This window comes from Cibotium barometz, chromosome 7 (genome assembly GCF_041138505.1).
Source record: "Cibotium barometz isolate CiBa-2024 chromosome 7, ASM4113850v1, whole genome shotgun sequence".
Classification (NCBI taxonomy): domain Eukaryota; kingdom Viridiplantae; phylum Streptophyta; class Polypodiopsida; order Cyatheales; family Cibotiaceae; genus Cibotium; species Cibotium barometz.
This window is the reverse complement of record NC_141052.1, coordinates 975,424-1,047,512: the sequence shown is the minus strand read 5'-3', so window position 1 is coordinate 1,047,512 and position 72,089 is coordinate 975,424. Positions and strand designations below refer to the sequence as shown.

The following is a 72,089-nucleotide window of genomic DNA, read 5'->3' as shown; positions in this document are numbered from 1 at the left end:
TTGCCTGACGCCCAGGTCGTGTAGTCCACGCCCACATTCCAGCCTTGAGAGCCTCCAACAGTCCAAGTGGTTGCTGAAGCGTGCCAACTAAAGCATTGCAGAGCTAAGAGGAGCCCGAGCGTTACGGCAGCAGATGCATTGCCTCTTCCCTGAGCGACGGCCATGCTTAGAGGTACAACAGTAGAGGGTGGGGATGGTGTGTGTGTGTGTGTGTGTGTGAGAGAGAGAGAGAGAGAGAGAGAGAGAGAGAGTCTCCTGTGTGGATCTATAACAGAAGTGCTGAGAAAAGCGAATGCTGGAGTAGCTTTACAGAGGAGAGAACACTTTTCATATATAATGGGAGAACGTTTGTCATATCTAGTAGGCACCCAGCAGCGCGTCGGCGAGTCGGCAAAACGAGAAACCGACTCTGAAAACGTAGAGTCCTGTGTTCCCACTTGGAGGGCTCTGCTCGCCGTCCCTGCCTATTTATTTATTAAAAAAATAAAACTCTGCCAGCGCACTCCGCCCACGTATGAGTCAAAGTCCATCTGCGACGCCACGTCACCCCCCACCTACTCCGCGTGAATGGTGGCCTTTGCCGTCGTCGACAGCAGGCGTGAAGACGTGCACGTGCTCTCGTCTGATTCCCTGCCGCCTGCAGTCTGGGTTTCCTTCTTTTTAGGCACTCTCAAACGTTCGTATTCTACCAATTTTATCTGTTTAGTGGCGCTAAACTTACTCAAGTCTGCAAATCCTCCTTTTGCAATCCCCTTGTGCCCTCAGTCAATAATGTGCCACCCATGTGAACGAAGCCAGCTGTTCTACACATGTGCCATCCATAACCTCAAGCTTTCCGCCCTCCCCCAACTTTTCCTGGATTGACTTCAAATAACAATGCCGCCTAGTGAACTTGTTCACAACAAGAACTTGCTAACTTGATTTGTATCGCTAACTTGAATTGATACAAATCATGGTGGATTAAAACTAACCATACTTAACTCCATGATAAACTAAACCAAATTATCGAAGTTTACTTTACAAGAGCTTAACAATAAATAGAATCAAGGCCTACGCATTATGTCATTTCATATTCCTCCCATATAAGTATGAGCTCCAAGTATTGAATCACACATAATCCATCCTACCGGTGACTTGCCTGAATAAATGAGCTAAGCACTTTACATGAGACCTACAAGCTGACCTACCACACATCACCTTGTGTGGCCGACGAACTGAACCACTCTTCAACCTTTCATCAAACTAAACGCTTTGCTACAACATAGCATTCCCCCCAATGGCACCTAAATTTCGAACACTTTGTTGTAATGACAATTCGCAAAGTTTTGATTGTCACGCTTATTACCTATAGGTATCTCGAGTGCCTTTCACATATGATCTCAAGAGACAAAGAGGCCCGTAGGAGTGCCTTTCACCTATGACCTCAAGAGACACGCCCGTAGTTATCCTGGTTTTTAATCGTAGCTTTGATTGCAATGTGAACTTAACACGTGAGGACGATGAAGACTTTGTTGATTCTCATGATGGTTGTTGTGAAATACATTGGTGATGTTCTTAAAGTGCACAAGTATTGATGTGTAAGCACATGTGCCATTACATGGAAGTATGGATGTGTAGGCACATGTGACATTACTTGGAAGTACAGTCATTATGAAAGTATGGATCCACCCACGTGTACTTTCCTTGTAACTTGCCCAAATAAATGACCTAAGCACTTTACATCATGTGACCTACTCATAATATTGAACTCCATTACTCTTAAAGATTACATCCAATCAAACACTTTGCTACTCCTTTGCTATAACTTCACATTACCCCAATCATACCTAAATTTCTAGATTTTGTAATGACACGTTGGAGATTCACAAACTTTTGATTGTTGCACTCACCAGTAGGTATCTCGAGTGTCTTTCACCCGTAGGAATCTCGAGTGTCTTTCACCCATGACCTCAAGAGACAAAGGGGCTTGTAGTCATATGTGCTAGATTTTAAACCCTTGGGGCAACATCGCTTTGATTGTAAACATGAATTTAAAAGTTGGTGATGATGTGGAATTTATTGATGCTCATGGTTGCGAAAAACATTGTTGATGTTCTTAAAGTGCACAAGCATGTATACGCACATGTGCATTATCTGGAAGTACAATCATTTTAGGTGCGATAGTCGAGGCACGGAACCCACGTATTATTTGGCATGTGACTATGCATGAATAATTTAAATAAGGGCTTAGAAAATAAGGTTTTTCGCAGGGAAAATTTTGATACAAGTAAATTCATGCTTGTTTTACCATAATCGTATACCTTCAACCAAAAAAGAAACCAATTCTTATGCTTGTTGGCTACAAACTTAGCTGAAGACAAGAAGGACTGTCACCTAATATGTTCACTACTATGCAAAGGGTCACTAACATGAGTTTGTAGAGGATAATGTTGTCAACAAGTTTGGTTCTTATTTGCCATTAAACGAGGGAATCCAATGGTGAATGAGGGAGTCCAATGGTGGTGAAGGAGGCTCTACTACTACTAAGTTACATGTAAGTAAATCATGGTGCTTTGGGAGCCTCTACTGCAATCGGTAAAATTTTGTCTACCACCACTCCTCTTCAACTCCAAGCTGTTAAGATAGCTTGCCACTACATAGATCTTGCTTGCTTGTTGCTAAAGAGATATTGTACAAACCGGCATTACACCCACCACCAATACATGGAGAGCATAGAGTGTGTGAGTGACTTACTCTCATGTGGCGCTAATGAAATTTTTAGCTTCGTGTGACAAAGATGAGAGGGATTGAGTGGACCTTCTCTAGTGCTCATTTGGGCCCATTGTGCACCTTCTCCGATAACTAGTAGCTTCAAAGAAGATGTTGGAGCTCATAACTGTAAGAGATGTTGGAGTGTTGTTACTTGAGTCTGTACACTATTGATGCTTATCTCTTTCTTTCTTTCACACACTCTCTTTATTGTACCAAGAAGGGTGTTGCAAATGGTCCTCTCTCTCTCTATCTCCTCTTACTCTAAATTCTAATAAAACAAGGACAAAGGAGAGGGTGGAAAGGAAGAACAAAATCCTAGCCTAAAGTTAATTTTAATTATGTTTATCCACCACTAATCTCCTTGAGCCATCTAGCTTCAAGGAGTTGGCTCTCATAGTATGATACAAATCATACTATGAGAGGAGTTGGCTCTCATAGTATGATACAAATCATGGCATATCAAAGCTAACCATCATTAACTCTAGGACAAACTAAAACAACTGATTGGGTCTTAATTTTCAAGAGCTAAAGGAGGAATAGATTCAACGCTTATGCATGAAATCACTCTCATACAAATAAGCATAAAATCACTCTCATACACATAAGAGCTCAAATTATATCATTATATCATTATATAGAACTAAATCCCACATGATCCATTTGTGATTTTCTCAAATAAATGGTCTAAATACTTTACAAGTGCTTATAGGTGACCCGAATACTTTAAATGTGATCAACTCATCATCAACTAAGCTCCACCACTCTTTAGCCTCAAATCTATCCAAAAATTTTGCTATAACTTGGAACTACTCCTAAATTTCTAAACATGATTTAGTACCCAAATGGTATAGATGTGTGACAAAGTAGCTTGATGTCATTGGAAAGGAAAAGAGGATTTGTGTTTTGCTTTCCCTCGATTGGTTTCTCTGGCATGTCAAATACCCCTTCTATGATGCCTCGTATTATACCCATTGTATTTTTGGATTTAAATTGTCATTATTTTTCTAAGAATACTTATCCATGTCTAGATTAATCTCATCTTCCTATCATTTTGTGATCATTTTTTTTGGGTTTTGGTGTGGAACATAGATTTTTGTTGTTTTGCGAGCAATTTTTGAGTAGATTAGAAAAAGAATCAAGCAAAGAGTTACATGAGAGAGTTATAGTATTTTCATAGTTAAAAGACTTTGTTTCCCTGAACCTTGGCTAATTCATCCATTCAATCCCTAACAATGGCTGCAAACTGGTACTAAAGGGGTTTAAACTTTTGTATTTTTTTGTGCCATAAGTTTGGAGGGCTCTTTTCAAGTCCGACTCCAAGACCTCTAAGACAAAGTTCTAGAGTTTTCAAAATTCTTCAGAAATGTTTTCTAGGAAATTTGTCAGATTCCTTACTGTTTAGGAAATGCAGTCTCCCATTTTACTAGTAATGAAAAAAAAGCATCAATTTTTTCTACCTCATGTGACTATTCTAAAAAGGCATTCTGATTATGAAAGAAACACAACTTTTGAGGCAAATAAGTGAGAGGCTATGTGGTAAATCCAAACATTGCTAATTTGAAAAATCTCAAGTCTCTTAAAATCTACAAATAATTGAAATCCATTTTGTCATAGCCTAAACAAGTATCAAAGAATTCCACATGCTGTTATACTGGTCATGTAAGAAGATCTCGACAATGGAAAGATCTCACAGATTTCTATTTAAAACAAGTTTTTGAAAGTGAATGTCTCTCCAAATGTGATGGGATGAAGGCAAGGTGGCCGTTCTACAATTGAAAGGATATGCAAAATTATGGTGAAAATAAGTTATGGCAAGAAGAATCCACAAGCCGATTGGATAGAATTTAAGAAATATAAGGTATTTTCCATTGAAATACAATATGATGCAAAAGAAGATGGAAATTTTTTACCTCCAAAAAAGGAATTTGAGTGTGGAAACTCATCATGATAGATTTCTTGAAGTAACAAAATATGCTCTAGAAGTACTGAAAGGAATCGCAAAAATATGCTCTTATTAGTAATTTCATGAAAGGTGTTGTTGAAGATATCTGATATCAAGTGAAGGGCACAACAATTTTGGACTTTTTGGATATTGCACACAAGGCTAAGAATTCTAAACAAATGATCCAAGCACAAAAGAAACATAATGAAAAAAGTTGCATACAGGTGTAGAATTGGGAAAAAATATATTTTTTACTGTAATAACAAAAGCCAAATATGCATGAAAATTAGAGATATTGGTTTTTATAGTTCCCAAGGGATGTAGCAGATATCAAGTTTGGCTCAATAGAGTTTCAATAAATTGCCCTCGGTTTAGCACCAATAGGTGAATCAGGTGATACATAGATGAGTACCAATAAAGAGGTAAATCAGGTGATACATAGATGAGTACCAATAAAGAGGTGATGCACCTCTTTATTGGTTTAGCCCTAATAAAGAGGTGATGCACAAATCATCCCTAAAGTTTTGATGACACCATGGAGTATTTGTGGCAGAGTGATCCATATTACATTCAGAGAGTAAAGCATCTATCTATAGCAAAGTATTGTACCAACAAACTATAGTTTTGGGGACCATATTTGAAACCAAATATGAATGCTAATGTTGTATTATAGACATACATGATCCACCTACTATAAAGTAGTATGCCAAAGAAAATATAACCCGCAATCCCTATCTGTGAATGTCATAATTGATTCAGGCCATGCACATATATAGGCTTGAATAATTAGGGTAAAAGGTTGTGTGTTTGGTAAAACAATTAAATTTCTAATTGATTTATGAAGCAAATATTAATTATATCTCTAAGAGACAGTTAAAATTTAAATATAAAGATTGAAAAGAAATCTAGAAGATCAGTTAAGATGGCCAGTGGTAGAAGGAATTTCACTAGCAAAATGAACGTTAAAATTCCCTAAGTTTTGAGTTAGAAAACGTCAAGTGTGTAATGCCAATTTCCAAGTCTTCAGCTTGAGAAAGTACATATGACACAATTTTTTCCAAGATGAGGGTTATCATAGATCATGAGGGTTGAGGTGATTCTTAGAGAAGATGAGGGTAGAGATTATCCAGTAAAAGTTTGAATATCCCATGATAGAGATATTTGCCATTAAATTGATTAAAGGGATAAGACAAGGATGCCAAACCCAGAATGTCTTAGTAAAAGAAAAAAAAATCTCAAAAAAGATAGTGATCCTCCTTATATGTAAACTTTAGAAGAACATGCTGATGTTTCTCATGAGATGACTTTCTTGGAGTATCTCTTCCTAGAAGTCTTAAGTTGATCCCAAGTGCGATACTATTAGATCTTAACCCTTTATGGTGATTTAGGGATTCTCAAGTGTTATTGGTATATGTATTTGGGTCCATCTAGTGTTATTAGTATTGCGGGTGATCTCCATGTTAAATACTAAGCTACTACATGTGTGTGTATTGAGGGTGATCTCCGTGTTAAATACTAAGCTACTATGTTAAATACTAAGCTACTCTGTGTGTGTGTGTGTGTGTGTGTGTGTGTGTGTGTGTGTTGCAGGTGATCTCCATTTTAAATACTAAGCTACTATGTTATTATTGGTTTACGTGTTTTTGTTTATTTAACATTATCATGTGGAGATTGATTATGTGGATTCCAATTAATTATAGTAACTGACATGGATGATGTTTTTGAGATAGGTGATGAGCAATGTGATGTGGCCTACTCAGGCTTCCTTATCAACCACCTTCTCCACCTTGAGAGACTGCCCAAGCTTGAAATGCTAATGGAGATCTTTCTCCCGCTCCAAAACATGACCTTTCTCAAGGTTAATCCACCAAGGACACACCTCCATCTCCCACTTGGATAACTTATGCATACTTTGAGGATACATACACAAGGCCTCATTATCTAGAGCCAACCATTTCTTTGCTCTTATAGGCTTGACAACCTAATGACCCCTTTCTTTCGAACACATGAAATATCTGAAAACATTGAAAAGAAACATATGATTGAAATGGTTTTTTGAGTTAAAAAGAATGTAGCATTTTCTTATGAACATCTCCAACACAACTTCAAAAAAAATCAAACTATAAATCAACCTCTAGGTAGCCATCTGGACCATGTCAGACTTCTTTGTTGCCTTTTCAGCACTCTTTTTTTCCCTTGTGTCTTGGCATGTCTCAAGAGGGAACCATCGCCTCCTTTTCTCAATCTTGATCTCCTTGTAATAATCATAGAGCAAGCAATCATTGGGCACCACCACGCCATTAGGCTCATCCACAAAATATTTAAGGATAGCATTTTCCCTTTGTAATATCTTTTCAAGATTTACCTCTTTTCAAAGCCAACTTCAAAGCAAATAGAAATCATGTCACAAAGGAAAGTACACACATGACATATTTGCAAAAATTGCAAACAACCAAACACAAATAGGTTTAGAAAACCATGGCTTACTATCTATAGATATAATCTCCGCGCACAAGGCCAAACATATTTTTGGTTGTCTTGTTTGCCTCTCTAATAAACCCAATCAAAAAAATTTGGACTCTATCGGTACATCACAAAATGCTAATAAATTCAACTTCTCCAGTGTTGCAAAGCTATCCACATCCCACTTTAAGGACAACACTTTAGCCTGCCATGCATCACCATGCTTTGGATCAATAATGTTAAGGATCTACACAAATGGATATCATTCTTAACACACTATGCCCAAAATTAACATTGTTGAAACGCAAATAGAATCACACTATATTAATCTCAATAGAAATGCAATTCATCATTGCAAGACACACTACTCAATACCTTCCCTATGTGGTCACCATATCTCGTCGGCCAATTCATCATTGCAAGACACACTACTCAATACCTTCCCTATGTGGTCACCATATCTCGTTGGCCAATTCCTCTATCTCCTTGGCTTCAATTTTTTTCACCTCATCTTATCTTTGAGCCTTCACATAACATCCAATCTCATCACATGACAATTTAAAGCAAAGCATGAGTATTAAACAAAGCTTAAGCTACCAAATACTCACATTATAAACAAGCTTGCCCAAGTATCTACGAGTAAGAGGTACCAAGGTCGGCTCCCTTTGTATTCTTCTTTCTAATAAACATAATTAACTTTCTATTGCTTTATGGAAAATCTTTCATGTAATCATCATGATTGGCAGCACTAATGTTGGCACAATTCATAATCTCATCCTGCAAGGTTGTGGTGGTTACCAAAGCATGAGTATTCAAGCTTTAAAAAACGAACACAAAAAATTGCAATTTTCCCGAGCAAAACACCACATGATCAAGATTTCAAACATAAATTTATAAGCAACTTACTAATTCATCCTTTGAAGGCTTGCCAAGAGAGCGATCTTTCTCACACGTGTAGGATCAATGATCGTACACAATACACGATGATGCTTTACTTTTGTTTGAGAAAATCTTTTTTTAATAGCTTGTGTCCAAGCCACCGTACGATGGTTGCCCTCCCACACATAAAACATCCTACCCACAAGGATGTGCAACTATGGTCTACTCCTTACCTCCTCCTCAAACTCCCTCTTAATGTCATGCCAAATAGCATCCCATCCACTAGTAATCTTATCATTCACATAGGTAGTCTCTTTTTCACATATTCAGAGAGAAACTATAAATGCTCCCTTTTCTTGCACATATCCCTCTTTGCCATCCCTCTTTGCCAACTGAAATCTTTAGACCAAAAACATCAAACCCCTAACACGGGCATACGGAATAAGTCTGCACAAAGGGATCATAGGACATTGAAAACAACTAAACAATTTGGTTTTTTGCATGATATCCTCACCTTTGTCAATGTAAATCTTATTCTCCTCTTTTATCCTCCAATGGAGGCACCTCCGATCTCATCACATAAGGCACAATCTGTAAGAAAGCTTCTTTGCCATTAGACTCATCCATAAGAGAGCTACTCGGCAAAGAGTCAGTCACTGTCTGACTATCAACCTCCTCCCCAACATCCTAAACACCCTCAATATTAGTCTCCACCATACGAGTTATTTGATCCAAGCTAACTGTTGCCTGAGACTCCCCTTCCTTTTCAAGTGCTTGTGCCTTTTCTCTCTTGGTACACTTTCCCCTACCACCAGTGGTGGATCGCTTGCATATCAAAAAAATATATACACAACCATTAATCCTTCCAAACACAACCATTTATCCTTCAGAACAAAACACGTGACCATTCATTTCACCAAAACACATGACCCCAAGCATATAAAAAACAATGTCCAGTTATAGATACACTTTGAACAGAGACAAACATCACACCTTGAACTTTGTCTATGTCTCAAACATCACCTCCATAACCCTTCCTAGTAGCTACTGACTCTACTCCCTTCACTGTAAATGAGAAATAAACGGTCCCAGTAAGCAAATATAAAGTGTCATTAGAGCCGTCATAATCATTATCGGTAACTACTTTGAAGTCACCACTAGGTGGTCATAAATCAAAGAATATTTAGAGATTTTTTGAAATCAATTGTTTGGAAAAAGAATGGATATTTTATTAAAAACCATTATTTGCTATTAGTGGTACGACAAGGAGAGACTTAGCCTAGTTCAAAAATCTAGGAATCGGAAGGTTGAAACTACCCCAAGTCGAGGTTTTGTGAGTCTTTTGTGTGCCATTTTCTCCTACTATTTGGTGGAACTGTGAAAGATACAATGAGCAGGAATATTACTGTGTATGGCTCTAGTCCAAGACAAAAACTATACGTGGTCTCTAATGAAAGATTTTTTGAGTTAAAATTATCTACAGTCTGTGAATATTTTGATCTGGCCAGACTTTCAATTGCACTGAAGCTCCTTTCTCTAAGCTCTGAGCATTTGAAACCGGACCCCGTTGTTTGATTGAATACATGTAAAATGGGTTTTGAGCTTAATGCAGATATGTTTCAATTTTATAAGTTTTTTGTTGACATGGATAAAAATAATGCTCCAAAAGAAAATGTTTTGAGTGTGTTAAATGCTATTAGGGCACTTCCTCTCAATAGCAGTTTGCATGTTGCATTACATAGTGCCATTAATATACATAGAGTGGATAAGTTTCTCCCACCATATGATGGATATGTTGCTTATGAGCTGCTGCCATGTGGGAGTGCTTCTGTAATGCACAAATGTTGGAGAATGTTACTTCTTTGTCCAATAAGAAAGACATTGAGAGGTGTTTGGAATATGCCAAGAGGGATATAAATACTTCACGTCTTGAGGCAGTACTTGAACTTTAGAATAAGTGTCGATACCCTTTTCTTCAAAGTGTGCTGATGTCTACAAAGGGGCCTAGTAGTGGATTAGATTTGGTTAACAAGATGAGGCTAGGTGGTTGTTTGCAACATATGTGGGTCCATTTCAACCATGTTCATAGGGTGTTTAGATGGCCCACTATGTCTACCCATGTATACGATCCATTCATCCGTGAACTGGTCACCATAGCTACATGTGAATTTAGAGTTGAGGATTGGCATGCACAAATAAAATTTTAAAAAATGTCGAATACAATGGTTCAGCAAAACGGCTTTGATAAACCTGAGTTCTGTGGATTCATGGGTGGCAGATGAAGCAAATGCTAATTAGATTACTATTCGTATAGTTTATTTTGGAGGGGGGCAAAGAAAATACTTCCTAAGAAAGAAAGAAGTTGTGTTTTCCATTGGGAACAAAGTATGGTGAGGCACTCGCATAATTGTACTCGACCATCTTTCATTGAGGAGCACAAATCTCTATGTAGACAATGGAGAAATGCTCCTTCAGAGACAGCCGCCATAGAGGCTTGTAAAAATGAGATTCAAAAGTTTTGGTTTTTTAGCCATGCTGTGCAAATTCCTGCATTGGAGACATGGCTAGCTTGGTGGCATATTATGGCTTTTCACTGGGGCTCTTAGTTTGTTACTCAAGAGGACTCCGGAGTTTTTGTTCCAAGGACAAACCTTGCTGAGGCAAAGCATACGAGTACGAGAGCATCTGTAGGTTATAAAAGTGCGATTAGCTTGTTTGAGGCAACAGGTGCAGACATGCAATTGGCTGTTTTGCAAAGTGTTAAGTATAATGCTTACTTTGCAAGGTGCGCACTATGGTAGCACAAGCCCAAAAATGCAAGACATGGCTAGCATATTTATGACTATGAGTGAAAAAACATCTTCTAGCAAAAGACTCATTGATTTGGCTCACACAACTATGCAAGATATGGGTATTGACTCTCCTAAGATGCAGCGTGACAAGAGAGGTCAGTAAAGTGTGCGCCAAAAGCGTCCACTGTGTGCAGATCCAAGCGAGATCTTGGATGAAGAGAGTCATCAGCCAGAGTATGTGACTGTGACAATAGACCGTCCCCAAGGTAGCACGCGGAATGCAAAGAGTGGAGACAAGTGCATGTGTGGAGACTAAAATGCCCAAAACAATGTGGTCAATTTGCAAAACTACTCTTGGTAGCAAAGTAACATGTTTTGAGAGATTACCAGGACAAAATGGTAGATGTGGATCTTAAATTATAGATGTGGGGTTGGATAGAAACAATGGAGTTCTGGCTCCATGTATTTGGGGTCGCAGAAAGTAACCCGGTGGAGTTGTTGGAGGGTATGTGTGGTTTTGCAATTCATCTCCAACACACTCTTGGAATGTTGACGAGGACCATGTGATAGGTACACCAGGACCGGCACCCGGGGTTTGGCCTATGAAAGAAGGTACCAATTTGGATTGTCATGAGGTGCAAATGCTTGCTAGAAATGGATTTGTTTTGCCAAAAAGGATTGATGTTCCGTAAAGCACATGAAATGATACGGTTGCAAATGGTGCGGTGTCTAGTGCTTTTCATCCACATTTTTGTAATGGGAAAATTGTGAGATGGAGAACAAGGTTAATAAAAGAATTTAATGAGAACATTGATAAGGGTTGTAACTTGGACGGACAGGTAATCCGTGAGGCCATTGTAGTATGCAATGAGTCTCATATCTTCTACATAAGCACTGATGGATCTAGAGTTGGGAGTAAACTACTCTGTTATAATCAACAACTTTCCAAGATGCACATGTGAAGATTTTCATAAAAGAGAGAGTAAGCACTCTATGTACATTCCATGCAAGCACATATACTTTGTTTACTTGCACGTCCTTGGTTTGGATACGACTGCTCATGAGTTTATTCACCAAGAAACTCTAACAAAAATTGAGTTGTTTCAAGCACTTGGAGGCAGGTGATCAAATGTCGCACCTTGAAAGAGCACGGCTGAATGTGGTTATGTTTCATTGGATGTTTATGCCTTTTTGGGTCTACAAGACATGGGATTGTTAGAATGTTTTGTGTAGTTCAGTTTTGGGTGGTTACTGAAAAGATGCAGGGGAGAAGAGAGCTTGAGCTCTTGCAAGCACACACACACTCACAAAACCCTAAAAGAGAACACACAAGGTGAGAGGCTGAAAATCTTCTTCTTCTTCACACAACACTCAACACACCATATACAAAGATAAGAGTACATACCATATGAAAAGGTACTCAACCAAATACATACTAGGGTTCTCTATAGTGTGAACCCAACTAAATGAGCTGGCGCTATAACTATGCCAGTCTCTAGAATGGCTGTCCACACAGCCTGTCATCCCACCGGCCGCATATCACCCATGATCTCACCAACCATGCCAGTGGTGTAAGTGTGGGATCCATCTTAGTTCTCAGCTCATCTGGCACATGCACATATGCAATGCATCCAAAGACTTTCAGATGAGACAAATCAGGTTTTCTGCTAGTAAACCTCTCCTCTGGAGTTACATCATGTATGGCTGTAGTTGGAGTCCTGTTCATGATGTAAACTACTATAAAAACAGCCTCAGCCCAATAGCTATGCGGCATATTCTTCTCTCCCATCAATGCTCGCGCAATTTCAGCAATGTGCCTGTTTTTTTGTTCAACAACTCCAATTTGCTGCGGAGTGTATCTACATGTAAACTGTCTCTGAATACCATTCTTCTTCAAAAATTCAGAGAACTCATTGGAGAAGTACTCTCCCCCTCTATCTAATCTTAGGCACTTTACATGTTTCCCTGTTTGCTTTTCAACCATAACTCTGAAATTCTGAAAATGAGTGAACACCTCACTCTTGAGAAGCAACCCCACTGCGAGCGTTGCCACACTGCTGCATTGCACTACGGGTCCTTGTTTCTCCTCTCACCTCACTTCACGCACACACACACTCACTAGCATACATTAGGGAGAGAGATTAGCAAGAAGATTAGCAAGAGAAAAACTCAATTGCACAATGGGAAAGTGTAGTATTATGAGAGAAATTCACTTATATACATGGCCATAAGTGTTCACACTCAAACTGTGGCCGGTCGAGAACTTTAGGCTCCGAGGCCTAATGCTATTACAATGACTACTCTCATAATATATCCATGAAGTACATCACTTAGGACTTCATCCTAACTTGCTACCACACGCTGTATAAACAAGGCTGTATAAAATTCTGGGAATGTCAATTCCGAGATCGATATTTCTTTTGCCATTGCTTCACTTAGTTTAGATGAGGAACATCTCGTAGCATGATCATCTTCTAGAATGTTGTCATCTAAATGTATTGCTTCTTTACAACATTGATCGAATGCTTCCGGATTAGATACAATGATCAAGTTGTGTAAGCTGTTATTCTTCAAGCCCATCATGAAATATCTCCTCAATTGAACATCGTTTAATTTTTCCCATGACTCACAACATGAGTCCAAGAGTTTTATCCGAAGGATAAAATCTCTAATGGATTCATTTGGTTGACGCTCAATTGAATAGAGTTCTGTTACTGCACTCCATCGATCACATGTTCTGGAAAAGCCATATATAAAGGCTGATTTCAAGGTTTTGAAGTTGGTCTTGATCGCCGGCATCAATGTGATGAACCATCAACTAGCTTTTCCCTCTAATAAGCATAAGTTCAATGCATGTACCTTAGTGGGGCAGTTGGGACTTCCAAAGGCTTCACATCTCTGTTCAAACATTTGAATGAATTGAAAAAGGCATGTTGTTCCATCATATTTGCCCATAATTTTGGAAATTTATATGGCCGTATTTCTCTATGAATCATTGAGGCAATATGTGAGTGCTCTTGTTGGAAGAGACTCAGTGAGTCCTTGGGCCACCCCCTTCCTAGACTAGTCAGTATGTCCAAGGTGTGGGCATCCAGGAAAGGGTTGGTACTTATAGAATTTGCTGGAATGTTAGGCAAGGGACCAAAGCCTGGTGGAATCGAAGTGACTGGGGGTATAAAACCCGATGACACGCTTGTTATAGGCATGGCCAATGGCATTGGGAGGTGAATTTGTGGCATGGATCTCAATGGCTCAAAAATGTCAGCAGCCATTGGGTTCAGTCCTTGTGTGACCCCCTAGCAATCCCTCCATCGTGGCATGTTGGAGTGCCTAAATGCTCCTTAATGATCAATTACAATTTTTTTTCCTTTTTATACTTTCCCTCGGCCCGTTACAGCCTCAAGAGGCTTGGCGTACTCTTCGTTGAATCAAACGGGTGCCCGTTTTTCCTAATTAGCTTAGGCACTATACACGTGAACCTTAGAGATATTTTTCTGAAAAAAGCGTATGCTAGGAACTTCCTAGATGAAAGAGAAGGTCCTAAAACCTATTCTCCATCACTGTCTCAAGACGAAAAAAAATTTGAGATTTTTTTCCCTGTTTCGCAGCATGTTTTTTAGGGTGTTCCAAAAGGAATTTTGAAAAACTATGTATGTGGGAGTTGTAGTATTTTTGGAGTACTACAACTTTGTTTCCCTGAGTTGTCCGTGATTTTGTCGTTTAGACCCTCAAAAAGTAGCTCAAATATGGCTCGTCCTCGTTTCGCACTATTTTTTACGATTTTTCGTGGTTTTTGGGTTGTTTTTGTCTCAATTTTCGGGTCGAATTTTGAGGCTGTGCTGGTAGAAGGCCAAAATGATAGATTTTGACTTCGGACAACCAAGTCCAAAGTCGAAGAGCCGGATTTTCGTTCATGTCGGATTTCCGTTCACATCATTTTTCCGTTTATGTCATATTTTCGTTCACGTCATTTTTTCGTTCACGTTGGATTTCCATTCACATTGGATTTCCGTTCACGTCATTTTTTCATTAACGTCATTTTTTTATTCACGTCTTTTTTTTTAAAACCACGTGAACTGGTGTTTCAAGCCGTGAAACGGTCTTCACGCGTGAACCGGACTTCATGTGGAAATTAAATTTTATTTTATTTTTTTGGAGTCTAGTGGGAAATACAAATTTTCTTTTTTAGGGAGAATATTTTTTGAATTTAAAATGAAAGGGATATGGGCATTTTCCCAAAAAAGGTAAGTGGAATAAAAAAAGTCAACTTTTTAATGACACACCTTCTTACACCCTTTATAAATGACCCCAAAAATGGACAAATTGACAACTCATGAGCATCTTCTCATTGAATGCTCATTAGTCTTAATGAGTTATGTAAAAAAGTGATTAAGTATTAATCTAAGATTAATCCTTTCACTAATGTTTTCCTCTTTTACACTAATCAAGAACTCTAATTAACCATTAACCCCTAATTAATTCACACAATTGAGCATATCATTGGATAGAGCAAGGAAAAACTAATCTTTGTGCATCAACCATTGTGTAAATTAATCTAAATAGGAGATTAATTAGACTCTTAATTATAGTCTCCTCTTTAAGGTAAAATTAAGCAAAGAGAGTTAAATTTCTCTAATTGATCCAAAAATTGATGTGATTAGGTGTTTTGATGCATCTCAAAATTTTCTAAATTTTTAGTCTCTTGAAGAAGATTAATCACTCTTAATGACAAAATCTAATCCATTAAGAGAAATTAGTCAAATTCAAGGGTTTTTTTATGGTTTTAAGAAAATTTTTTAAAGATTAAGCTACTCCTAATGCTTCCTAATACTGTAATCCAAACAATTTCAACAAAAAACACACAATTAAACTAAAATTAATAATCTTAGATCTATATTTAAACTAAAGAGAGCTAAGAAATGCATTTTATTGCATTGTTTGATGCAATGGATGCAAACTAAGCCTAATATAAACTATGTGCAAACCCTAAGAACACGAAAAACAACAAAAACAAAAACTAATCTAAAAATTAAGTAAAAAGCTTTCTTTTCAAAAATAAAAAAGAGAGCTATTCTACACCAAATCTCACACAAATCACTATCAAATCCACATCTTTTTCATGAGAAACCACTAATCAAGATAATGGGCAATGGGTTATGCGTAGATTAGAGGCAAAACGATGGAAAAAGCCAAGGGATGGCTCCCCGGCAGTGGCGCCAAAAATGTTATGGCTTACCCTAACCCTCCCTGAAACACATCCAAAAAGAGATTACCTAGTGAACTACAACTGTCGTGATGAGGATCTTTCCAATGGCCGAGCTTGTAACCTTGAGGTCTCCAAGCTCTATAACTCCTTGAGAAGCAACCCCACTGCAAGCGTTGCCACACTGCTGCGTTGCACTATGGGTCCTCGTCCCTCCTCTCACCTCACTTCACTCACACTCACTAGCATGCATTAGGGAGAGAGATTAGCAAGAGGATTAGCAAGAGAAAAACTCAATTGCACAATGGGAGAGTCTGTTGTATTATGAGAGAAATTCACTTATATACATGGCCATAAGTGTTCACACTCACTTAAACTGGGCCGACCGGGCACTTTAGGCTCATACGAGGCCTAATGCTGTTAAAATGACTACTTTTATAATATATCCATGAAATACATCACTTAGGACTTCATCCTAACTTGCTACCATGTGCTCTTGAAGTGGGAATCACCATAAATACTCTGTCACACCATTACGGGCGCCCATCCAAGTTGTAGCTTTGGACACTATTGCTTCATATCATGAATGTATGACCCTTTGGTGTATCTACCGTGACTCCTTGATGTAAGATAATGGCGGTAGCTCTTGTTAATCCTAGAATTGTCTTAACACTCTTGAGCTCAATGAGTGACTAGCAGCAGCTATAAACAAGTGCATAGAGTTGGACAAAAACTGGCGTAGCTCGATAGTAGTTCCATTTATGCAAAAATAAAGCATATGTATGATTGTTGAGCTCATTTAGATCTTGAGAGTGGTGTGAAAGATAAAGTTGCACAGCTATAGAGTATATAGAGTGCAAAATAGTATGAAGAAGGAGATAAACTACTATCTTTAGAAGGACATTACTATCTTTAGAAAATTTTACCCACTCTTCATAAGAGGTGGTTCACAGGCAAATGCATTTGGGAGTGAATGTATGGTCCAGAGTGATATGTATGCTAGTTTTTTGATGTGAGGATGTATTTTGAAATGTTTATGAGGTTAAACTAGTGACTATATACTTGGTATTTACATTGGGCAAATGGTACATATGCTTGAGGTGAGTGGTGTGCATGGTACCACACTACATTGTGTTTATTTGTTGGTGAAGCATTGTGTTTGGCCAAGATTAGTGATGGTCCAAATAAAATTGGTGAAAAAATTGAAAGGAACAAATTCTAAATTTGGAAGTATCGCATGGCAAACTTCTTGAAAAGTAAAGGGCTTTGGAATCTAGTGACAGGTGAAGAGACGGAGCCAAGGGTTCCCATAGTTTAATGCAACTTTGGCATAACTTACAACACATAGGAATTGGATGGAAAGATTATTCAAGGTGTTGCATTATTTTTTTAATTTATGTGATAGATGGGATGTTATGTCATATCCAAGATGGAGATAATACATCCTAGCACACCTTTCTCAAAAACCACACTCTGGATCTCCTGGTGCCTTGGAAGAATACGATTCTTTTATGCATTTCCTTACCATTATAGACTACCCCGAGCAGAGTGAATGTTTCTACATGTTCAACCACTCCATTGATCTTGCCAAGACAATTGGTCTTACGCACAAAGACCATCAAGAGACCATCGCCACTCCATCATATTACCCTTAAGCGAGGTGAAGTGATAACTTGTGACCTTCACCACTACATCAACAAATTCTAGCACCCCTTTGTTCACGGAGGTGAACGTTATGGGAAGGTTGCTCAATCTTTTGAACAAATGAGCACCTTGTCTGGCGAAAATGGAAGCTGACGTAGTCCTCAAGAAGGGTAAATTGGGGACCGACTTTCTCTCGTGGTGGTAACCACTTTCATCTTCCTTCTTAATGAGGTGGACTCCAATGAGGAGGTGGAAACCCTAGCCTTGTAGCTAGGTGGTTTTATACGCGATGCCAAGGAGGGCATTTAGATCAAGGAGACCTCCACCTGTAGTTAGAGAGGAAAATTGGGGATCTGTGGCTTTTTCTCATGGTGCTGAAGATGTGGCATCCTCTTCTTGGCACGATAGTGTAGGGCCATCATAGGCCCCAGACATTGCAGAGGATGGAGAAGCCCCCTTGCCTGAGTTTAAGCTTAGCACATTAAGCTTTGTGGTTGTTGATTTGGCAAGGAGTGATCGTCTTGCATGACTTAGAGAAGTCATGCAAATTGAGGATGAATTAGTGCCTTGGAATCATTTCTATCAAGGCCTCCTCATTCCCATATGACCACAGCTTGCTGCACTGCTCGAAGAGAAGTCTCTTAATGACTCACTGGTGGCCGCCACCACCATCTCAAGGGTGCAATAAGAAGTGTAAGTCACATAACATGCCCTCATACCAGAGGAGTTTTTTCTGGCAGTCTAGGCAGACCTCATTATTGCTAGGCAAGAGGTTGTGGCCCCCACAGTGGTGGCTAGACGTGGAGCAAGCCCACAACAGCCCCCATTAGCAAAGAGGTCATCCATCAACTTGGATGCAAAGCCTGAGTATGCTAGCGTTGATGCTAAACAACAGGTATTATTTCTTGAATTTTCCATGCTATGCTCATCATTACAAAATCCAATAATATTTGTAGGATATTAGTAAATGATGTCCTTGTAGAATGTGCTGGAGTTGGATGAGTGGGCAATGCACCAAGGTGGAAAGAGGAAGGCATTCAGACCCAACTCCACTCTAGCCCACTACCTTAGAGTGTTACCCCTCGAAGACATTGTGATCGTGCACAAAGAATTCACCCCTAACTCCGCCCTCCCCCTTTTGTCCCTCAAGGCCTTTTCCAAGGTCCCATGTATTTAGCATTACCCAAACAACACATTGTATGATACACTACAAGACACTGCTGCCATACACGCATTCAATACACACGATAAGCTATGGGCGCGTGTATGGTCGTGCATGTATATGAGTAGTATCGGGCGCGTGTATATTGGCATCTAAATTTGCGTGTATACTGGTTTCAGAAACGCGTCTACCAGCGCGTGTATATTGGCATCTAAATTCGCGTGTATACTGCTTTCAGAAACGCGTGTATCAGTGCGTGTATATACGCGCAATTATACATGCGTGTATATTGGCATCTAAATTCGCGTGTATATTGCTTTCAGAAACGCGTGTATCAGTGCGTGTATATACGCGCAATTATACATGCGAGAACTTTATTAAGAAAAACTCCATTCCTTTACAAAATTAAAAATCTTTAAACCATCTCATAGTACATTACAGTATATATCATTACACAATCCCACTACATGCATTTACAACAATGTAATATATTCAAAAATAAATCATGAGATGATAATTAAAAGACAACATATACAATAGAAATGTCAACAATTTAGAATGATACAGTGATGGATTGGTTAGGGTTCGATCCCAAATACCAGATCCCACATTCTTGAAGATGTGCATGGGATCAAGAAGATGGTTGATCTTAAGATGGGTCCAATATGGTAGCCGGAAAAAAATGGAGTACCTACACAAGGGATTGCTCTATGTGATCTTTAATCCAATTAGAGACTACACAAAACAAGATTGAAAAACATTACTGTACCTGTTCATGCCATCTGGAGGAAGAACATTTGTAGACTCCCAAATACGCTCCCAATCTTTTGCACGAAGTGTTTGTGGAGGAATGTTACTCTTACTCTAGCAACATATTTAGGATAATCTGACGGGAGAAATCGATGATGATTAATCGAATATGGTCTTACACAAACCGTCAGCATACTCATGTACTAACGAAGGGCCACAAATAGGACATGCATGTTTACCCGATGATGTTTTCAAACCTGTTAAAATATAAATAAAAGTTAGAATAATAAAGTCAATAGTTATAATTAATATAGCCAATAGTATTAGAGTAGGGAGATAATTAGAATTCTTACCAGAACAATCGTTGTATCCTGGAAAGTCATGCATTGTCCACATCGACACTGCTTTTAAGTCGAAGTGTCGAGAGGAGGGAGGCCTACTAATGTCCACCACCGCAACACCTCTCCATAGTTCCTCCAACTCATCAATCAACGGTTTGAGATAAACATCCATATGCTTGACTTTATGTTTCCCTGGAATTAGAAGGGATAACATAAGATGTCCCTGGAATTAGAAGGGATAACATAAGATGTCCCTTCTTGATCGCCATTGATGTGGTGGAAGGTTGTAATTCACCAACACAACTGGCCACACGCTGTATGTGGTGCTTTTGAAACCAAATGGATTCACTCCATCCATACCTAGGCCAAGTCTCAAGTTTCTGAGCTCTGTTTTAAAGCTGGGCCACTCATCTTCAATATGCTTCCAAGCAAGAGTGTCTGCGGGAATTCTCCACATGCCATCATCCGATCGATGTGAGGAATGCCATGACATGAGCTCTGCTACTATGGATTTGCACTTGAACATGTGTTTGATGCGAGGAATTATAGGAAAGTGTCGCAAGACTTTACGAGGTACATCAAAACTCTTCACATCTGTTCTATACCTTGCTTCACCACAAGTGGGACAATGTCGAGCCTCCTTATGCGTCCCACGAAACAGAATGCAATCATTGACGCATGCATGTATGCGATCATAATCCAATCCTCCAAGAGATGTCACATAGCACCTCGCTATGTCTCTTGAGGTGGGTAGTCTATTCCCCTTTGGAAGCATGTTTGATAATAGCCTGCATCCAATATCATCAATTAGCCCTAAACCCTAAACCACTAATTCAAATTTACAAGTTAGAATGCTTACTTCAATAATGCGTCAAGACTTGCATTGCTCCATCCATAAACTATTTGTATATTGAGTAGTTCAAGTGAAGCACGTAAAATAGAGAATGTGCACCCTTCAAAAATTGGTGTCGATGAAGCCTTGTAAAGTTGCTCTTGTTCCATATCATCGTCGTCCATACCTTTGGGATCATCCCTAAAAAGATACCGCACCATATCATCAAACACTTCCTCTTTCACAACTTCGTGGGGTGCAGGGCTATTGTCATCCCTTTCCCACTCATCTCTGACAATAGATCCGGAAGCTCCAGCATCATCTCGTCGACGCTTTGCATGCTCTCGCCACGCGTAGGGCACCATGTTAGGGTGTGGTACTGCATCTTGCTTCAATCAGAGTATATATATTACAACTCCATTAATTTGGACACCATGAGTCATTTGAATACTATCAATTTACATCTACTCACCTCTAAACCTGTTTGATTCCATTCTCCATACATGGAGATGTGATTCAAGGTAATTCGACGTGCTCGTACAATGCATCCTTGACAAGAATTACACATACACTTGATCCTTTGTCCCAACCACACATCGCGATTATGATGACGCATTGTCTCATCCTCACCAGAACTGTTTGAGGAAGTACAAAAGAGCAAACACATAATCATAATCAGTTTTTAATGAAAGTATAAAAAGTTTCTATATCTTGTGTTGATCGCGTGTAATAGCGCGTCTCACTGTTTTAAATCACGTGTAACAGCGCGTCTATATCTGTAAAATCGCATGTATAAACGCGGCTGTTTAATTATACATGCGAATATACACGCGCTTGTACACGCGACCACCTGTCTATACCTAAAATAACCCGCCGCCTTCTCCAAAAAACCATTTTCAAACTCATCTTTCCTCTCCTTCGTCGCCGCCAAATCTTCCCTCTTCCAACAGAGCACTGAAGCCAAGTGCAAGGAGCAGACATGGGTGCAAGGAGCAGACACATGTGAAGGAAACCAGCCAAAAAGAAGACTCACTTTTCAAGAGGTGAGTCAATTTGTCCTTTGTCCTGTCTCTTTCCTTCCATTTGTTGTTTACGCGATTGTCTCTTTTCCTTATGCGATTGTCTCCATCCTTCTCTGGTCGTGCCTGCTTCAGTACTTTTGTGAACGATAGTGACAGTCTAGGCTTTCTTTATAAGAAAGATTTGTCGCTGGTCGGTCGTTTTTGAAAATTTTTTTGTGCAGGCTGCGTGTACGAGCGCGTGTATGTCTGCGTGTACCCTATTTGCACATATTGTTCACACACAGATACACGCATTTTTGGACGGGTTTTTACACGCGACTGTGTTTGTCCTTAAAGTTCACCCATGTTTGCGTGTCTTGCTTGTCGATCCAGCTCAAGAGAGAGATGATCCCATCTGCATATGGCTTGCCTTCACAAAATCATATGTGCTAGCTCTTGCAGGTTGTCATCATGGGGAATCATCAAGCATGTATAGGAACAACCTTGATCAAGATGCTGCATAAAGTTTGTGCTTTCAATCTTCATCTTTGTGCTTTAATACATAGAGTGATTCCCTTCATGGCGACTGTGCTGCTTTGATACATAGAGTGTTTCCCTTCATGGATCATTCATGTATATACTTTTATTTTTGCAAATTCTTCATGGATCCAGGTTCTTCATCCGATCCATTTGCGTATGGCACTTGGATGATGGAGATGCTAAATCATTTTGGGCGCCATCCTGGTCCAATTGAGCTTACAGAGTACATGTATGCCCATCCCCCTCTCCTGGATTGCCTGGTATCTATACCCCACCCTCGAGTATCCATGTCACTCCACTGCCGTCTATGCGTGCGAGTCCGGCGAGATGGCATGTAGCTTCTCCTCTTCCACGCCCACTGAGGAGACATACCCCATCCCAGACACACTCACACACACACTCCCAGGCACTGTCATGTTAGGGCTCACAGCCACCATCACGTACTCCCTCACAGCCACAGTCACGTAGACAATCCCCCAGTCGTGACTCCACCCGCAGTCGTGACTCCACCCGCAGTATAGAGGAGAGCAAACGCCGCAGTAGGAAGAGTGGGAGTGGAGGATGCGACGGGTGCTTTGGTGGGGGAGGTATTAGGGCACACGGTGAGAGAGGAGATAGAGGGAGAAGAGTTAGAGACAGTGAGGATGAGGAGGAGGTGAGAGAGGTGGAGGGAGTGATCTACTATGATGTGACGGATAGGGGCGGGGTAGTGATGGATGCGAGGGGGAAAGAGGTAATGGAGTACATGCGTGGTGGGGTAGTTTCAAACTTGTACAAAAATTGTTTTATTAGATTTAAAGATCAAAATAGCTGATTAGTTGGGGAGGTGATAGATGTAGTACATAGTCGGTACCCCAATCCCCCACATGTGACATTCTCAGATGTATGGGAAAGGACGCGAATAAGGGAGATCTTAAGTAATAAAAGATCTCACCTTAAGAAACTCGCGTACGATGATGGGCTAAATGTAGCTGCGGGTGGCTATCCTGCCGAGAAACCTACCACTGCACACAAACGCGAGTGGAAGGAGGCAAAGAAACGAGCAGAGGGTGGCGTGAAGAGCAGGCAGCATGTGGAAGCACGACGGATCCAGATGGAGACCATTGGATCTTCGCATTTCGGATCTGGCGACGTCGAGTCATGGGAGGCAAAGTTCGTAAGTATCTTGCCACTTTATTTGATTGTTTACTTAATTCATTGATTCTATGATTGTTTTAATCTTACAAATTATGTTGATTATGATACAGCGAACGGGTTATGGGGAGGAAGCCCACAGCCCATGATACTAGGTATGCTCGCCGGCATAGCAGACGTGACACGTGGGCCCTCTTCAGAGCCGAGGGACGTATTATGGACGGGCAGTTTGAGATGTCCATGAGACCATATGGTCTACAGGTACTTGAAAATTATATATATACTTATATACGATATATTACTTAAACAGGCACAAGCTGCTGCTGCACCTACTGATGCTCCTGCCACCACTGATGATCCACCAGTTGCCACTGCTCTTGCTGGACGTGAGCACTACTCATCGGACATGTATACCGATGTGAGCTCATCTGATCATGGAGGGAGCAGCGGGTCATCATCTGGGTCTGAGTAGTACTCAAACTTATAGTATCACATTCCATATTGAGGATGTGGTTGTATATATATTTTTGTAACTGAAGCCATGGGCTTTTTAAGATAAACCAATTTGATTTTGTATATATTTGTTTATAATTGAAGCCATGGGCTACTTCGACATATGGACTCCCTTGTATATATGTGTACACATAAAATTTTGATAGTAATATTAAATCGTGAATTGATAGTATTGCATTCATGTCTGTCTTGAATCGTGTATTGACAATGTATGCATTCATGTCGTTCTTGAATCGTGTAATGACAATGCACTAAATCTTCCTCGTGGATGGTGCAATGCACCCAAAAAAAAATCCAGAGAGTGCTATTGGGTGCTGGAATGCTGGAACAGCATTCAGGTACCAAATAGCACTCTCTGGATTTTTTTTTTTGCTCTCTGTTCGCATGTATAAACGCGTCAACTCTGTAAAAGTCGTGTGTATATACGTGGATACTCTGTGAAATGCGCGTGTATAAGCGCAGCTAAACTGACAAAACGTGTGTATAAGCCCTCGTATCAGTGCGTTTGACTACGTCTATACACGCGCTTTTACACGCATGTCTCTGGCCGCGATGATACACGCGCTGATACACGGGCCCACTACTTTTTTTCCACAAGTCATTTTCTGCGGCTAGGAGCGTGGGGATGAGCCCGATCCCTTGTAGTGATACTTGTAGAAAAATCATTGGTATTTACCACTTTTGGAAGTGGATTTAGGGATAAGGTGCACAACCATAGGGGAATCCTTAGGGAAAGGCGAACTAGAGGATATTGCTGATGTCATCCTTTTCATGGAGGTGCCTCTTACTAAAAAGGGATGCACCTAAGTTATTTTAAAGAAAATCCCAAAAGATCGTGTATAAGGCGATATATTATTAATGCAGTGCTCCTTTTTGTGCTCCTACATTGTGCACTCAATGTAGTTTTTTAATATTTGAAAAGGTAATGAAACCTTGCCTATATTTCTCTACATATAATTAAGTCATGTTTTAAAGTGTTTTCAAAGTCATGTGTACAACAAATCATATTTTAAATTGTTCAAGTATATGTTCATGTGTAAAATTTTTCAAGTCATTATGGGGAGCTTATGGAAGCCATTTGGGAGTAACACTATATTGGGGAATATGGGAATTTCCCACAAGTTTGGGACACATGGTCAAAACTTTGGATCTTCCATAACTTGAACATCACTACTCCAAATTGAGCGCACTATAGCTCACTAGATCTCATTTTTCAAGCGCTTTCCAATGATAGGTCACATGATAGGATTTTGAGAAACTTATAGGCATGTTAATCGGGTTCCACTTTTCTAGTATTCAAAAATGGGAATTGGGAGATTCCCAAATTCACTAATATGGTGTTGAGTGCTTTGCATATGCCATAAGCCCAAACTTGGCATAAAAATATTTAAGCTGTTGTTGTTGAGCTCACTTAGCTGCTAAGTTGCCTTCACTTGTCCTGAATTTTAAAAAAAATGAAATCGTTGAGCTTCCGGATATTCGAGGGCGAGGCCCCGAGTGGGAAACCTTACCCCGCACAAGAGGAAGCTACTTCCGCTGCTAGCAACCGGGAATTCGGTGCGCGGAGGGGGAGAGGGGTCTCACAGCTGGTATCAGAGCGCTGTTTGTAAACTTACGAAACAGTAGCAGAAATTGCCTAAAATTTTAAAGTAAATCTGGGAAATAATGTTTTTCACTTGTTTAGATTATGTTTGAAATAAACTTCATAAATTGAATTGGATTTTTAGATGGATACCTGGGCTGTCTAGCATTCCTGGACTCTCCCAGAGTCAGGATATGATCACCTTTGTCTTCGAAAGTCTCATCAACTCCGCTACAACCCGAGGAAGCAGAGTGAGACTCGCTCATCACTTAGGGATCTATACTTTCCTGATCCAGTTGAGCGACGTCAGCATATGTGGATCTAGATGGGAATGTATTTGACTGCCAGTTCAAAGTCTTTCCTTTGGGAGTTTTTGACAGAATCCTTGGAATGGATTATCTCCACAAAAATCAAGTTGACATTCACTATCACAATAGAACCATAGATCGTATTCAGTTTAATCTAGATGGGAATGTAACTGACTGCCAGTTCAAAGTCTTACCTTTGGGAGTCTTTGACGGAATCCTCGGAATGGATTGGCTCCACAAAAATCAAGCTGACATTCACTGTCACAATAGAACCATTTCCTTCCGTGACCTTCATGGGAACAAAGTTCAAGGAACTGGAATTTTCGGATCCCCAGATCTGCAATTAGGAAAAGCTTCTAGGTTACTGAAGGACTTAGAAAGAAGCAGCTCATTTATGTTGTCAAAATGAATCCGGTAAACACAAAGTTAAAGGAAAGAACCAGAATGGTTAAGTGAGTATGATGATTTATTCCTAGCAGAGCTAACTGAGATGCCTCCAATTCGGGAAGTAGATCATGAGATAGAATTGACCCCCGGAGCTCAGCTAGTAGCCCCACACACGTACAAAATGCCATTCCCTGAAGCCATTGAACTCAAGGAACAACTTAGGCAGGTGTTAGAACAAGGGTTTGTAAGACCTAGTGTTGCACCTTGGGAAGCGCCAGTTCTCTTTTTGAAAAAGAAAGATGGAACGTTAAGACTCTATGTGGATTAGAGAGGTCTCAATCAACTGACAGTTAAGAATAAGTATCCTATCCCCAGAATTGATGAGCTTCTGGACAGGCTAAATGGAGCCCAGATCTTCACAAAGATAGATCTCAAATCACGGTATTACCAGATTAGGATTAATGATCAAGATATCCCAAAGACAGCCATCGATACACTCGCTATGGGCACTATGAATTTACTGTCATGCCGTTTGGATTGACAAATGCCCCAGCTACATTCAATCGCCTAATGTAGGACATTCTCAAAGAATACTTGGATGATTTTGTTCTTGTTTTCTTTGATGATATTCTGATTTACTCAAAGAATGTAGCTGACTATGAAGCTCATGTCCATAAAGTTCTTGAGATTCTAAGAAAGCACCAACTCTTTGCAAAAAAGAGCAAATTCACTTTCTCTGTCGACCATGTTGAATGCTTGGACTTTCTCGTATCCAAAGATGGAATTTCTCTAGATTTTGCAAAAGTCCAAGCAACCATAGATTGGCTTGAACCAAAGACAGTGAAAGAAGTCAGGGGATTCTTGGGATTAACCGGTTGGTATAGAATTTTTATACCTAAGTATTCTCTCATAGCTTCCCCTTGACTAATCTTCTCAAGAAGAATACCCCATTTCAATGGTCTGCCAAGTGTCAGAGCGCTTTTGATAAGCTAAAGACCGTCTTGGGAACCAATCCCGTTCTGAAGTTGCCAAATTTCTCTCTACTCTTTGAGGTAGTAATTGATGCGAGTGGTTTTGCCTTGGGAGGTGCGCTCATGCAGGAAGGTCATGCAGTGGCCTATGAATCCCGAAAACTCACAATGCATGAGAGAAATTATGCTGTCCATGACCTGGAGCTACTTTCAGTAGTCTATGCCTTGAAGTAGTGGAGACATTACCTACTGGGTCAAAGATTCACTTTGATGACAGATCATCAGAGCTTAAAGTGGATCTTCACTCTCAGAAGGATCTCAACATGCGCCAAAGAAGGTGGATGCAGATCTTGAAGGAATTTGATTTTGAAATCAAGTACCGCCCAGGCAAAGAAAATGTGGTAGCAAATGCCCTCAGCAGAAAAGTCTCCTTGCTTGCAATCATAGTGGTGTCAAATCCATTAATTAATGAAGCAAGAGAGAAGATCATGCAGGATAGATTCTTTGGCCCTATTGCTACCCTACTTATGCAAGAAAGCAAAACTCCTCAGGAATTGAACCGAGTTCAAGGATACAGCCTAGATGAAGAAATTATGCATTATAATAGCAGGCTATGCATTCCCAATGATGAGGGAACTAAGGGTCAAATTCTGAATGAAGCCCATGATAGCCTTATAGCAGGACATCCAAGTTTTATCAAGACCTACATGTCTGTAAAGAAAAGCTTCTTTTGGTCTAGACTAAAAAAGGATGTACTTAATCATATACGTCAATGCTTGATATTATGTAAGAAAGTCAAAGCCAAGAGAGTAAAAATGCCTGGGAAGTTACATCCATTAGACATCCCCCAGATGAAGTGGGAATGTATCAGTATGGATTTTATTATTGGGCTACCTTTAGTGCAATCAGGTTACAACTCCATCTTTGTGGTAGTTGACAGACTAACCAAAGTTGCCCATCTGATTCCAATAAAAGAAACCTACAGTGCAGTGGTTGTGGCCAGAGTGTTCCTCAAGGAAATTTTCAGATTGCATGGCCTACCCAGGAGAATAGTAAGTGATCTTGATCCCAAATTCATGTCAAGATTCTAGACTATATTCTTCCAAGCAATAGGAACTTTCTTGGATCTCAACACAGCTTACCACCGTGAGACCGATGGTCAAACAGAAAGGGTGAACCAAGTAATTGAAGATATACTTCGGTCATGCTGTGGGGCAGGGAACCCAAGAAGTAGCTAAGCTATCTGCATCACCTGGTCGAGCTCGCCTACAATGCTTCTTATCACCGAAGTATCGGGATGAGCCCTTTCAAAGCTCTGTATGGACAAGACTACCTAACACCATTAACTTGGTTCGACCTATTGATTGGGGTCGAGATGTCCAGATAGATGCTTGACGACATGGAGCAGCAAAACGCAATCAATCCACAAGGATATAAAAGCTTCCGAGGATAGACAGAAGCAGTATGCAGATAAGAAGAGGTCAGGAAGAAAATTCGAAGAAGCAGATATGGTCTTCGTTCGAGTACGTCCCAAAAGAAGTTCTCTATCTCTTGGGAAGTACAAGAAGTTATCCCCCAGATACTGTGGGCCATATCTGATTACAAAGAAAGTAGGTGACTTAGCCTATGAACTTCTTCTGCCTCCTCATCTCAAAGTACATAATGTATTTCATGTCAGCCTACTTAAGAAGTATGTACCGAGCCCGAATCATGTGTTTAATGATGAACTCTTAACTTCTTCAACCCAAGGGCTGATGGAACTCCAACCTGAAAAAATCCTTGATGTTCGAGAGAAGGTTCTTAGGAACAAAATTCTAAGAGAATTATTAGTCAAATGGAAGTTCTATCCTTTTGAAGATGCCACCAGGGAGGAGAAAGAAGCTATGGGATTACCCCCAGTTTGCAAGATGAGGACATCTCGCGTCTTTCAAGTGGGAGAGGATGTAAGATTCCTCCCCAGTCCCTCAAGATGTCAAGTTTCTTCCCTTGTAAATCAATCCCCTTTTCACAATAACAAAAGAATTTTTTAATTATAAAAGTGTTATTCTAATTAAAATTGATTTCTATGCATAGAAAGATGCATAAAGGAATTTTTTTAATTACAAAAGTGTTATTCTTATTAAATTTGATTTCTATGCATAGAAAGATGCATAAAGAATTTTTTTAATTATAAAAGTGTTATTCTTATTAAATTTGATTTCTATGCATAGAAAGATGCATAATGGAATTTTTTTATTGTAAAAGTGTTATTCTTATTAAATTTGATTTCTATGCATAGAAATATGCATAAAGAAATTCTTTTTATTTTAAAAGTGTGATTCTTATTAAAATTGATTTTATGCATAAAAGGATTTTTTTAAATAAAAGTGTTATTCCCATCATTGAAGTTGATTTTTATGCATAAATAGATGCATAAAGAATTTTTATATCAAAATTAGAATTCTCTTAAATTCTATGTTTAAATTCTATGAGTATTTGATAAATGAATAATTAAATACTCTAAGAGAGAAATTTCTATCGTTTTATATTCACACGGATTGTAAAAAGAAATTCAAGAAATCTATCGAGATCAAAATATTTAGATAAATGATTAATTTATTCCTCATTGGAATTTGTAACTAATTTAGAAATTAGTTAAGTGAATATTGAAAGAAAGAAATTCAGTAAAATAGTAACTAAATTATCAAACCTTTTCGAGACAGATAGTTCAGGAAAAATCTTATCCAACTCGAACCTTGAATCAGACTATGACCAAGACCAAACTCTTTCGTCAGTTTCGAGGAGGAAAGAAGGTGTGACCAGTTTAGAAAAATACACTCAAAATTCTCGTCAAATCTGCAACTAAGTTGAGACCCTTCGAATTGATCTATGGATCAAGGTTATAGAATTTGAGAAATTCTTGTATGAAATTCAAAATTTCGATCAAGAAGTTTTGGGGATACTGATTCAAGAAATACTCTTTGTATTCAAAAGAAAATCAAACTCAAAACTTGCATAGAATCCCTGTTTCTTAAAGGACTGTCTTACGCCAGAATGCTCGAGGGAGCATTTGATATATGTTTTTCTAAGGGAAGTTTAGTTGTAACAGCTGGTGGCGAGGAGTGTTCAAAGGACGGCTCATGCGACAAAGCCTGCCCAGGTCTTAACCAGCCTCGGTATGGTTGAAAAATGGTGTGCTTTTGGTACGATGGGCGAGGGCTGATGAAGCGGTCCTTGAGTGAAGTGCCAAGACACCTAAGGAGGATCCTGGAGGGTTTTGACCAGGAAATGCATGGGCTTGCGATGCCTATGACACCCATGTGTATGTCGTGGAAGATATGTATGATGGACGAAATGATTATTGTAATTTGTTACTGGATCTCGTTGCCTGGTCTCAAAACGGAGAGTCCAGAGTGATACTGTTTTTTGATAAACAAGGGACTAGATGGAATTTTTGAGTTATGACATCTGTAACCAATAACTGTTTGTCAATGGATTATATTATATGTTAAAGTTTTAAAGAGGAGTGTGTGCATATCTGTATTCGAAAGCAAAAGTTAAGAAAGGCATTCAATTATGGGTGGGTGAGTAATTGTCTGGTTCTACCGATTCCAGTGGTTGGGTGGTGGCTAACCCATGGGCCGCTGGATGGGGTTAAGCTGGAATCAATGGAGTTTTGATAATTAAATTGAAATAATAAGAATATGCTTAGAATTCGAGTAGTTAAATAAAAACATGAAGAATTCCTTAAATGATTAGATCAACGGCTGTGCCGAATTTCAGTTAGGAAAAAAGCATTGATTTCTTCTAACTAAGTCACTGATAGTTTTCCTTCTATCTGGTTTAATCAGGCGAAGGATAGTTTAGTCTCTTAACCCCATTAGAAAATTTGTTAAGAAAATAAAAAAAAGGTGGAATCGTCCCCGTTTTTTGAGCAAGGAAAATTTTCCGAGTTTCGGTTTCGGAATGACCACCAGATTAGTCTCATGTCTAGACATTCGAGGGCGAGGCAGCGAGTGGGAAACCCTGCCCCGCGCAAGAGGAAGCTACTTCCGCTGCTAGCAGCCGGGAATCCGGTGCGCGGAGGGGGCAGAGGGGTCTCACAGCCACATAGGAGCCCCTACAATGAATTACTCCTCTAACAAGCCCAGCACAACTTATATTTACAGATCTATCTCCTCTCAAAGAATCAACTCTGGCAGACACGTCAACAGAGGAAGCGCCTGAACAAGCAACACCAATACAGGCTGAGGAAAGACAAGGCGTTGAGGCGGCCCAGCTCCAGTACAAGAACCAGAGGCCCCAATTTACGCAAGAAAGAGACAAAGAACTCCAGAGCCATCCAATCCAAGTAAGAGAAGGAGGTTGGAAGATGAAGAAAGACTACCCTAGCTGGCCTCCCTGCTCTACAGAACATAGACTATCAATAATTCTTTTGCATAGGAGACCATGGAAGGAATCGATGACCTGCTCAGCCAACCACAGAGTGGGATGGAAGCCAAAGCAAACACAAGTGCAATGTGGGAGCAAGAACAAAAGGTTTGGCAGTGCCACCTCTTGACAATGCACATGCTCCACGATCGTAAGGCCGCCCTCTGGAAACAGGTAAAAGATGCATCCACACAAGTGCAAAGATTAAAAGCCAACTTGGAAGCAGCTAAAGCTACCCATAAAGATGTCATCATGAAGCTGAAGCTACCCATAAAGATGTCATCATAAAGAGCTTGAAGGCTAGGAAGGAGCAAGAGAAAAGGTACAATGCCATGGAGAGCAATAACATGGTCCTAAGCCAAACAATAGTGCAAAGAATCAAGGACAATGTGGACCTTAACACCAAATTAGAACAAGCAAAGGAGTAGCTTCAGAAAGGAGTCACCCACACCAAGGAACTCACTACACTTCATGCACAACAAATACACGAGTTCTAGGCCAATACCAGGGCCAAGGAAGAAGATTTGCAAGGCCAAAATCCAGAAGCTAACAGCACAACTAAAGGCAGAGGAGGAAAGGGCAACCCATTTACAACACAAAAGAAAACAAGCAAACAAGGCCCATGCAGAAAAGCTTAGAGCACTTAATGAAACAATAAGTGCAAGCCAGGCCGAAGCACAAAGAAAAGAGTTGGCACACCGAGAGGCAGTGACGCAACTCACACAACAACTACACGACACTCAAAGGCTAGCTGCTTAAAGGCTCCAACAGATTACCGAAGCGTAGAAAAGAGAAGCAATGGCTAGGCGGGCCTAAGAAGACGCAACAAGAAGATTCAAAGAATTAGATGCTACAAGGATGGTTAGAGAAATAACAATTTCAAACCTCCTTAGCAACACAGACTCCCGCCTACAAGACTTAGAGCGTCGACTGGTGGTACAAGATAGAAGTCAGTGGCCGAAGGTGTGTTTCATCAAGCTCAAAAAGGCGATAGCCTAAGACGTTCCCTCTGTGAGTTTCTCTTATACAACAATGTGTACACTTGGGACCAATAACTCCATTGGCATTCCCATTTCAGTACCATAGGTCAAACTAAAGGGTGTAGCATTGGTAGCTACTTTGTAGGAAGTTCTATAGGCCTAGAGTGCTCCCGACAACTTTTGTTCCCAATTGTTGCAGTTGGCCTCAATAGTTTTGGTTAGAATGCACACAAAACTTTGTTAGTGCTTTCGGCTTGGCCATTCGCTTGGGGGTAATAGGGGGAGGACTTTTTATGAGTGACAAGGAATTCTTGTAAGAGGAATTGGATTACCTCATTAATGAAATGCATTCTATTTTTGCTCACAAGCTCAAGGGGGCAATTGAAGTGTGTGATGACTGACTCATATAAGATATTTGTAGTTGATCGCGCATTAGCTTTACGGGTGGCCCAAGCTTCGACCCATTTGTTTTGGTGCAATAGTCCGCAGAGCCGTGAATATATATATGGCTGGCCGCGGGACTAATGGGACCAATGAAATCAATGCCCCACTTTTCAAATGGTTGCAAAGGAAACAACTGGGTTTAGGGGCATGCTGCCTTTAAAGCGGGGGATTGTCGCTCGTTGGCATTCATCGCACCGCTTGACGTATTCTGCTACGTCAGCCATTAAGATGGGCCATCATAACATGGATGTGAGGAATTTGCATGTAGTGATATCTGCTGCAAAATGCCCCCTCAGCATAGGCAGAGTGAGCCTGTTCTAGAAGGAAGACATATTCATCTTCACAGACATAATGTCTGAGAATCTTGTCTTTCCCTTGCCTCTGTAGAGTTGGCCTGCAATGAGTTGGTAGGGGGCTGCCTATTTAATTAGGCAACTAGCACGGTCCTTGTTTAGGAGGGGGTCCACTGGTAAGCCATTGGCTAGAAAGTGTGCTACCTCCTCACCCCACTAAGGAATTAAGCACAATTGGAATATGGCATCATCTCGTAAATCATCATCCACTCCCACGGACGGCTCGCCATTGGGGATTCTTGACATGTGGTTTGCCAAGACATGCTAGGAGCCTTTCCTCAGTGGTGTGACAGTGATGTTAAACTCCAGTAAGATCAACAACCACGTGGTGATCCTTCCTGTTGTACAAGGCTTGTTTACCAGGTATAGAAGAGCTTGATGGTCTACAAAGAAGATAAATTTGGTCACTAGAAGATAATGGTAAAACTTCTTAACGGTGTAAACCATGGCCAACCCTTCTCTTTCCATCGTGGTAAACCATGGACAAGTCTTACCTTCCCATTCTTTTTGGGCACTATCACGATGGGTGATACCCATTCTACATGCTCTATTTCGTAGATGAACTTGGCACATCAGTAAGTCTATCGATTTCTTCCTGGACCATCTTGGAATACTTTGGGTTCATAGGATAAGCCCTTTGTTTGCCCAGTCTTGCTTCATCAACCATCAGAATGGTGTGTTTGACTACTTTAGGAGGTACACCTTTCATATCCGTGTACTTCCAGGCAAAGCAATCCTGGAATTATGTAAGCAGAGCGATGGGCTAGGTCTCTTCCTCTATAGAGAGGTCATCTCCATGTATACTGGCCTCGAGTCTTTGCCCGGGTCTACCCAATTAATTTCTTTTACCTTGGTTGGACCATCATATGAGGTCTTTGGTCCACCATTGTGGGACCTTTGGGCCAAGTCATATTGCCTGAATCTGCCAACCATTTGGAAGGTCTTGAAGTGTTTGGGATCTGTTTGGTCTCTTCTAGCCTGGCGCTTTCTTCTTCTATTAGCCTTTTAGCTTCTTTTTTCACCACCAGTGCTAACTTTTTATTACATGTTCTGTGCACAGAGCAACAAAGCTTTTCCGGCTCGTGTGTGGGATCAACATGCTCCATTGGCTTTGGGACGATCATCTAGACCAAAAGGGAGTTATTTGTGAACTCCTTTTGCCATATTTGGTTGAAGTGGTCATGTGCTCAACACTGCATACCTACCTAATGTCGTAGCAAACCTTGTTCCCGTGCATCTAGGAAGTATGTCTAGGGTAGCAAGGATATGCATCCAATGCTCAGAGTCTTCTCGCTCCAAAAGAGGTGCACAGTTCTCACTATCATTTTCATCATCTAGTGTCTTGTAGCACGTTTGACACAAATGGATTGTAGTGTATCTAGTTGTTATTAACTGAGAGTGCTCTACGAAGGGCCTACGACTCATGGGATGTACCCTCCACGTGCGTAGGTTGATCTTAATTGTTTGAACTTTCCTTTGAATGTAGATATGGTATGTATCCCAATCGTGGATCATTTTGGATTCCCTCATAAATGGTCACCCAAGGATGTAGTCATATGAAACGGGCTGACGTCTAAAGTTCATCACCCCACAAAGGTGTGGCAGTAGGTAGTTCCAAGGATGCTTATTTTCAAATCCTTCAATAGACCAATGGGTCTAGCTGTGGCTCTGTTAGTGAGTTTGACCCCATTTTTCCCAGCATTGTTTTGTGTTAATGCTCACTCCTACTCCTCCCAAGTCCAGCTAAGGTGCCCTACCATGCCCTAATAAATGTATATATAAAAATTCAACCCCCCACCATCTGTACAAGATAATTTTCTCTATCCTTTTCACCAATGTTATAGAGAATTAGAAAATTCTATAAACTATCCATGAAACCATCACAAAGCACCAAGGGGAAGCTTCCATCAGCCCCCCCACTAAGGTGCCCCACCATGCCCAAATTAAATGTATATGGAAATATTCATCTCCATAAAGATGGTTTCCTATCTCTTTCATCGGTGTTATAGAGGATTAAAAAAGTGAATTCATGTCCATGAAACCATCATAAAATCTAATTGGTTGAGCTTATTTAGCTGCTAAGGTGCCCTACCATGCCCTCATAATTTTATATGTGAAGATTCAACCACCCACAATTTGGACAAGATAATTTCCTCTATCATTTTCACCAATGTTAAAGAGGATTACAAATTTCTATAACTGTCCATGAAACCATCATAAAACACTAAGGGGAGGCTTCCACAAGCCCGCCACCACTTTTTTTTACAAAAAAAATAACAAAAATGGGTTGCCATGGTGGGAGTTTTGGCAAAATAGCATTGTTGTTTTTACGTGTTGGAGTTCCTTTGATTGTGAATGCAATACAACGCTATGTCCTTATTGGTCATTTGAGCCGATTTTGCATGTTGGATTTTCCTTCATTGTGAATTCAATACAAGAGAAGAAGCAAACACAGGGAATAGACCAAGGGTCTAATATCAAAGGTTAGGGAGTGAGTCACATGAACAAGAGAAGAAGCATACACAAGGAATAGACCAAGGGTCTAATATCAAAGGTTGATTTGTATAGTCACTTGTAAAAGGTGAATTCAATGGTCAAAAGGTGATGCATGGAAAGCACAAGGTTGCACATGTAGTGTGAGCATTTATGGACACATGGGTGCACACAAAGCATGGATTGGAGCCCTTCCCAAGGCTATAAATATGGGTGTATGAAACTTTATTATTGCAAAAGATTATGTGACATTTTGTGAGCATATCGTTTTGTTGTTAACATCTTGCTTATTATCTTAATCATCTCATTAGTCTCCTTAATCATGTGTTCAATTATTTGCTATGAGCCACCCTAGATTAATGTTTTTAACATGCTATCAGAGCCTCCTAGGTTTGGCTCTTAGAAGCAAGTTAATTAAATAAGATCAAAGGCATGATTAGGTCTCTTATGGTGCATTAGATTTCTAGGTTTTCTCCTTCCTCATTTGGGCCTTTCCGTGTTTCCTTGCATCAAGTTATGACTAGGGAGAAAGAGAGAGCAAGTTATATAATGCAACATAGAAGAGCAATCTTTTCCGCAACAACTGAGCAAACACTAGGACAAAGAGGTGGCATTTAGTTGATGATATTAGCAACACTCAGAGGGATCATGTTTACCACAACAGGAGCCAATCCCTTGAAGATATCAAGGCTCTAAGGAAGAGCAGAAAAGGCGTAGCAGAGCTGAGTGCCTTTTATCAACATTAACAGTTCATCATCAGCGTACATTCTTCAGTAAGTGAAAATAAGTTATTGTTCTGGCAACCACGCGTCAACAAAAAGATAGCAACATCGTATCTCCACAAGGTTCAGGTGCTGAACTATATGCAAGGGAATTAGAAGGCTTTGCAATTGTGGCATAAAGATCTTAACAGAAGCAGAGAGAGAGAGAGAGAGAGAGAGAGAGAGAGAGAGTTCTTTTATTTTATAGGAGTAAGGTTAAATCATTGTGCGTTTAATGGTGGTATTCAATTTGATTAGTTGATGAGTTGTGTATTTGTGTACATGATATATATATATATATATATATATATATATATATATATATATATATATATATATATATATAGATAGATAGAGAGAGAGAGAGAGAGAGAGAGAGAGAGAGAGAGAGAGAGAGAGAGAGAGAGAGAATTTGATAGCCTTGATCACTCCAGTGGTGGGAAATTAATAATGTTTGATTTAATGATGGATGAGTTGTATGAGAGACAAAAAGAGAGTGAGAGGAGCACTACAAGGTTATAGGAGCCCTAGCGAGGTTAAAACGACACAATGGGCCCCTTGTAAAGTGTCAATAAGAATGTTATATCTGACATGTTGCATATAGAAACTTTCTTAGTGACACTTTATGTCACTTATTAGCAATATTATTTAAGTGCCTATTGCTTCCATGATTCCAAAACTATATAGTACTCATGATATCAAACTACCAGGAAACAACTAAAGAATTGTATAATATTCCTTATGATAGCAAACTCCTGGGAAGATTTCAGTCAAGTGCGACAGCTACAAGATTACATAACTAGTTTGTGTGTGAATAAGGTCAAGCATTAAGGGAAATTTGGGCTCCAAATGGGCCCTTTTGGAGCCCATTAAAAGATATAAGTCTAGCCAATGAGAGAGCTTGGATTCTAGATCCATGTAACATGGATCTTTTTTGTCAGAGTGGTCCCCACAATTTCAAGCCTCACATTCTTCTATGTTTTGAGCTTTATACCAATATAAAATGTATGTCAGAAGGAAAATCAGGAAAAGAGGCCAGACTGATTGAAAACTAGTCTGATTGAAAACTTTTCCCACAAGTTGTGGAGTTCTCTTCATTTCACACCTCTTTTGAACGTAGTCCATAATTTGAATGTAGTTCTCTTTGTTTCGCACCTCCCTTTACAACGTCACTTATTTCTGCCATATCTGCTTCATCTCTTCTTCTTCTTCTTCTCTTAGTTGCTTTTTCCTTCCATCTTAATAGTCTGGTAAACTTCATTAAGCTATGTTTTCTAATCATGATTTCTTTATGATCTTATTTTGTTTGTTATGTTTATTAACCTTCATGACCATGCTATCATTTGTGAAAACTTATAGGGTTATTTGTCAACTCGACTACAAGGAAAATAGAGTGCAAGGTTCACAACATTTATTTAAAGTTATTTAGATTGTTGAGCTCATCGAAATGGTAATAATGTTTTGTTTTCCTTTTGTAGATGAGCTCTAGGAGAAAACACATCTACAGCATTGAAAGTGTGAAGTTTTTCAATAGGAATGATTCTGATGGGGTAGCTTGATCCCTCAACAGTTCAGGAAGTCAGACTAGACCACGATGAGACCCAGCACTCGAGGAGCATTCAAGGTAAAACAAAAAGATATCGATGATCCTAAAAAACATTGGAAAGGTAGGATTATAGAGTTATGTAGGCAGACAAATGGTGCAATCAAGGTCCTTGTGTGCAGCATGTTTATATGCACACGAACATAATGCTATATCACCACGATGAAAGTACAAGATCTAAGACAAACAATAAGATTCAATAAGTAGACTTTGCTTTTTGTGTTCATTACCTAATTTTTTTGTACTCTATACCCAGCGAATGTGGAGGACTAGCAAAATGCAAAGTGCATCAGTGGAAGAATCAATGTCTTTCCATATAGAGATAGGCACATTGCTATATGATAACCCACCCAGCCATTTAGTAACATAGGTAATCTTCTTTTATAATTCCATATATGTTTTGGCCAATGTACAAACGATAACGTTGGTAGACAAGAGTCTATCCCACTACCACCATTGTCTAGCCAAGAATGGGTTTGTGCTTACATAGACATCATTGCATCATACAAGAATAAGATAAGAATAGATATGCATGCAATCATGAAACCATCAATAGATTCTAAGGATGTCCATCTAAGTTGGTTTATACCATTTAGTGCCTCTGCATAAATGTTTACATCATGTGGTGTCAAGAAAACAAAGTTAACATATCAAGTGAGGTACCTTGATTATGATTCGATAAACTAGTTTTTGGGGGAGGGATGGGATGTAAAGAGGAACTTTGTAGAAGATTCCATTGAATACAAAGTAACAATGCTAGATGTTACATTCAGGTGAAATCATAAAGTTTGTTTGTGTTTTTAGCAAATTCTGTTAGGGTGACATTCGTTAATTTTTAGCATTGATTGTTTTTATAACCAAGTATATATTATGCATGCGATTTCGTTTTTACAGAAGATGGCAACTATGAAGAGGTGTCTGGAAAAGCTTAGATAAAGACATATGTGATGGAATTCACTCTTCCATCATAGATGTTGGAATCCAATCACACAAGGTTGAGACCCATCAATCTAGAAAGCCATTGGCCACCATTGGCCTTTCGTAGATAAGAGATCCAATTGATGTGTAGTGATGCATTGAGGGATTTCTATTTTAAGTTAGATGGCAGGAAAATAGGAAGCAGGAGTGAAGCTTCCAAAACCTACTTTGTTTGTATCGAACCACATGTCCTAGAGGTAATGGAATCACCTTGAGATTGTAACATTTCCATCTATTATAAAATTTCAAGAGTTATCTTTGGTCTATATGTTGTTGTATAAATGTTACTTCTTTCTTCTTTTTGCATTTTTTTCTTTGTATTTGCTTCAATGGCAACCACACGTCTTGGGCATCCCTGCTTCTCTACCTTGAAAATGTTTAGATTTTAACATTAAGACATAATAAGCTATTACTTACATACATTACTTTGAATTCTGCATATAGGTACCATAAAGAACGAAAGGAACATTTCACGTAAAGACATTACCATGAAGCAAGTTTTTTTTGTGCTACCAACTATGTCATAGAGATCATCATTACAACATGGAGATACAAAAATGCATTGTTAACAGCCAGCATGATAAAATTTTGTACATGTCGAGAGCAGTTAATACAAAGATCAATGCCTTCTTACATTGTCAATTATATTGAATTTACACATTGAATCAGAGACGTGTTCTTAATATGTGAATTCTAGTTAATTGGGCTGATGTAGAATATTATTGTTGGGTAGGGGAAGATTGCTCTTGTTGTGGGGGAGAGTAAGCTTTCTCTTGCTATTCGGGAGAGTCCCTAGCATGCTCTTACTGTGCTTGCTCCTGCCGAGGCAATGGGGGGAATCTCCAAGGTGGATCCATTCCCTGTCAGTTGGCGTTTGTGGATACTACCCCGCGGGCGGCATTGGTCTTGGCCGTTGTGCAGGGGGACACAAATGCATACGGCACATTAGGCTCTCGTTGCTCAATATTGTTGATTAGAGTTTCAATTATTCTCTCTCTCTCTCTCTCTCTCTCTCTCTCTCTCTCTCTCTCTCTCTCTCTCTCTCTCTCTCTCTCTCTCTCTCTCTGTGCAATATAAAAAATGATCGTGTGGACTTACTGCCTCACGTTGCCACCATGAAACCTTTGAATTGGCAAGATAACATTGCTTTGACTCAGTATCTATAACAATCAAACTCCAATGTGCACTACAAAATTCAATAAACAGTATAAGAAGATAAATCTAGTATCTATGTCAGAATACCAAAAGTACAATTTAGGTCACACGACACTTACTTTTCATGGTAGGCCATTACAAAGATCTGGGCTTAGTTCAAAACTATATGCCTAAACCGTGGGCATATATCCACATAGGAAACCTCCTGTGAAACCAGAAGATAGGATATATCCAAAATATATACCATGTGCTAAGCTTCCCATGGGAGATCTGATAAAACCAGGCTGCATTACTTTGAGAAAGCATAACACTTTAAATTAAAGTTTAGGGCATGGACATAACAAACCTTAAAATAGCCTACATAACTTTGTCGACCTCCTTGTGCATTCTGGATAAGACGTCAATCTCCTCCATGTCAAAAGGGAAGTATTGAGACGAGTGCTTCACGCTAGAAACCTCACAACAAAAGAGGGGACGTTGCCCTTTTAATACTCACCCTATTAGCCTCCCTTGTTAAAAGCGTTAATGGAGGGTGGCTCATAATAACAAATAATTAAAGACATGATTAAGGATACTAATGATATTATTAAGATAATAAACAATATGTTAACAACAAAATGATATGCTCACAAAATGTCGCATAATCTCTTGCAATAATCAGGTTTCATACACCCATATTTATAGCCTTGGGAAGGGATCCAATCCATGTTTTGTGTGCAACCTAGTGCCAACCATGTGTCCATAAATGCTAACACTACATGTGAAACCTTGTGCTTTCCATGTGTCACCTTTTGACCATTGACTTCACCTTTTATAAGTGACTATACATTATTCCTTGTGCATGCTTCTTCTCTTGGTCATGTGACTCACTCCTTACCTTCCTTGTGCTCTTTGGCACCACATTTCTCAACACCCCCCCTTTCGTGCTAAATCTTTGAGCTACTCAAGGTGGTTGGACACAAGGTTTTACAACACAATTTTTTTCACCCCCCCTTGATAGTGACTTGACCTATCTTTAAGGCCTAGTGGTCATCTCTAAGAGTGAGGGGGTGGTCAAAAAGCGAGCCAAGAGCAGCGAGCACAAAGCAATGAGTAGATCTCATGTTCTTGTGAAAGTGAGCAGGTAGGGGCATGGTATGATGTTAAGCGAGCATGAAATGTTAAAGAGAAGAGTGGAATCACAGTGCAATTCTGTAGCAATCAAACAAAGAAGACATGAAATGTTCTAAAATGACCGTTGCAATAATTTTTTTTTCGAACCAATGGTGCAGATACAAAAAAATCACTATTAAACCCATATTGCTTGGCTCGCTAAAAAGATGTTGAATCTAGAGTATTCACAATGTTGGAGAGCCATTAGCAAACAAAAGACAATAGACAAGAAAATTTATAAAATAACCAAAACATTTCCAAAACAATAACTAATAAACTCGTACTACGGTTCAGCTGGTATGACATGACCCCATACATATTTCAACTAAAGTGGGTTGCAGGTTCCTAAAGCTGTTGAGGATGACTTCTAATAGACTTAGTTAGCATGTCTTTTACAATTCTCTCAGAAATACAAACTTGATGAATATGCATATTGTTGTTCACATCCTGTCCAAGAATCATTAAGAACACAAAGTATATGTGCTTGCATGCAAGATATGGTCTTTTCTTGGCCACTCTATCTCTGAACTCCACACATGAACACATTGGATTCTTCTGAATAGTGACCTCTATTAGAGGTGTGTCTTGGTTCCCATTGGTCAATGGATTAATACTAAATGTTTCCTTTACCCCTTCTATATGTATATGGCTGCCTACAACTTCTGCATGCATATCTAAGGCCGCAGTGATTTGACCAAATGCTGCCTTTGAAATTCCTCGTCGATATGAAAATTGTTTCACCTCCTTGTTTGTCTCGCTAGTGCCTTTTGCAAGCTCCTTTTCTAGAAAAAACTCAAGAGGAATACCAATGTCATATCCTGCTCTAATAAGCTTGCAGGCTTCTTTCACTTGTAACTTGGTACCTTTAGCAATGGGCCAAACACAAGGGACATCCTCTGGTGGATGTAATATTGTCTTTGTAATTTTCCAAGTGTGCCTAATATCTGTATTACAAAAATAGCAATACTTCTCCTTTTTCCAAGAGGATAGTTGACAATCACTCCAAAAACAAGGACTGACATCACCCCCTCGCAACCTTGAGCTACACTTTTTCCCCGATGCCCAGTGGTTGCACTCAACTCAATTCACTGTTGGTATCCTCCGCAAGGCCCACTTTGTATCATGCACATCACTTTCAAGGCTCTCTAAAACTTTGCATTGCTCATCGACCTCTATTGCAGGCTCTAACCTCTCTCTTGTCACATAGTTAAACTCAGGCCTATGGCTAGAGTTGCCAAAGTTTTCTTCTGTCGAGTCGTGTAGTGGCCTTTTGGCTCGAATAGTTTTATTCTCACCCTTGAATTTTACCCTATTTGAAAACATAGGGGTCCCCGCCACTGCATCATCCACTGCTCGTGAGGTAGCTATTGGGGATGGACTTGCTTTCTGTCGAGAAAGAGCTCTCTCAACCAAAAGCTCCAATGTAGGCCCACAACCTGTGTATTTTCCTTCTAAGAAAGCCAGTTGTCTGGCACATTGGAAGTAAGCATTGATTAGATCTGTCACACAAGCATCATAAAGACTAATCTTTTGCCTATACCCCTCCCCTGCCAACCAGCTTGCATGCTTGGTCTCTGACATATTTGTCCTTGGGACAAGAGCATTGACAATAGGCTCTCCATCCTACAAGAGAGTGGTAGAAATTGATTAAAAACAATGCAGTGCACATAAGTAGGAGGCACACAATAATACAATGAATAATCTCTTACAAACATTACCTTTAAAATGAAATGACCCCATCAACTAACCCTATAGTGCCACCAACTCAACCAGTTAAGAAGCTTAGGGATGTTTCTATCAGCTGCCTTGCCAGTTGCCCACCATGCTCGTATCCTGCGAAATTGCTGAAGGGCACTTTCTTTGTTTGGGGCAGTCCTCCACTTCTCACACATCTCCCTGTGCTTTTCTTGATGTGGGCTATAGATGTACCTCTGCGTGTGGACACGAAGGTTGTCTTCCCAATGCCATAAACATGACCTTTCCCTTTCAATCATCTCCTTTCCGTCATTGAAGACACGTCTCACTGCATTCCAGTTAGCGCCAGACTCATCCGCCATAAACCCAAAAAAATTTGCTACCTTTCCTGTGTGCTCCACCATTACCAAATTCATATTTTCCCAAAACATGACTTGAGCACCCTCATCCTCTTCTCTAAATTCACAAGTTGCTATTGTCAATAGCTCACCAATCCTGCATGCCACAAATGGAAACAGAGTTATATTAAAGACACAAATTAAGCAATGCTCTCTACCGCTTGTAACTTACATGTGGTCATAAACATGTGCTCCCATTGTATGCCATCCAGTATTCGATGCACATGATCAAAGCGGACCCATGCTTGATTAAGATCCCCATTACCATCCTTGTCCATTCACCGAACAATGTCAATCCCAGAACCAGGTCCCGTAGAGTAGACATCTTAAAGATAAAGCAACGCTCAGTAGTAGTGGTGGCTTGCAATGGAAATCGAGAACCATGGAAGAACTCAAAATGGCATGTTCTTTTTAGATTAAGAATGGCTTCATATCCTTCACCCAGAGGCCGTGTTGTTTTTCGTGTTTGCATTACCATCTGCTTCACCCTGCATTCATAAAGCATACTTAGTGTATTAAAGATAATAATTGCATACTATTCTTTGCTAAATTGCACTTCCTACGTACTTTTTGACATTTATCAAACTTTGCAACTCTTGCGACATCTCCTGTAGCTCCCTCTCTGTCATGAATTCTCCATGTGCCTTGTCATCATCAGTGAATGCTCTTAGAACCACCTCCCTTGCCACAATCATTTGTACCTTTCTGGGCCCAGCGTTGTGGTCGATGCCCACTGCACGTGCTACAAAGGCCTTGATATTTCGTATCGATGCTCGGCACATTCCCTTGGAAACCATGTGTGTATATTTGCCATAATGAATAAATAGTCTGCTGTGCATTGATTCTTTTGGCATAAAATAATAGACACAAGCAGGACATTCTTTAAGACACATTGGCACATGCTTGCAGAAAAAACACTCAAGGTTCCCGAAGCTCCCAATTGCTAAATTCCCATATTTTGGAGGTTTTATCAGCTACCCATTCCAATGGAGTTTGTTTGGTTGATTCATACGTGTCCTAAAGGAGCAGTGCTCATTCATGCACTGGAAGGTTCCCCCGCAGAAGCTCTTCCTAAGAACAAAAGTTTTATTGGCCCTAGTTTGCGTTTGTGGCTTTGTCCAAATGTTGCCCTCGTATTTTTGCTCCATCCCTTCCATACCTTTCCCACCTTCAAGCTCATATGTACTGAACTCTGGGTACACCTTGGGAAGCTCTTTTACCTTGCCTTTGTAATCACAATCATGGATTAAAGTGTGCAAGACATCAGTAGGAGGTAACATGCGGATTATTTGAAAGCAAGAGACCACAGTATCAAACTGAACATCTTCCTCTTCCAAATGTTGAAAGCACTTTTCCATAGGAGAGACCTCTATCTCCTCTTGCAACAATGACCCATGTGCTTGGACATTGATTTCTTCTATCTCTTCAGTGTCCAAGTCACTGCAAAGCACAATGCTCTCTAATTCAATGCACAATGCAAAACAGAAAATGTCAAAGTCAAAGTTAATGCCACTTACATTGGAGTACTCTTTCGAGAACCGGGAGAAAATATAGTTGAGGGACCTTGTTCTGGGGTCTCAAAATAATTCTCTGATTTAGCAATATACACAGAGGATAATGAATGCTCCAGGATAAAATATGCCTTGTCTCCAATCCCTGCATACAAGTGTAAAGGACAAATGAGCTCATACTCTCCTCCAATTTCAAGTAAGGCCTCCACATTTATCCCACCAATAGTTCCAAGCTTCCCCCGGATCATGTTGATTGACACAAGACATTTGCCATTCGAGAAGGGAACTCGGATGCATGCACCCATTGTAGAATGGAGGAAAACACAAGCCTCCCTGCATAATGCAATCACAACAACAATTAAGGAATTTACATTGAATATTAGCCAAAAATATTTTAATACTAGATGTTCTTGCTCTAATCAATAGCATATACTAGCCATAATACAATTTTACCAGGCTCATTTTAAGACTATGGGTAGAAGCAAATAAAAATATTTATCGCAAAAACAGTCATAATGAAGGGTATCAAAAAGAGTACATGTATATATGTATATATGTTTGTGTGCGTGTGTGTATGTATACACATACACACACACACACACACACACACACACACACACATATTTGCTTTGTGTTAGTTCTTGCGCTTTTTTATAATCTCCTGTTAGATTTCAAAAACTCTACCAGTTGGATGCCATAGCATAACTGTGCTAGCTAGATTTAAAAAAATCAGAAAAATATTGACCACACCCTTAAATTTTAGTGTTGAAATTCATTAGTGTTAGGATAAAAAAATTTATCCAGTGCCTAACTTAGGGCTTTTAGTAGTCGGCTACTTCTTATGAAGCAATTACTTAAGGCTTTTAGTCGTCCTCCGCACAAAAGCATCTTCCCTCGAACACACACGCAGAGAAGCGATCATGAAGCATCATACGTCTCCCCAGCAAAGAAACGCTGATCTCATGCGCAGGGCCCTCTCGCCCCACTCCAATCTTTCTCCCCAACAAAGAGACACAGAAAGGTATCATCATCCATGAATTTGTGCTATTTTGCCTGAATGAATTTGTGCGCTCAGCGCACAAAATAATAGGATGTTTTGCTGCCGCCACACTCCACACACAGTAGTATGAGATGTGTGGCGTTACTTCTTGCTATTTTTCTTGAATGAATTTGTGCGCTCAGCGCACAAAATAATAGGATGTTTTGCTGCCGCCACACTCCACACACAGTATGAGATGTGCACGTTACTTCTTGCTATTTTTCTTGAATTAATTTGTGCGCTCAGCGCACAAAATAATAGGATGTTTTGCTGCCGAGCATTGAAAAAATCATCACGATTTTGAGTTCGTTTCAAGCTTCGGGGGCGCTGCCGGCCCCCCTTGGATCCCCCCGGTGTGGCAGAAATTTGGAGAGAGTAGTGTAAGAACATGCTATCTATATGGTGCTGTCTCAAACACATTGCATAGACTGTCTCTCTTACTACTGTCTATATTATGCAAACTTTGTGTGTATACAAGAAGCTCAAAAAACTCACATTTGATGTCTTCTTGGTTGAGAAACGGCTCACACAGTCGAGAGAGGAGACCAGCAAACATGTGCATCTAAAGAACAATAGCACAAAAAGAAAAAAGTTTGTCCTTAAAAAAGTGTTGGATTGCGAAATATCACTTCTAAAGTTTATTAGTACTCAATATTGAATGCCTTCAGATTTGGGCTACCGAATCTTTATATATTTTCCAATAAATTTGAATGCCTTGAATTGAACACCTAAAAAGGGCTCCGTAAATATTTTCCAATGAAGATTTTTTTAAAATATTCAATACGGCTTTGAATGCCTTGGAATTTGGGCCAAAGCACTCCATATGATAATCTCAAAGATATTCTGTTCATTAATGAGTTGGCCGTTTTGTTGGATAGTGAATGTGCCACCTTTGTTTGATGATTGTGTTGCAGTACTGAATTTAATCTCTTTAGTGAATGTGTAACCTTTTCTTTAAGTTTGTGTCGTATTACTGAATTTGCTGTTAAAATAATCAATTAATTATACAATACGAGTAGAATACTATTTGAAGATTTGTTCTTGCATTTTTGCATGGCTATCTGGTTTTCAAATGAGTTCGAGTCATTTCACTAGAGCATCTTGCTTGAAAGGTTCTTGTTGTGCAAAAATGGATGAGTTACCTCTTGCTAAGCGGAAAAAGAGTGTGCAGGTTGGCCCAGGTGAGAGCTCATCGAGACACACAAGGAGGCAAGCTGATTTTTCCAGCACTTTGGAGCAAGCCGCCTCCTCAAACCCTACTACGGAGCATGCGGTACATATCATAGATGACACTAACTTGGAGGTGGATATGGATAGGCAGCATCTACATAGTGATGAAAGAAATGAGGAGGATGGACAAAATGTAGTGGGGGCAATTGAGGAAAATAAAGGTGATCAAAATGAGGGTGAGAATACTCAAGGTGGTGATAATGAGGATGAAGGTGAGAATACTGAGGATACTGGGAGAGAGATAGAGGGGGAAGAGAACACACATCCACTAGACGATTAAGAAGAAACAGTTGTCACAACCCAAACTGAAGGAAGCAAGCAGAAAAAAAATAAGGTTGATATTTTTGGGAAGATTCTTGAGACATCTACTCCACAAGCCTTTTTAGATAGGATAGGAGTCAAATTTAGGTCTCCACCTCCACGTGTTCCTCTCTGTAGGATGATCCAGACGGAGGCAATCCGAAAGGTTTCTCCCTCAACAGATAAGTCTCTTACTCGAAGCTTCAAAAAACTAGGTGGTACATTGAGAGCATGGGAGCTTTCACAGTATCAATTATGGACTTGGAAGGGGAGGAGACACCATTGACACAAGAGAGGGAGGAATCTTGGGATGAGCATTGGAGGACTGTGAATCAACAATTTGAGGAAACCCTTGCACTTGACCCTGATTGGGGTCCGTACTTGAGCCGAAAAATGGTGCATATTCTTGATGGTAATAATCGACACAATGCTTGGATGGACTGCATTTCTACAGGTGAGTTCTCATTGGGATGTTATAGTTTCTTATGCTTCTTTGTCCTTCCTAATTTTGTGTTTTATTACAGGGTTTCAAGGGGATTTGTCCATGCATTGTTGTGTTCTTTGTAAATTTTATGTGTTCGAGCGGAGGGATGTGGGCGAGCTTTTGTTTTCATTGTCCAGGTTGAACAAGTAAGTTAATTTGTTATCAGAGTCTCCTTCTATGTCAAGTAAGTTGTTTGTACTCAAGAATATTAACATATTTTTTCTTTGTTTTGTAGGACGCATGATTATGCATTTGTGCCAACCACATTTGGTGATCGTCTATTTCAACTAAGAAGATTGGGAGAGTCTGACCTAACAACTCTCATGGCACATTTGGACAATGAGGACAAGCTGTGGGTTGAGAGAAAGATGCAGAGTGCATCTGCCAGAGGAAGGCCTAGTTGGCTTCATTTGCCAATCCAGATTATGACTTGGCTCTTGTTCAAGGACGAGATGGAGCAAAAAATTGATGAGGCATCAAATGGACCACTTGCCGAGTCTGCTAGGGAGAATGTGACTCGAAAGGTAGAAGTTCTCTACAGAGGAAAAACATCAAAATATGCAAGGATTGCTGATCCCTCCAACGGTGAGGCCTTTTGGTGTGCGGTGCTCTCCCTCCCATGGCACGCGTCAACCAATCATGTGGCCACAGAGGAAAAGCTCAATATGATAGGTTCTGCTTGCATCAGAGACACAGATAAGGCTCACATTGTCAAGCTATTGGACAACTCTCAGGCTGCAGTGCGATCACTTGAGGGTATGCCAAATGATAAGACAAAGGTTAGGGAATGGCTGCACATGTACTCCTACTGGCTTCAGATCACGGAGCTGGGTTTGAGAATCCAAAATGATATTAAAAATGCCGATCGAGTCAGGTTGCCAGGTGAGAGCCGATTCACCTCTTTTGTTGTTCTATGCAGAAGAAAGTACTTCAAAAGGGCTTTCAAAGTGCACGAAGGAGGCATAAAATTTAGCCATGATATTGACCATCAACCAGGCCTACAAAGTGCTGCACGGCGAGTCGTTTATAGGTTTTCCTACAACATAACCCAGATATTCCTTGTTAAAAAACATGCATGCTTCTTTCTGTGTGTTGTTTTATCATTTGGGCTTTGGCTTGCAGATGGTTGCTTTCTGAAATTGAGGAGCACCAATTGGATATTTTACCCCCTCTCGCTAGTGTGCGGCTTTGTGTTGACAATCAATCTTATATGTATGCCGATTTGAAGCTTGGAAGAGTAAGTGATTGAATTTGTCATTTTAAATCCATGATTGAGAAACATGTTCATATTGAGGGTGAGTTGTGTGTACCCATGTTTATCATTGAACAGGCCATGTCAAGCATAGAGTCTCGTTTCTGCCCGTGGTGGTTGGATCTTGAAAGAAACCATGTGCCTGAGGAGGAGCTTGATCTGTATCGCCAACATAAGTCTATATTGGAGCTTCGTAGCTAGCAAATTGATCATAATGAGGCCACATCCACATCATATGCAACATCGATTGCATCGGCTTCTTTTCGTAAGTCATTGCCAGTGAATTTAGGGAGGGAAATAGTGAATCGTGCATTGGAGGTGAATCGAGCAATGGAAGCAAATAGGGAGCAAAGTCAACAACAGACATCCAATAGTAGTGCAGGCGGGATACAACCAACTGACATCATAACCAAGACATTGCAAGCTCCAGGTATGTGAGCTTCCTACCTCATCTCTATCGTGATCCGATTGTTTTGACTTAAGACTATGTGTGTTAAATGTCAAAAACCTGTCTATAGGAACCATTTATGCCTTCATCAATGTCAGTATTGAGGACCTTGCAGCTACTTTTGTGAACATGGAGGATGCATCCTCATTGGGAAAGCAAGTGCTTGATGCCATGAATGTTATTTGCACAGTAGGGAATGTCAAGAGTAGAGGGTCCGATTACTGTGTGGAGTTGATATTTGCAGACTTCCCCTCAAATATCATCATTGGAGGTTGTGTTGCAAACAAGGTTCCATATTGGAATAAGATTGGGGATGGCATGTATGACTCTACTTTTAAAGTTGTTGATTCTTGTCTCTCGGATCGAGGCTTCTTTACATGCCTTTACACTATGGAAGAAGGAGTGACCATTGAGCAGGTTGCACAGAGCGTTGGGTTTGGCATTTATCATAGACAGGTTGTGAGGTGTACTCCACCTATTGGGAAGAAGATGGGGCAAATGATTACTACCCAGGTATTGGTGTTGTTCTCTTTGGGGGCTGTCATTTGTGCAAATCTTCTTTGTCCCATATAAGGTGAAAATGCATGAACAACCAATGTGTCTTTGCTTGTAGGTCACTTGTCTAATATTGGCTGTTTTTGTTCGCTCAACATCTCCTGCTACAAGCTTTGTGATGCATGGGGATCAACTAAGGGATTTGGCACTAGGTGATGATCTTGATGTAGGGCAAGATCTTATCTTTGACATGTATGTATGCATTCAAATCAAGATAGAATTTAAAATGATTTTCGGTGATCTTTATGGCATATGGTTAATGGTTTGTGTGCGTTTTCAAGAGTGCCATCGGAGGATCTGGTGAAGAGAAAGGGTAGACCATGGCGGGGCGGTTGTCAGAGAGGTCAGCGGCTTAGCAAATACATCGTCTCCATCTTCAGTCGTCCTGGGGACACGATTTTGGATTTGTTTGCTGGCACTGGAACTCTTGGGCTAGTGGCAGCATTTATGGATCGCAATGTCATAATGTTAGACAAGGATGAGCAGATCTATGATCACCTGTTAGAACCATACTCAGCAAAGGTATGCATGTTGAAAAGATAAATATGTTAGTAGGATAAAGCTTATTTTCTTTTATTTGTGTCTCTTGCAGTTATGAGGATCACATGTCGACATCAGAATGCCATTAGAGAGTCTTTTTTTTAATTGAGACAATCATTTTTTTGGGACTATTGGAAGTAATGTTTTGATGGATGTTATGCTTCTGAATGTTTTTTACAATAGCATGTAGCTGATTGTTGGACAACTTTTATTTAAATTTTTAAATCCTATGGTTATGGTTTCTAAAGAGTATTATATTGTTGTGTCAGTGGTATGGCTATTAAAATTGGTGTGCATCTTAATGGCTTGATTTCTATGCTCTCTGGTCACTGTGGTTTCCATGTGGTTGCAACAATAGTTTGTTTCTATTAGTAGCTCAATGACCAATTCAACGTCTTTTTAGCGAGCCAAGTAGTATGAGTTTTGTAGTGATTTTTTATATCCGCATCATTCATTTGAAAATGCTTTATTTGCAATAGTCATTTTTAAACTTTTTTAGTCTTCTTTGTTCTGTTCATTATAGAGTTGCACTATGGTTTCTCTCTTCTCTTTAACATTACATGCTCGCTTAACATCATACCATGCCCCTACTTGCTCACTTTCACAAGGACTTTATTTCTACTCACTGCTCTGTGCTCACTGCTCTTGGCTCGCTAAATAGACGCACCCTAAGAGTGAGGTCCACCCTTGATAGAGAATTGACCTATCTTTGAGGTCTAGAGGTCTCTTCTAAGTGTAGGGTTACAACAATCATTACCCCCCTTGGGTGCTCAACTGGCTACTCTTAGGTGGTCGGGTAGATTTTCACTCCCCCAGGGTGCTACTTTGGCTACTTTCTGGTGGTCGAGTGTTATAACATTTCAAATGATTTTTGGGCTACTCATTTGTGGTGGCCTTTACAATGTTGGCTTGGGTAGTGAGGGAATTTTCCCCAATTTTTCATGCTCACACGAAGCATATAGAGGTCCACTACCATTTTGTCAGAGAGGGTTTTGGCAGGAGACGTTGACCCCTTTGAGTAGGGAACTCCATTGTTTCTCTCGCTTTGATCAGCTCTGTTAATAGAGACACCTCAACTTCTTACCAGTTTATAGAGCTTATCTCTACACATCCACCACTAAATCAAATTTTGTTTGAATTTCCCAAAATTAAATTTAACATCATCATCAAACTCTCAAGGGTTTTAACTTTATCCGACATAGCAACACACATCCTTATGGAATAAGGAATGTAGCTATATGACAATGACGACTGAAATAGCAAGCATTTTGATGACCACTTAATGGTCCATTTAAAGTTAAGGCCATAATACTAGCTACTACATTTGGCACCACTAATATAGCTAATATTTAGATCATCCCATTGGGAATCCAATTGAAACCAAGCCGATGTCCAAGTCATTTAATGTGTTAATTAGACCAAGATTATATGGAAAATAAAATAGACCTATGTCTAAGTCAAAGTTTTAAGACTATAATCATTCATGAATAATATATATCACAAGAATATTTAGATGATTTATTTTTGGTATTCATAGACAACATATTTACTACTCTAGCAATGAGCAAGAGCATGAAATCCATCTACAAAAGGCTCTATAAAAGTTGAAAGACAATAAAGGTAATATATCTAAGTAGTGCTTTTCTAAGGACCAAGTCATTTACCTTAATTGTGTGATATCCAAGGATGGGATACACATGGATCATGACAAGGTGAAAGATATTATAGAATGGTTAATACCTAGAGGTGTCCAAGATGTAAGAGGTTTTCTTAGCTTGGCCCAACCTGAGTATAAAAAGAAGACACATCAAAGACTTTTCTAAGATATCTTTTCCTCTCACAAACTTGACCAAGAAAGGTTCCAAATTCTCATGGATAGGGAAATGTCAAAATGAATTTCAGTCCCATCAAACAGAAGACGTCAAAGAATTGTATTCAAATTATTCTAAGCATCGATAAGCCATTTCGAAGGTCACTTATAATAGGCTATATTATCCTAATATAGGACAGTCATAGTCTGACATCTCAAAAACTCAAGGACCATTAAAAACTCAAGGACCATTAAAAAAAATATCCTACCCATGACCTAGAACTTGTAGTTATAATATGTACACTAAAGCATTAGAGACACTTTTTATTGGGATCTGAGTTTGACATGAGAATGAACCATCAGTCTCAAGTATTTATTTACTCGGTGTCTCCTTAACAATATACAATAAAATAGGATGGAGTTATTGTGCAAATATGATTTTCATATCAAGTATATCTCACAAGAAATGAGAACAAAGTAATCAATTTTCATATCAAGTATATCTCTCAAGAAAGGAGAACAAAGTAGTCAATTTTCATATCAAGTATATCTCTCAAGAAAGGAGAAAAAAATAGTTGATTTTCATATCAATTTTCTCACTAGAAGGAGAACGAAGTAGTTAATGGTTTGAGTAGAATACCCCTATGCAATGCAATCTCTGTAGGAATAAGTTCAAAACTAGAACACCAAGTTGAAAAAAGCTTAAGAGAACCAACCCTCCTTTTGACTCCATCCTTAAGCAACTATCTACAAGTAGTGATAAATTATTGAATGAGAATATGTGATTCGTAATGGTAATTTATAGTTTAGACATAGACTACTCTCTACACCTAGAGATTTCTCAAGGGCTGCTTTGAAGTTCCTTTCTTCAGACATGTAGAATTTAACAAGACCTACTTTAAAAAGTTTGAAAGTCTTTCTTTTGGAAAGGACTAAAGAGAGATGTTATCAAGCATGTAAGGGAATGCTTAAACTCCCAAAATAGACCCTTTATACATACCCAACAAGAAGTGGAAATCTATCTCAATGGATTTTATCACTAAGATTCCTACTGCTAATTGGATTTATGACACTCTTTGTAGTGGGGTGTAGAGACTCACCAAAATGTCATCAAGATGGACTATTTCTTTCAATTGAAGAAAATTAATATCTCCATGGCCATTGAAGTGTGAATGAACACCTTAGGGTTAGCTAGTATATAAGCAACCACATCCATTGTTTAGGGTGATGCTCATTTTATACTTTCACCTTGTACTATCTTTGAGATATTTATCCCTTGCTATTGAGCTGTCCATTCTCTCTGAAACTCTACACCCTTGTGTTCTTCTCTCATTGAGAGCATTGTGTGTGTGTGAGTTCAGCTCCATTGCGAGCATCATGTGTGTGCATGTGCATATGTGTGTGCATGCACGTGCATGTGCGTGCATGCGTGCATGTGTGTGTGTGTGTGTGTGTGTGTGTGTGTGTGTGTGTGAGAGAGAGAGAGAGAGAGAGAGAGAGAGAAATAGAGAGGGTTTAATAACATAAATTATTAAAACATATGTATGAAAATGTAAATATGAGAGAGAAGAGAGATGAAAATTATAAGGGGTTATGGTAATAAAAGGAACAAACAATATGCTAAACCAACAATGAGGTAAGGAGGTCATGTCTATCATGCCAATAAGATCTCAACTTGGATCACATGATTAGCTAGCCAACTAGGGGGAAATGTGAGACTGGTCAAGCTCATAACTAGCAATCCACTGGGCCTATATGTTAAGTAGGAAGGGTTATTATGGAGAGCAAAAGATAATAAAGGCTAGATGATTATGAAGAGTAAAGAGAAAAAGATGATGAAGGTTAGATCACTTGTTTGAAGCACACCCAAGCATTTTAACGGTAATGAGATTAATAAATATATCAATTGGAGATCTACAATGTTAAAAGAGAAGGGTTGGTTGAAACTATAAGGAGGGCTTAGGTAGGTTGGTCAGAATATCAATGCTTATGCAGTCTCTTCATGTGGGCATGTTAGTTAAAAAGAGCCAAGGGGGGCATACCTTAAGGACTTATTTAGTTGTTGGAAGAAAAAATACCCAATAATATTAAATCATAGATAGACACTTCTAAGTATAAAGTTAAAAAACTAATACACAAGATTAGGTCCAATTTTCCCCCACACAAGAGTGAGCCCATCCTTCCTCAGTGTATTTTAATTCATATTACTTGAAATAGCTTGTGGGGCTCAAAATAGGTTTACTTTACATGCATGTCCATCTCAAGCAAAAATAACTTGCTTTACTTTATGTGCATATCTATCCTCAAAATTGAAGTATCCCTTTAACCAAATAAATATTTAAAACCTTTGCAATAAAATCAAATGTCCGTAAGAGAACTTTCATATATCTAAGTTAATATCCACTGCCCAAAAAAGACTACATGGCGAGCATCCAATAAAACAAAATAATATATGTTGATGCCTAAAGTCGTGCGTCTCAAAATTTTCTTGACTACCACCAACTCACCTCCATTATCTAAAGTTGTACGTCTCAAAATTTTCCTGACTACCACCAACTCACCTCCATTATCTAACCGAAGGATCTACAATTTCATCAACTATATTGATTAACTAATAAATTAATTGATTAAATTTTTAATATAAATAACCACATATAATCTAACTGATCGAGGTGATGCAACCAATACCATCATGCATATACAGAGTCACCTACATATCCGCTTTGAATTTAGAGAGGCTTCCCAATCTAAACCCATCTAGGAAAAGTCATAATAATTAATTAAAAATATAGAAATAGAAATTTCATGAATTACTCCTCATAACATACCCTGGGGGGGCGAGAGGTAACTATCCTTAGCTATCACAAAGGAATCTGAAATGATCATGGGTGAGTGTGTGTGTAAGATGCTATTAATTAAGAGAATTTATAATTAAGAAAAAATATGGAAATTAAAATTCTATGAATTACTCCTCATAACATACCTTGGGGGTGAGAAGCAATTGTTCTCACAGCTATCATAAAGGAATCTAAAATGATCATGGACGAGTGTGTGTGTGTAAGATGCAATTAAGGACAGATCGGTGGCAAGAGGGCATGATGAGGGAGTCATTGAGCCTCTTCTATGGGGTGGCCTTTATACTTCACCAAATATCTATAATAAATATTTTCCTCTTCTTGTGTTTTTGCCTCGTAGTCTACAAGGAATTTAGATTCTACTACAGTAGAGTATTCTTCTAGTAAAGTAGGATCATCATAAACTAGGTGTGCTGGAAGAGTACCGAAAAATGGTTACAATAGACTAATGTGAAAGGATCTATAAAAATGCCAATGTGTTGGGATATCCAAATGGAAAGCATTGTCTTTAATCTTAGTCTAGTAGTCAAAGCTAGTAGTCAAGGGAGGAAGGGAGGATGACAGAGTGTCCACCCCATTCATCAAGTTTAGCAGGAGGGGATGTCACATGCACAAGTCGTGGACATGGCATATTCTCAACATATATTTAGTAATCCCTGATTAGACAATAGTTTAGGCTTAGCTTAGGCACCATTCAGGTCAGTCGGCAACACAAAGGGGTTCACATGTCAGCATATTAAATGCTAAAAATCATGAGTCGTGGACAACATAAAAAACAGGCCGACAGTAGTAAAAGTGGACAACATAAACAGGCTGATAGCAGTAAAAGTGGACAACATAAATAGGCCAACGGTAGTAAAAGTGCTCTTTACCACTTCTTGATCCTTGTATGCTTCTTGTTCCTATATGCATAAGGACATGTTAAGAAGCATGCGCGCGCGCGCGCGAGAGAGAGAGAGAGAGAGAGAGAGAGAGAGAGAGAGAGAGAGAGAGAGAGAGAGAGAGAGAGAGAGAGAGAGAGAAATTATATAATTCTACAAGAAAGAAAAGTACATGCTTAGGCAACACACACATGTACAGACACAAACCTGATAGCAGTTGTACGAGAAATAGGGACAAAAGTTTCATCATAATCAATCCCTTTCTTCTAAGCATAACCTTTTGCAACAAGGCTAGCTTTGAATTTATCAACAAAACCATGTGTCTTTCTCTTGACTTTGTAGACCCACTTAGTACCAATAACTTTCTTGCCAAGCGGTAGATCCACTAAATCCAAAGTATCATTTTTTTGAATGGCTTGAATTTCATCCTGCATGGCTTTAACCTAATTTAGATCTTCTTGAGCCTCTTTCAAAGGCTCAGGTTCATCTACATCATGCATGGCTTGAATTTCATCCTGCATGGCTTTAACCTAATTTGGATCTTCTTGAGCCTCTTTCAAAGGCTCAGGTTCATCTACATCATGTAGAGAATTAAGAAACTAAAGAGATGGTTTTAACATTAGATCTGGTTTTACTCTACAAAAGAGTAGATAATTTGCTATCCTGCAAGGTGATTCTAACCCATTTAGGCATAAGCCTAGACGACTCATTGATTTGCCAATCTTTCAGAATTTATTATATCTTCTAGTCGATAAGAAGTTAGTGCATTAGTTTCTTAAACATTATCCCTAGGCAAAATATGTTGAAGGTAGTTGGATGTAAGTGAGTACACAAGGTCAATCATAACTCAGATGGATCTGTGAGTAAGAGTGGTTTTTCCAATGGTTATATGCATACATATGATGAAGCAACAATTGCAAAGATGTATATGCCACATGGTAGGTTATCGACCACATGTCAGCTTCTTGGTGAAGCGGTGAGTTAACAGTGCTATTAACAATCGGCGTTGGATGATATTGGACGAAGACTATCGTGAGTGTGAGTTAACAGTGCTATTAACAATCAGCGTTGGATGATATCGAACGAAGACTATCGTGAGTGTGGGGAAGAAAGATCTCTTTTCGTGAGCTTGTAGATGCTAACAGGAATGTGGTAGCTACACACAAAGGTGCTTGTTGTGATAGGAGAAGATCTGTCTCTTTCTTTCTCTTCGGCCTTTTCACTGCTTTGCCCACAGTTGAGCCAGACTACTGGCGATGGAGAAGTTTGAACTTTGTTGCATAGCTACTCTTGGCTCCTATAGAGCCGCCTCTTCCTTTCTCCTTGTTCTCAACTCATGCCTATTTCTTAACATCTTCATCTACTACAAGAGATCTGATATCACTGTTAGCTCACAATGGAGCTAAACTCATGCCTGTTCTCAACTCATGCCTGTTGCTTAACATCTTCATCTACTACAAGAGCTCTGATATCACTGTTAGCTCACGATGGAGCTAAACTCACACACACACAATGCTCAATGAGAATAACACAAGGGTGCAGATTATGAGAGAGAATGGCTAGCTCAATAGCAAGGGACAAAGAGCTCAAGGCTAGTACAAGGTGAAAGTATAAAATGAGCAGTAACCCTAAATAATGGATGTGGTTCCTTATATACTAGCTAATCCTAAGATGTCTGTTCACACTTGGATGGCCATGGGAAAAAAGCTGGTGGGACAGAGGTGCCCATGGCATCATAAATATCTAACAATTAAACCTCTCTCTCTCTCTCTCTCTCTCTCTCTCTCTCTCTCTCTCTCTCTCTCTACACTCGTGCACATGCACGTGCACACACACACACACACACATGCATGCATATACTATATGTGAATAAACATATGATAAATAGATATAATTTTAAAATGCAAGTGCATAAATCTATGCATATCTTATACCTCTTAAATCTTAAAGAATACTTACACATATATTATAGTCAGAGAGACACGCACACACGCACCACACACACACACACACACACATGACACAAGCTACTTCATATACACCTATGGTAGACCTAAATTCTAGTATATAACCATGTTATCTAGAATTTGTTTTCTTTGAAACATAGCTCTAGTATCTATTGCAATTGTTTGGAGTTGTATTTGTGTTTTCCTAAACACATACATGTGATGGATGCATGTTAATGGTTCTCCCTCAAAGTTCATGGTCTAAATGGAGCTTACTTTTTTTTTGGGACCAATAATATTTATTTATATGAACTATTCAAAATCTAGCATACATCACACCCAGAGACTCTATTCTCTACTCTTTTTAAACCTCATTCAAGATTTTACATAGAAATCCCTTTCATCCTCACACAAGAAACAAGATTGATCCCACAAAAGCTGATACCCCAGCAGCCTCCATCATGGCCTTAGTAGTGCAGCCTTGGGGGGACTGTTTTTCTAACATACCCCCATGCTTTGACCAAACCTTGGCAGTAGGTCTAGTGCCAACCGGGTTCTCAATAAAGGCAAAAAATGTGTGATCTGTTTGTTTTTCCTTGCGGTACCATCTCTGAGTCTTAGGACCAAATCTTGGAGGTCTTTTCTTCTCAATCCAACACCTCACCTGCAGCCAACAATCCATCATCAGGGAGGGAACCCTAGTATGCATGAAGCTTAGCCAAAATCAAGGAAACATTCAAGGTATATTCCTCTTCAAGTTCTAAATCAGCAAATCCAATTCCAGAGATCTAATTTTATTTACATTACATACAGACCAGCACATGCATACACATTTATACATCAGCTCAGTATCCTGCAATCCTATACATGTAGCCCTCAAAAACACAATTTCATTCTTGCTAGTCCAGATTTCCCATAAGATGCAAGTTCTGATAATGTTAAACACCAACCCATTGAGCTCGTCATTGACTAACCACTTCCCAAGTAACCAGTCCTCCCAAAAGGTTTGCATATTCACACCCCCTCTCTATCCACTTAGTCATTTTTCACCAGGTGCTCCTAAGGGCTGGACATTCCCAAAATACATGCTTGCCACTTTCTATTGAAGACCTGCATCTAGGGCAAATGCCACTAGCCATGTTCCTTTTTTGCAGTTTATAAGCGATAGGTAATGCCCACATGCTGACCTTCCACCAAAAAACTTGAAATTTCCTAGGGACCTGGCAATTCCAGATCAAGTGCCATCTCTTTTTCCAACTAGAGGCACTCCACTTTACATTCCATATTTTGTTGCAATACAGCACATTGGCATCCCCTTTTCTCATCAATGCATAAATATCCCTAGTTTTGCCCTCCTTCAGTTTGACACCATTAATCCAATTCCAGTCCTTGATCCAAACTGAAGTATCAGTACACTGTGGAACATAATTCACTATGCAGCATCTCCATCACTTGAGTCATCAAGTCTCTCTCTCTCTCTCTCTTGGTTAATTGAAACTCCACAGATAAGAGGTTCACCTCTTTCCACCCAGCCAAATCCCTACAGTTAGCCAGATATCTAATACCTTTGTTGTTGAGAATCTTTGGCACATTTGTATCAAGTGAAGCTAGGGGGGGATTAAACTTATGAGTCCACCATAACCCCAAGGACAGCATGGAGTAACCCTCCCCCCACCATCCCAAGCCATGAGACCTAAGTTATCTTTCCAGCAATTACATAGCATTTTGTAAAAATCTGAATATGTGACTTTAAGAGGTGCATATGAAAACAATTTATCTTTCCAGTTTAGGTTCCCCCATCTTCCCTTGGCCAACACATCAACCCTTTCCACCAATTCCCTTATCATTAAGGCCCAAGTAGCATTTTGAGATAGCACCCTAGGTAGCATCAGAGTCCTTCTGACAACACAATGAGTGGGCAAATGAATGATACCAATGCCCCCTTTCATTTTAGGCACTGACACTTTCTCCCAGGCCAACCAAGCAGGAAATCTTTTCTTACCATTGCCATTTCTCTACAGAAAGTCTCTGATAGGGCCTATGATTTCCTTCCAATGACACTTCCCAAAATTTAACACAGGACTTAGAAACATGAAATAAGCATTCAACACAGAGTTGCAGATATCAATCCTATTATGGAAGGGAACTTTCAAACCTTCCCACTTTTTTAATTTCTCCACAAATATATTAATGGCCCACATCACCATCTGTTTATTAACACCAAGCAATCTGACAATATGACCCTTTTGCACCACCTCACATTCCCACCTTTGAAGATTAAAGTCATTGTCTTCAGTCAAGCTTATGATTCTAGATTTCAAAATGTTACATTTAGAACCTGAGACCATCCCAACCAGGAGCTTTCTCCCTACCCAGCTTTAGCAAAGCACACCAAAAATCATCAACCTCAATATCTCTTTCTAGCCACTTAGCTTTATCAGGGTCCACCTTCTGACTTAGAAGACCAAGCAATCTATCTTCAGCTTGAAATCTCCTCAAGGAGCAATCCTCTTTCAGACTCAGGGTTGATCCCAGAAATTTAACCCATTTAGTGTCAATCAGGATTACCATCCTCATCCAAGATGTTCCCCACAATCTCTCTATTACCTTTATTCTTTGAAAGTTTAAAAAACCTATTGTCAGGTTTCTTGTTGTTACTAAATAGATTCCTTCTAGCCCAACACTCATATTCTCTACAGCATCTATCCTCCTCAACTTTAATGTTGGCCTGACACTTAAAATACAACTCAGTGTCACCAGAATCCAGTCCTATAGTCTGCCTCTTCAACACAACAGATCTTCACCTCAATTTACCCACAGCTCTAATGATCCCTTGCATCTCATTAGCAATTGAACTCTCAGTCCCCTTTCTCATTTTTAATTTATTAATGGCTTCTTCAGTATATTTCACAAAGAGGGGGTCTTTCAGGAGCAGATTATTCACTCCCAATTTCCTTGTTAGAAAATGAGATAAATCCATGTCAGTTCCATCAAAATAAGACCAGCTCCACTTCAAAGGAAGATGATCAGACAAGGTAGAGCTACAATCCACTACCACTCCCAAAGTATGGGGCACCCATGAGGCCTGCTGACTAAAGAAAACTCTATCAATTCTTGATGAGGAGGATAAATATTGAAGGCTAAAGTAAGTGTGCCCTGGTTTGTCTCTTCAATCCCCCAAATACCAACTATCCTTAAGCCCCAGGCCCCTTCTAAGCTCTTCCCATTTCCCTTTTTCCTTCCCTATAAGAACAACACTACCACCACATCTATCAACAACTCTGTTTACCATGTTAAAATCCCCTAGCATAATGCAAGGAACTTGAGCATTCAACCCGGCAATCCAGCTCCACATACTACTCCTAACCTTATGATTATGATCCCCATACACATTAATAATCCATATTCTTTCACCATCTACTACAATCTCAATAACCAAAATTCTTCCCTCAAGATGATTAGCTATAATATTAGGATTGAGATCTCTTCTAACTAGAGTCATAATCCCACTATAACCTGAACTAACACCACCATAGAAAATTTCCCAATCCCTAAAACTATTTATCATAGAGGTTTTCCCAAAAAGGTTATGCTCATGTACATCCAAAACAGACAGACCCCATGACTTCACTAATTCCCAGAATATAGCATTTTTCTTCTTATCTTTAATCCCTTTCACACGTTCCACATAAACCCCTTAAACTCAGTCATGTTCTTCATGTTAATGTAGTTTCTGGGACCATCTCCGCTTCCTCTCCATCCCTCTGACTACTCCAACATCCTTTCTTGTTTCATTTAGTACCCGCTGAGAAAGATGTTCTACCAACAAAAAGGTTTTCCCAAAAAGGTTATGCTCATGTACATCCAAAACAGAAAGACCCCATGACTTCACTAATTCCCATAATATAGCATTTTTCTTCTTATCTTTAATCCCTTTCACACGTTCCACATAAACCCCTTAAACTCAATCATGTTCTTCATGTTAATGTAGTTTCTGGGACCATCTCCGCTTCCTCTCCATCCCTCTGACTACTCCAACATCCTTTCTTGTTTCATTTAGTACCCGCTCAGAAACATCCTTTCACACGTTCCACATAAACCCCTTAAACTCAGTCATGTTCTTCATGTTAATGTAGTTTCTGGGACCATCTCCGCTTCCTCTCTATCCCTCTGACTACTCCAACATCCTTTCTTGTTTCATTTAGTACCCGCTCAGAAAGATGTTCTACCAACATAGAGTTATCTCTTTCTAGCAATGGACAATAGGGGTTAGAAAAGATGATAGAATTCAGATTCTTCCCACTCCCATTCTTCCTACTCTCATGACCTCGACCAATTTGGGCCTTCCTAGCCTCAACCTTACTCTGCCTAACACTGGTTTTGGTTTTAACTTTATCCCAACCCCCTTCCCTCTTGTTCTCCCCAGATTCTAACACTAATTCCTTCCCTTTAGATTCTATCTTTTGAGTTTACAGAGGAACACTCCCCCAATTCACCTCTTTAGCCTCATCCCTCGTAGATTCTAGGATAGGGCAATCTTTGGCAATATGCCCAAAGGCCCCACATCTGAAGCAAGCACCAGGGAATGCTCCAAACTTGAGGCCTAACTCTAATTTACCCAATTGGCCTAAGTCCACCTCCAAGGATTTTGGAGTCTCATTAGTTGGGTTCCATGTGATGCACACGATATTACCCTGCTTTCCTCCTACCTCAACACCAGGGACATATAACATATAACCAAGGGACTGGGCTATATCACGCAATGTAGGTCTAAGCCAAGGAGGAAGTCATATCACTTCAACCCAAACTGGGTATGCATTCTGTAAACTTTTGTTGACATCAAACAAAGGATCAAACGGAAAGACATGCACCAACCTTTGTCCAAAAAACAAGGGTCCCTTAGCAAACAACTCACACATAGACTAACCTTTAATAAACAGTACATTGAAAAAACCCTTCCCCAAATAGAAAATCTTAGACACATAGCAGTCATGTAGAATACTTTCCTAGAGCCACTTTCCTAATTTGCCCTTTGACGGAGGCTTGCCCGGGCAAAAAAGGAACACGCTACACATCGAAAATAACCCTACTTGGCTTCTAATGAACTCTTGGCTACGCTTCAAGCATACCTTACTCTTCACCTAGTTACAGAGTCTTTCATTTAGCCAGTGTGGAACGCATTTCCTCTTGACGCACTCCACCTCGACGTCCTCACCTCTGCGCTTCATCTCCTCCTCTGCCTCTGGATCCAAGTCCCCCCATCCACTCACCCCCTCATCCTTACGTAGAAGCCACCTACTAGAGGCCATTGCCATGCAAGACCCAAGACGTCGACCACCCGTCCACGATGTACAATGGGCATGCACCCACACGAATGGATTAAACACTCCACCAACCCACTAACCTTTCGCATGTGCAGGATCCGATCGTAAAACGCGGTTTCAGTATCAACTTTTTTTTTAATTACTGCTATTGATCAACAATTTCGAACTTTTTCTTCAAAACTCAACTCTAGTATCTTTGCGGTTGTATTTTTGTTTCCTTAAACACAAACATGTGGGCGTGGGTGCACACACATGCATATAATGTAAAGGCTCTAATTAAAGACTTGTAGACTTGTCGAATCCAATAGTCTGGATTACCATGGCCTTGTCGTGCAATACAGAAATTGTTTCTTACCTTGTCGATAGTAATAGATGGTGGGGAGGGTAATGATTCTATCAATACATCATGAACAAGTCCATATGTTTTGCTAATATGATGGGCTATATATCTACATGTGTGTGTGTGTTTGATGTGTGTTCCTAAAAGTCTAACTCCACGAAATATGGAGGGCCATATATCTATGTTGTTCCTCAAAGTCCACGCTACATGTCTAATTATTTGTATTAACAAAAGGGGCAGCCGGGCAGCCATGAAAATCACGTCTGTCTTGCAGTAGAGACCTACCTCTTGTTCCGTCGGCTGGGCAGGCTTTCCAGGTGCGTTATGCGGTCCATTAGCAGAGTGATTCACTCCGTGTAAGAAAGCAGGCTTGTTATGGACCTTTTTAGGGTTTTGCAGCTTGACTTCGTTTTTCTCTCCTGATTTGTGGTACCTCTGGATGCAGCAAGCACGGCAAACTGATCCCGAATTCCAATCCTTACACATACACAGAGAGAGGATATCTTCGTCGACCTTGATTTTGTGAGTTGCGCCATGGCACAATCCCCCATGCGTTATGAGTTCGATTTCGATGAAGACGACTATGCACCCTTGCCTTCTCCCACGCAGAGGCTGATCGGATCGGAGCAACCTTCAGCTCACCAGCCTGCTCAAGGATGGAGCTCTGGAATCTGTGCTTGCTGTGATGATATGAGAAGCTGTAAAAAATCAAGCCTGCAAATTCCTTGTACACTTATACACATAGAGAGAAGCTTCAGCTTAACTTTAAAGACTGACCAAGTTTGTCTTGAACTGGCAGGTTGTTTGGGTCTCTGGTGCCCCTGTGTCCTATTTGGGAGAACTGTGGAAGTGCTAGAAGGCAGGCCATGGACAGGTCCGTGCTTAATGCATGTGTTGCTCTGGGGTATTGCAGCTGGGATTGGGTGCAGTTTGACACATGGCACATTGCTGGGTTTACTTGGCTCATGTGTCCCATGCTATGCGTGTGGCTACAGAAAAATTCTTCGCTCAAAGTACAATCTGGAGGTATGTTCCTGCGTAACATAAAATACTGTAATTTGAGGACCGGCCCATCAATCCGAATGAAAAGCTTGTCCGGGTTCACTGCCTTTTGCAGCTTCCATTACAGTCTTAATCTTGTCAGATAACCATTTTTACAAGGTAGAGCTGAAAATTTTGGGATGATGCAGATTTGGCCTGCCCAGCCCCCCTGTCTTGTGTCCTGATGTGACGCGGAGTTGTGTCACATCCTACTGCTACACATCCTTTGTGTGATTAGAAGCTGAGTCACTCTGCTCAGCTTCCTGGCTCTTGCCAAGAGTAGAGTCCAGGTCCTGCTTCAGTTCTCAACAAGTGGCAAGGGAAACGTTTGGTGTTTGCATGTTAGTTATTCAAGACACAAGGAGATCATCTTTGAATGTCATGATAGCCAGTGTGTGAGACATCCATAGTTGTGAGGTGTTTCTGAAATGCTTTTAGAAACATTGCTAAAACGTTTTTTACAATAAAGGGGCTGTAAAATGCCAACATCAGCATAGGTCCCAAAGTGGTGCAAATATACTATATTTGAATCAACAGACCATAGAAACATCTTGATTCAACTATAAAGGGGCTATAAAATGCGGTTTTTGGGCACGCCAACATCAGCATAGGTACCAAAGTGGTGCAAATATACTATATTTGAATCCACAGACCACAGAAACATCTTGATTCAACAAATTCAACCAAAATCTCATGATTCATGACTCATGAGAGTTTAGACAATACAGGAGAAAAAAATCATAAGTAAATGCCTTATACCCACCTTGAAAAAAGCCTCTTTGGACCTGGGTTGTTCCCGGAACCTGTAAGTTCTCTTTTTTTTAAAAATGGAAGAGGGGGCGGGGAGGGGGTGGGGGGGTTAAGGATCTTCGCAAAATGACTCCATCAGCTTCATTAGTCATGTGCCGGGTGGAGAGTATGGTAGTCTCTTACAAAGGTCGATCATATCCAATGAGCTTGGATATGGATCATCTGTGTTTGTGTGACTTAGTACCAATGTGAAGGTCTGCTAGGAAAGGGCAGTGTTGACTTCTGGCTTAAATTTAAGGAATATAAGGGGGTTGGACCTACGTACCTTAGTGGCACTAGTTGTCCTGAATGGTTGGACTTAGTGATTCTGAATAGCTTTGGCAGCATAAGTTTTCTACCATATGAGATCTCCCTTATTTTGAAGGGTAAAGTTTTGGATAGCGAAGTGGCCAAGAAGCCATGCCTATGCACTGTTTGCTCTTGTGAATTGACACTTATACGACATTTGTTTTTGGGGTTTTGCCCAACAACCAAACAATTAATGAATGTTTGGTTGAACACAATGCTAATCAATACACTTAAATACACAAAGGTTTAATGTACAACAAGCACAATACAAGATGTAATTCTGTCACAGAGTTGCCTTTGTGGGCTTAGGTGCACTTTAAGTAGCGAAAGTAATGACTTCAACTTGCTATATTTACTCTCAGCAAAAAATTCTAACTTGCATGGTTGTGCATGCTGTGGGCAGGATGCTCCTTGTGGTGATTTCTTAACCCATCTCTGCTGCCACCAATGTGCATTATGCCAAGAATACAGAGAGATTCGTGAGAAGCTAAGTACAAGTTCTGGGTTTTCTCTGGTGGCACCATCAAATCAGATCATGGAAGGACGTCCTCTACCAGCAAGCAATCATGAACTGCCCACAGAATAAGCTCTCTTACCAGCATTGAGCAGCCCCATATATTCTAATATGGCAGATGGTGTAAACAATATGCTCTAAATGCTGTTTGCAGGAACATGAACCCAAGATAGATGTGTATGGATTGTAGCCTATTTTTGAGGTATCGTCTTCTGTGTACTCTCTCTCTCTCTCTCTCTCTCTCTCTCTCTCTCTCTCTCTCTCATATCAACTTGAGTAAAGCCCACTATTTTTTGGTTCAAGTCACCTGTTAAATCTCACGTGTAGGTGTAGAAAATTTGTTTTGATTTAATTTCTGAAACAAAAAATTGAAATTATTTTCTAAGATTTTTGAATTTTCCCGCGTGAGGCTTCTCTCTCTCTCTCTCTCACCCTGTGTATACCCGCGGGCACATGCATGTGCATGTCCGTGTGCGTGCAGAAAAGATGAGAGGCTGTACAAAGGTGTTTTTATGTATTGATGACTGTTCAAATCAGTTTAAAGGGATGCATTGTCTTTGATGAGTGGCATTGTGTACTAAGGTCTCTTAAGTGTTATAAAAGGGCATATTGAGACAAGGATTTAAGGGTATACAAGTCTTTACTGCTGCGAAATATGTTGAACTGCATGGGAGTCCATGCATTCTATACAGACAGTTATTCCTGGATTTGTACTAATTTGACAAAGTTTGAAGTGTTGAAGGGCATATGTGAGAGGATAATCAGTCAGTAGGTCATTTGGTTTGTGTCCATGTAAACAGTGTGCAAAGTCTTCTTCCTAAGCTACAGCAATGTATTTGAAATCATGACTTAAATAGGAATGTTGCCCTCATCGTCTTTTACATGGTGCAAGCTGCTTTTTTAGTAGCAGTAATGGCTTTTGATTTCTTGCCATTTGACTGTTGTTGTATAGATTAACATTGTTTCCTTCTGTTTCCTTATATTCAGGGTAGAAAACAAGGACTCTTTGTGCAGATTGGCTAGATCAATCTAAAATAGATGCATGGAAGGTTGTGGGGGGAATTGCATTTAACTAATTTGTTTTGATTCTTTGGTGGCTTTGAGCTCGTAGACAATTTACTCTGACCTCAATCCCAAAGCATAGGACTTGATGTTTGAACGTATGCAAATGCTAGATAAGTGAAATCCTTCTTGAGAGCACCAAGCCATGGAAAACTGAAAGAAAAGGTGAAAAGAAAACATCTAACACTGAGAGAGAGAGAGAGAGAGAGAGAGAGAGAGAGCAAGTCATATTGTCTAGGGAGGACCACGGTGGCATATGAGACCAAATACACAACACAAAAATTGTCAGTGCACGTGACATTCCCTCTTGCTAAACTTGGTGACGAGATTCTAGCCTTTGACCTTTGTTGGGATGACTATCATCATCCCTTGTTTGCACATGGACTCCAAACCTTGTCATCCTTTTTTCTTGGCACTCTAACTTCGACTGAAAACCTTGAAATCCATGACATTGCTTAGATCCGACTCCAAGAGAACTATGTATCTCTTCCACTTTGTCCCCTTGCTAGTCCCTTAAAACGCAAATGGTCTTCTTTCCAAGGATGGTCATGCCTATGCTCCACCCTTGGAACTGTTCTCGAGAGCCCCTGGTTGGTATTCTCCTTTGAGTGTACAACTTTCTGTGTTGCTTTCTTGCGGTTTTGTGAGCTGTTGACCAACCCCATGATTTCTACCTTGGTTGTGATTGGTGTTGTGGATTGTGTGCACCTTCCTTGGACTTCTTGGTTGTCAAGCTTGATGATGTGACATGTGGAAGCTTGATGTCTTTGATTGTGGCCTTTAAAGCCTTGCAAAATAGACTGAATTTCGACTAAAGGGTTGCTTGTTGACTTGCTTCCAATTAGGGACTAGATGACCTAATGACTGACTAGTCCATGCTATATTCCTACATTAACCCAACTGCTGTTGGCCAATGAGGAGAAATGATCAATTCATAAAATGCTATCGATTTTTCCTTGCATGGTGCTTATGACCTGGTCGGTTGGTTCTTTGCCTATGTATGTGCCTGTCCAAGTATGTTAGTTACCTTGAACATTGCCTCTACAGTGGTTGCCAATCAAGGATCTTGGTGAAAATCCCAAAACCATGTGTCCATCCGAGTATGGAAGGGACCTACTCTCGAAACATATCTCGATCACTCTCTATATAGAATTGGGGTTTCATATAAGGAGCTTTGGGTGGGTGCTTCCATGTGTGTCAAGTGTGAAGCCCTGTGAGAGACAGCTCTTGTCATCTAGGAAAGAGTTGCTATTCCAGGTAAGTTAAGCAGTGTAATGTCGTGTGGCCTATTGTTGACTTTGGAAAGTCCATATCAAAAATATGAGATATTTTGGGTATCCAAAAATGAGTAAATGCTCACATAAGATGAAGAGTTAAAAATGTACAAGGTTTATTAGTAAAAAACTATGAGCAATACTAAAAATATGAGATATTTTAGGTATAATGATTCCATTTTGACACATATGTAAGGAAGGGGAGTCCATTAAAGGAGGTGTATATTTCACATGCTTGAATGAGTTTTAAACTTGTAAAAATTGAGATATTTTATCTCTCCTCTCTCCTCATTCAAGTCTAGTTCCAAAAAGTTAGCTTAACTGACCTAAAAATGGTCAAAAATTGACCAAACTGATTTGAAAAATTCTAGAATCAGTTTGTTTGGTTAGGAGCTCAATTTTTCCTATAAATAGAAGCCTCCTTCCTTGTTGAAAAATAATAGTGTTTTATGCATTGTTACTCTACTTCTCCCAAGCCAAGAACTATGAATTTATTTAATAATTTACTAGTTTTTGACATTTCTCTCTTCCAAAGATTGGTGGCCACTCTTGTTCAAACAAGAGTTGAACCCTCAAACCATCAAACAAGAGGAAAGCTATCAAAGTCATTAGTAAGTTGGTGATTCTTCTTTTCTTTCACTTATTTTATGGATTCTTATGATTTAAATGGTTTTTATGCTTTATGTCGTCTCTATAATGTTAGGCCTCATTACAAAAGGCATTCCCCTCTCTTCTCTAGCAAAACCAACCTTTCTCTATCCTAGGTGAATGGTTAATTAATTAAATGTCAAGTTTTTATAATGTTTGTTTCAATTAAATGGACAAATGTTTACTTTAGAAAAATTTTAATATTTTTGATGCACTTTTATTTAGTCTTAAAGAATTAGGAATTTGAAAAATGGTCAACCATACGAAGGAGGTTATGGCAAAATTTTTAGAAATTAGTGAAATAAAATTCATCTTTTCTTATTCTAAAAGAGTAATTCTTATGGTTTCTATATTTTAAAGTATAATTTTCATGCATAGAAGATGCATTTTGATTATATGCATAAAGGATAAATTTTTATATCAAAAGTGTTACTTTTATCATTTTTATTTTCATGCATAGAAGTATGCATAAAGGATAAATTTTATTATAAAAGTGTTACCTCTATGCATGAAATCCAAACATGATAAAAGTAACACTTTTATAATAAAATATAAAATCCAAACATGATAAAAGTAACACTTTTATAATAAAATAATCAACTTTTATGCATACCTCTGCATGAAATTCAAACATGATAAAAGTAACACTTTTATAATAAAATAATCAACTTTTATGCATACCTCTATGCATGAAATCCAAACATGATAAAAGTAACATGAAATCCTTTACTGCTGAATACAGGCACAGCAGGCGCAGTTGGCTTCGTTTGCTGTTGAATACAAGCGTAGCTGGGCGACAGTTAGTGCAAGCAGCGTTCATTACACGTATCATATATTCAGCGCCGACATCACTCACAACAGATTCAGCGCAGTTGAGCGTTTCAACGTTAGGCGCATTTGGGCGTTTGCAGATACCTTAGCTGGGCGTTGCAGAACAACACAACCAGCACTGTAGAAACCACAAGCAACCAGCAGAACCAGCACTACATAAACTACAAGCAACCAGCAGAGAATGGAAGCTCAGCTAACGTGATCACAGAGCTTGAAAGCACTAGCATCATAGAGCTTTGTAGCTCTCAGTCTTCTTCAAAAGATTGCAGCTTTCAACAAGCAGTTGTGAGTGTTGTGTGGGATGAAGAACAAGTGTGAGAGGAAGAACAAGTGTGAGAGGGAGAAAGAAGACAGTATAGTCACCTTTTGATTAAACCCACATCTCCACCCTCCATCTACTTTACATCTTAACCCTTCATTCCTTTTTCACATTAGCCCATCTTGCCCATACAATTCCCATTAGATCCCTTGGCCATTTACACTCCAACCCTTAATCTTTTGACCATTCCACACCCCCAACCTTTGGATTCTTTGGCCATTCTACATTTTGACCATTGCCACACCTTGTTTGTGCTAGTGGTAGTTCCCACGCATGTTAGTATACCAATGAGTTAGAGGTGTTCACATGCGATGATGGAGTTCGTCATCATGCCATGAGTTTGTGGGGATAGTTCGTGTGTAGTGTGGGCGTATTGGGTGATTATTCACACGTGTGAGGTGTGTCACACACGTTGGTGCTTTTATTTGAGCTTATTCATATGTTTTGAGCCTCATGGAGGTGGTTAGTGTGCCGTGTGAGCCATTTTTAGTATATTTTGGACATTCGCGTGCACACTTTGGGTCGTTTTAGGGTATTTTCGGCGTTTGCGTGTACACTTTGGGCCATTTTGGTGTATTTTGGGCGTTCATGTACACACTTTGGGCTATTTAGGTGTACTTTGGGCATTCACGTGCACATTTTAGGCCATTTGGTGTATTTTGGGCATTCACACGTGCATTTTAGCCCTTGTTCATGCACGGTTGGTCATTTTGAGCACATTGGTGCTTTTCCACACGTAGTGTAGGATTCTTGATGAGCACATTTAATGGTGTTTCCACACTTTTGGGCCTTGGCGGGATGCCCATGAGTTCCCATTACTATTTCGATCGTGCGATATCTGCTCGTATCCTATGCTTATGGCTTCATCGCCATTATCTTCATTTACCATTTTAGGTGAGGAGTTACATATCATTTGCCGAGTTCATACATACATTTGGCACATCCTAGCTTCGATCCTTGGATCCTTCTTCACCGACATCATGCTATGATGATACATCATAGCATGTCACATATGGATGTTTGAGCTTTAGATGATATTACCTATTCAATGTAGACATTTATTTGATGATACATCATATTTATGTCACATATGGATGTTTGAGCTTTAGATGTTATTACCTATCCAATGTAGACATTTATTTGATGATGAGGATGTTTGTGCTAGATGGT

The 72,089-nt window shown here is 39.7% G+C and overlaps 4 protein-coding genes across 6 annotated transcripts in view; 2 read left to right on the top strand and 2 right to left on the bottom strand.

Moving 5' to 3' along the window:
- Positions 1–422, bottom strand: part of LOC147636561 (blue copper protein 1a-like) — a 1,290-nt gene extending 868 nt beyond the window's left edge. Inside the window, exon 1 of the mRNA XM_086799989.1 lies at positions 1–422. This exon is cut by the window's left edge and continues 26 nt beyond it. Coding sequence (XP_086656115.1) covers positions 1–164 — 164 coding nt within the window. The 5' untranslated portion in view covers positions 165–422.
- Positions 423–40,311: 39,889 nt separating this feature from the next.
- LOC147636560 (uncharacterized) lies at positions 40,312–44,415 on the bottom strand. The gene is made up of 3 exons (XM_086799940.1): positions 44,185–44,415; positions 43,922–44,105; positions 40,312–40,377 (listed from the first exon to the last, which is right to left on the bottom strand). Exons 1-3 carry the CDS (start codon positions 44,412–44,414, stop codon positions 40,312–40,314), a joined length of 480 nt encoding a protein of 159 aa, XP_086656066.1. The 5' UTR covers position 44,415.
- A 6,242-nt stretch (positions 44,416–50,657) lies between these two features.
- Positions 50,658–51,067, top strand: LOC147636559 (uncharacterized). The gene is made up of 2 exons (XM_086799803.1): positions 50,658–50,958; positions 51,029–51,067. The coding sequence occupies exons 1-2, from the start codon at positions 50,689–50,691 to the stop codon at positions 51,032–51,034; spliced, it is 276 nt and encodes a 91-aa protein (XP_086655929.1). The 5' UTR covers positions 50,658–50,688; the 3' UTR covers positions 51,035–51,067.
- A 13,230-nt stretch (positions 51,068–64,297) lies between these two features.
- LOC147636558 (protein PLANT CADMIUM RESISTANCE 10-like) lies at positions 64,298–67,085 on the top strand. Of its 3 annotated transcripts, none has more exons than XM_086799986.1 (4): positions 64,298–64,449; positions 64,578–64,832; positions 64,932–65,158; positions 66,675–67,085. In XM_086799986.1, the coding sequence occupies exons 2-4, from the start codon at positions 64,667–64,669 to the stop codon at positions 66,855–66,857; spliced, it is 576 nt and encodes a 191-aa protein (XP_086656112.1). In that variant the 5' UTR covers positions 64,298–64,449; positions 64,578–64,666; the 3' UTR covers positions 66,858–67,085. The 3 variants fall into 3 exon arrangements, with proteins under 3 accessions (XP_086656112.1, XP_086656114.1, XP_086656113.1); XM_086799988.1 differs by having other exon boundaries at positions 64,302–64,449; positions 64,625–64,832; XM_086799987.1 differs by lacking the exon at positions 64,298–64,449 and adding an exon at positions 64,468–64,488.
- Positions 67,086–72,089: the final 5,004 nt, after the last annotated feature.

Bases quoted from the DNA above. Each gene is read 5' to 3' on its own strand.
- LOC147636560 (XM_086799940.1), bottom strand. From the start codon at position 44,414: ATGGTTTCCAAGGGAATGTGCCGAGCATCGATACGAAATATCAAGGCC. The intron at 44,106-44,184 runs GTACGTAGGAAG...TTATGAATGCAG, and splicing joins AGTTTGATAAATGTCAAAAA to GGTGAAGCAGATGGTAATGC. The intron at 40,378-43,921 runs GTTCTGGGATTG...TGATTGTTATAG, and splicing joins TGTCTACTCTACGGGACCTG to ATACTGAGTCAAAGCAATGT.
- LOC147636559 (XM_086799803.1), top strand. From the start codon at position 50,689: ATGGTTAATGGTTTGTGTGCGTTTTCAAGAGTGCCATCGGAGGATCTG.
- LOC147636558 (XM_086799986.1), top strand. From the start codon at position 64,667: ATGGCACAATCCCCCATGCGTTATGAGTTCGATTTCGATGAAGACGAC. The intron at 64,833-64,931 runs GTAAAAAATCAA...TTGAACTGGCAG, and splicing joins CTGTGATGATATGAGAAGCT to GTTGTTTGGGTCTCTGGTGC. The intron at 65,159-66,674 runs GTATGTTCCTGC...TGCTGTGGGCAG, and splicing joins GCTCAAAGTACAATCTGGAG to GATGCTCCTTGTGGTGATTT.